The sequence below is a fragment of the Doryrhamphus excisus genome, linkage group LG15 (genome assembly GCF_037039965.1).
Source record: "Doryrhamphus excisus strain RoL-2023G ecotype Guam linkage group LG15, RoL_Dexc_Guam_v1.1, whole genome shotgun sequence".
NCBI lineage: Eukaryota > Metazoa > Chordata > Actinopteri > Syngnathiformes > Syngnathidae > Doryrhamphus > Doryrhamphus excisus.
The window spans coordinates 16,224,419-16,296,507 of NC_136371.1; the positions used below are offsets into that span (position 1 = coordinate 16,224,419).

The 72,089-nt window shown below is 33.3% G+C and overlaps 4 protein-coding genes across 6 annotated transcripts in view; 1 reads left to right on the top strand and 3 right to left on the bottom strand.

The window, feature by feature from the left end:
- The first annotated feature begins 6,575 nt into the window (after positions 1 to 6,575).
- Positions 6,576 to 45,634, top strand: LOC131104921 (inactive dipeptidyl peptidase 10-like). 3 transcript variants are annotated; one of them, XM_078796731.1, is made up of 27 exons: positions 6,576 to 6,720; positions 10,043 to 10,253; positions 16,557 to 16,651; positions 19,017 to 19,091; positions 19,225 to 19,277; positions 19,354 to 19,435; positions 28,976 to 29,096; positions 31,260 to 31,414; positions 31,499 to 31,596; positions 31,665 to 31,788; positions 31,880 to 31,918; positions 31,995 to 32,102; positions 34,118 to 34,206; positions 34,281 to 34,328; positions 34,406 to 34,524; positions 34,614 to 34,661; positions 35,907 to 36,005; positions 36,081 to 36,150; positions 36,473 to 36,601; positions 37,462 to 37,527; positions 38,295 to 38,349; positions 39,588 to 39,687; positions 39,806 to 39,864; positions 44,099 to 44,171; positions 44,258 to 44,331; positions 44,394 to 44,525; positions 44,621 to 45,634. In XM_078796731.1, the coding sequence occupies exons 1-26, from the start codon at positions 6,664 to 6,666 to the stop codon at positions 44,511 to 44,513; spliced, it is 2,367 nt and encodes a 788-aa protein (XP_078652857.1). In that variant the 5' UTR covers positions 6,576 to 6,663; the 3' UTR covers positions 44,514 to 44,525; positions 44,621 to 45,634. The 3 variants fall into 3 exon arrangements, with proteins under 3 accessions (XP_078652857.1, XP_057908596.2, XP_078652858.1); XM_058052613.2 differs by having other exon boundaries at positions 44,394 to 45,634; XM_078796732.1 differs by having other exon boundaries at positions 34,121 to 34,206; positions 44,394 to 45,634.
- Positions 45,635 to 51,821: 6,187 nt separating this feature from the next.
- LOC131104922 (tubulin alpha-1C chain-like) lies at positions 51,822 to 61,479 on the bottom strand. Its single transcript, XM_058052615.2, has 4 exons — positions 61,316 to 61,479; positions 57,992 to 58,214; positions 54,254 to 54,402; positions 51,822 to 54,128 (listed from the first exon to the last, which is right to left on the bottom strand). Exons 1-4 carry the CDS (start codon positions 61,316 to 61,318, stop codon positions 53,154 to 53,156), a joined length of 1,350 nt encoding a protein of 449 aa, XP_057908598.1. The 5' UTR covers positions 61,319 to 61,479; the 3' UTR covers positions 51,822 to 53,153.
- atp7b (ATPase copper transporting beta) overlaps positions 56,015 to 72,089 on the bottom strand; it is a 205,825-nt gene continuing 189,750 nt past the window's right edge. The window contains exon 16 of the mRNA XM_078796707.1: positions 56,015 to 56,107. Coding sequence (XP_078652833.1) covers positions 56,030 to 56,107 — 78 coding nt within the window. The 3' untranslated portion in view covers positions 56,015 to 56,029. The remainder of the gene's footprint in view (positions 56,108 to 72,089) is intronic.
- Positions 71,725 to 72,089, bottom strand: part of LOC131104961 (nuclear receptor subfamily 4 group A member 2-like) — a 15,139-nt gene continuing 14,774 nt past the window's right edge. Inside the window, exon 7 of the mRNA XM_058052686.2 lies at positions 71,725 to 72,089. This exon is cut by the window's right edge and continues 138 nt beyond it. Within this exon, the coding sequence (XP_057908669.2) occupies positions 71,932 to 72,089 (158 nt within the window). The 3' untranslated portion in view covers positions 71,725 to 71,931.

The window sequence follows — 72,089 nt, forward strand, 5'->3', positions numbered from 1 at the left end:
AGCTGTTTTTTTACTGCTGTTTTCCAAATATTTAAATTTTATCAAGTAGATATTATTTTCAATATTATGACAATTTTTGACTTATTCCATTAATACTTTAACTTTCCCCAATCACATTTTCCAAACATTACATTTTTTATCAAGAAAATATTATTTTCAGAATTAGGACAATTTTTTAAAATTATATTTTGACTTTATTCCATTAATAATATAACTTTTCTCCAACCAAATATTCCCCAAAAAATTACAACTTTTATCAAGTAGATATTCTTTTTAGAATTAGGACTATTTTTAAAATAATATTTTGACTTTATTCCATTCATATTATGTCTTTTTCTCCAAACAATTTTTTAAAACCTAAAAAAAACCTAAAAAAAAAATTGGAAACCTAAAAAAATTCTAATGAGAGCAATTTTTACAGGAATAAACTCCTACCTCCTACCTTTTAGCAGCATAAAGTTGAAATATTAAAGTTGAAAGTTTTAAAAAATAAGTAAATTGTAATGTCATGAAAACAAGGTCAAAATATGATGGGAATTAAGTTATAAATTACAAGAAAAAAGTTGAAATAGTTGGAAATTTAAAAAAAAATACAAAAATTGAAAAAAAAGAGAAAAAAAAATTCATTCTAATGAAAGCAATTTTTACAAGAATAAACTCTACATTTTAGCTACATAAAGTTGAAATATTAAAGTTGAATTTTTTTTAAATATATAACGACAAAACACCAAATTAAGCTGAAATTTGGGGAAAATTAGGTTGCAAAAAAATAATAATGTCATGAAAATAAGGTCAAAATATGATGGGAATTAAGTTATAATTACAAGAAAAAAGTTGAAATAGTTGGAAATTTAAAAAAAAAATACAAAAATTGAAAAAAAAGAGAAAAAAAATTTCATTCTAATGAAAGCAATTTTTACAAGAATAAACTCTACATTTTAGCTACATAAAGTTGAAATATTAAAGTTGAATTTTTTTTTAAATATATAACGACAAAACAACAAATTAAACTAAAATTTGGGGAAAATTAGGTTGCAAAAAAATAATAATGTCATGAAAATAAGGTCAAAATATGATGGGAATTAAGTTATAATTACAAGAAAAAAGTTGAAATAGTTGGAAATTAAAAAAAAATACAAAAATGAAAAAAAGAGAAAAAAAAATTCATTCTAATGAAAGCAATTTTTACAAGAATAAACTCTACATTTTAGCTACATAAAGTTGAAATATTAAAGTTGAATTTTTTTTAAATATATAACGACAAAACAACAAATTAAGCTGAAATTTGGGGGAAATTAGGTTGCAAAAAAATAATAATGTCATGAAAATAAGGTCAAAATATGATGGGAATTAAGTTATAATTACAAGAAAAAAGTTGAAATAGTTGGAAATTTAAAAAAAAAATACAAAAATTAGAAAAAAAGAGAAAAAAAAATTCATTCTAATGAAAGCAATTTTTACAAGAATAAACTCTACATTTTAGCTACATAAAGTTGAAATATTAAAGTTGAATTTTTTTTTTAAAATATAACGACAAAACAACAAATTAAACTAAAATTTGGGGAAAATTAGGTTGCAAAAAAATAATAATGTCATGAAAATAAGGTCAAAATATGATGGGAATTAAGTTATAAATTACAAGAAAAAAGTTGAAGTAGTTGGAAAAAAAAATGCAGAAATGGAAAAAAAGAGAAAAAAAAATCATTCTAATGAAAGCAATTTTTACAAGAATAAACTCGATGTTTTATCTGCATAAAGTTGAAATGTTAAAGTTGAATTTTTTTTTAATATATAACGACAAAACAACAAATTAAACTAAAATTTGGGGAAAATTAGGTTGCAAAAAAATAATAATGTCATGAAAATAAGGTCAAAATATGATGGGAATTAAGTTATAAATTACAAGAAAAAAGTTGAAATAGTTGGAAATTTAAAAAAAAATGCAGAAATTGAAAAAAAGAGAAAAAAAAATCATTCTAATGAAAGCAATTTTTACAAGAATAAACTCGATGTTTTATCTGCATAAAGTTGAAATGTTAAAGTTGAATTTTTTTTTATATATAACGACAAAACAACAAATTAAGCTGAAATTTGGGGAAAATTAGGTTGCAAAAAATAATAATGTCATGAAAATAAGGTCAAAATATGATGGGAATTAAGTTATAAATTACAAGAAAAAAGTTGAAGTAGTTGGAAAAAAAAAATGCAGAAATGGAAAAAAAGAGAAAAAAAATTCATTCTAATGAAAGAAATTTTTACAAGAATAAACTCAACGTTTTATCTGCATAAAGTTGAAATATTAAAGTTGAAATTTTGTTTCAATATAGCAACAAAATTTCAGTCAAAATTTATGGAAAATTAGGTTGCAGCGATAGTTATAATATTACAAGAATCAAGTCAAAATATTAAGAAAAACATTAAAATAAAAGAGAGAAATGAAAAAAAATTTAAAAATTTTTAAAAGTCATACAAACAAACCAGAAAGTAGAAATAGTTGTAATCTAACAAGAAAAAATGATAACTTTATGAGAATAATGTCGTAATCACGTCATTCTAGTAGTAGGACTTCAGTAGCTTTGCCACCAGCTGCTTATAATGATCTGCTGTGTTGTTTTTCAAGGAAAGGCTAATTTCCAGCGCTGCTCTTGAGGTGTCGGGGAGTAAAGTTTATCAGCATACTTCTCATTAATCTTGAATCAAAGGAAAAATCTAGCGTCCACTCTTCCATCTCCGACGCTCGCTCTTGCTTCTCTTTTTGACTGGTGACCAATTTCCTTCCTCATTTGTCCTTCCTGTACGGTGCCTCTCGTGGAGCCTTTTCAGATAAAGCGACCTTGCAGTCGCATCTATCTCAATTCCGGCTGACGCAAATTCGATTGTGTGGCGTTTGCAGTGAAAAGTGCAGCAGACGGTGAGAGGACTCAAACATTGGCGGTGATGTGACCATCCGTCATGACCTAAGAGGGGATTGAGTCAAGGAAAAACAACAAGGAGGCTTTTTGCAGCTGCGTCTCCGTTTAAATTAATATTAATGGCATTGAAATGGCAAAAAATGACAGTACGCTAACATTAGCAGGCTAGAAATGTTAACATGCTAACCTAGCATAATTGTGTCTACCTACAAAAATAGCTAAAAATGATTGTAATGTCAAAATGCCAATGTTAATATGTTAACACTTGCTTACTGTTTATACGTAAAATGGCTCAAAATGCTACTATGCTAATATTAGCATGCTAGCAATGCTACATGCCAACATTAGCATCCTAAAAACTAATTATAATAGTGGTAAGTGATAAGTATGTGTCTACCACTGAAATGGCAAAAAATGACAGTACGCTAACATTAGCAGGCTAGAAATGTTAACATGCTAACCTAGCATAATAGTGTCTACCTATAAAATAGCTAAAAATGATTGTAATGCCAAAATGCCAATGTTATCATGTTAACACTTGCATACTGTTTATATGTAAAATGGCTCAAAATGCTACTATGCTAATATTAGCATGCTAGCAATGCTACATGCCAATATTAGCATCCTAAAAACTAATTATAATAGTGGTAAGTGGTAAGTATGTGTCTACCACTGAAATAGCAAAAAATGACAGTACGCTAACATTAGCAGGCTAGAAATATTAACATGCTAACCTAGCATAACAGTGTCTACCTATAAAAATAGCTAAAAATGATTGTAATGCCAAAATGCCAATGTTATCATGTTAACACTTGCTAACTGTTTATACATGTCTACCCATGAAAATGGCTCAAAATACTACTATGCTAATATTAGCATGCTAGCAATGCTACATGCCAACGTTAGCATCCTAAAAACTAATTATAATAGTGGTAAGTGGTATGTGTCTACCACTGAAATAGCAAAAAATGACAGTATGCTAACATTAGCAGGCTAGAAATGTTAACATGCTAATGTAGCATAATAGTGTCTACTTACAAAAATAGCTAAAAATGATTGTAATGTCAAAATGCCAATGTTATCATGTTAACACTTGCTTACTGTTTATACGTAAAATGGCTCAAAATGCTACTATGCTAATATTAGCGTGCTAGCAATGCTACATGCCAACATTAGCATCCTAAAAACTAATTATAATAGTGGTAAGTGATAAGTATGTGTCTATCACTGAAATGGCAAAAAATGACAGTACGCTAACATTAGCAGGCTAGAAATGTTAACATGCTAACCTAGCATAATTGTGTCTACCTACAAAAATAGCTAAAAATGATTGTAATGCCAAAATGCCAATGTTATCATGTTAACACTTGCTTACTGTTTATATGTAAAATGGCTCAAAATGCTACTATGCTAATATTAGCATGCTAGCAATGCTACATGCCAATATTAGCATCCTAAAAACTAATTATAATAGTGGTAAGTGGTAAGTATGTGTCTACCACTGAAATGGCAAAAAATGACAGTACGCTAACATTAGCAGGCTAGAAATATTAACATGCTAACCTAGCATAACAGTGTCTACCTATAAAAATAGCTAAAAATGATTGTAATGCCAAAATGCCAATGTTATCATGTTAACACTTGCTTACTGTTTATACGTAAAATGGCTCAAAATGCTACTATGCTAATATTAGCATGCTAGCAATGCTACATGCCAACATTAGCATCCTAAAAACTAATTATAATAGTGGTAAGTGATAAGTATGTGTCTACCACTGAAATGGCAAAAAATGACAGTACGCTAACATTAGCAGGCTAGAAATGTTAACATGCTAACCTAGCATAATAGTGTCTACCTATAAAAATAGCTAAAAATGATTGTAATGCCAAAATGCCAATGTTATCATGTTAACACTTGCTTACTGTTTATACGTAAAATGGCTCAAAATGCTACTATGCTAATATTAGCGTGCTAGCAATGCTACATGCCAACATTAGCATCCTAAAAACTAATTATAATAGTGGTAAGTGATAAGTATGTGTCTACCACTGAAATAGCAAAAAATGACAGTACGCTAACATTAGCAGGCTAGAAATGTTAACATGCTAACCTAGCATAACAGTGTCTACCTATAAAATAGCTAAAAATGATTGTAATGCCAAAATGCCAATGTTATCATGTTAACACTTGCATACTGTTTATACGTAAAATGGCTCAAAATGCTACTATGCTAATATTAGCATGCTAGCAATGCTACATGCCAATATTAGCATCCTAAAAACTAATTATAATAGTGGTAAGTGGTAAGTATGTGTCTACCACTGAAATAGCAAAAAATGACAGTACGCTAACATTAGCAGGCTAGAAATATTAACATGCTAACCTAGCATAACAGTGTCTACCTATAAAAATAGCTAAAAATGATTGTAATGCCAAAATGCCAATGTTATCATGTTAACACTTGCTAACTGTTTATACATGTCTACCCATGAAAATGGCTCAAATTGCTACTATGCTAATATTAGCATGCTAGCAATGCTACATGCCAACGTTAGCATCCTAAAAACTAATTATAATAGTGGTAAGTGGTATGTGTCTACCACTGAAATAGCAAAAAAATGACAGTATGCTAACATTAGCAGGCTAGAAATGTTAACATGCTAATGTAGCATAATAGTGTCTACTTACAAAAATAGCTAAAAATGATTGTAATGTCAAAATGCCAATGTTATCATGTTAACACTTGCTTACTGTTTATACGTAAAATGGCTCAAAATGCTACTATGCTAATATTAGCGTGCTAGCAATGCTACATGCCAACATTAGCATCCTAAAAACTAATTATAATAGTGGTAAGTGGTAAGTATGTGTCTACCACTGAAATAGCAAAAAATGACAGTATGCTAACATTAGCAGGCTAGAAATGTTAACATGCTAACCTAGCATAACAGTGTCTACCTATAAAAATAGCTAAAAATGATTGCAATGCCAAAATGCCAATGTTATCATGTTAACACTTGCTTACTGTTTATACATGTCTACCCATGAAAATGGCTCAAAATGCTACTATGCTAATATTAGCATGCTAGCAATGATACATGCCAACGTTAGCATCCTAAAAACTAATTATAATAGTGGTAAGTGGTATGTGTCTACCACTGAAATAGCAAAAAAATTACAGTATGCTAACATTAGCAGGCTAGAAATGTTAACATGCTAACCTAGAATAATAGTGTCTACCTATAAAAATACACTTGCTAACTGTTTATACGTGTTTACCTATGAAAATGGCTCAAAATGCTACTATGCTAATACTAGCACGCTAGCAATGCTACATGCCAACGTTAGCATAGTATTAGCAATAGTATATGTCTACCACTGAAATAGCAAAAAATGACAGTATGCTAACATTAACAGGCTAGTAATGTTAACATACAAATTTTAGAAAAAAAAAGCTACCTTTTAGCTCTTTGCTGTTTTTTAGCTTTTAACACATTACCGTTAAATATAAGATAATAATAGTCATTGTGTATTAATATGTATATCCAATTTTTGGTTTGTATTGTTATATTTCAGTTGTGGCCAATCGTCAATTTACGACTCGGACCTTTATTTTGACAGGCAGCTCAGGAAACGCTGCTTTCCCAGTATCGAAGGTAGCTTGACACCGCCCTTAAATCGCCTGGCAAGCCAGGTTCGGATGTTATTAGCGGGCAGCAGCGGGCTTCCGGCTGAGGAGGACGCGGTGCAATGACAGCCTCCAAGGATCCGAGCAAGAAGAAAGCCAAAGAGTCTCAGCAGGATGAGGTATAGACAAACGTTCAGTCCTTTGGAGGAGCTGCGGCTTGTGCTGCTTTGCCTCCCTTTTGTGGAGCAATTAAGGTCCACACTGTGGCTGTCGGTGCTGCGAGTGACCGTGGGGGTTCAACATCTGTGTGGAGCGAACAGGTGTGACGATGTCACGTAATGTTGTTGCATATGAAGTCATGGATGTTGATGGTGGGATGGATGGATGGATGCTTGGATGGATGCGGCAAGGACCAGGCTGGCTGCGTGGCTGCGTGGCTGCGTATCTGCACGTCTTTCCGGGTCAACTTATTGGTATTGCCTCGGTGACCTGTTGGGGCTTTGGTGGATCAATTGGAGGATTGTTGTGTCTGGAGAATGGAGGCAAAATGAATGCCTAATGTCATAGAAATTAATATGATAATCCATACATTGATATATATATTTATGTATCATGACTTATTAATATATTGCGTATTTAGTGTACAATTTCAATGCAACTTTTTAATATAAATGTGTGTTTATATTATTTATATTATTATTATATGTTATTTATTGCATTTACATTTGTTTTTACATTTTATTAATATATTAAAAATATTTTCATAATATTTTTAAAATATTTAATATATTATTTATTTTTTAATCAATTGCACATTTAAATAAATTACATTTAAAATTAATTGGAATTTTTTATTAGAATATGTGTGTATTATATGCACATATTTATTTATTATTATTATTTATGAATCAATTATAAGTTAAATTACACTTTTTGCTCTGTTAATTGTATATGTGTATATTTAATGTTTTTTTTACATTATTCCGTTTAACATTTAATTTTTCATCATTTAATTGGTTGTTTTAAAAATAATTCATTATTTAATGTTTTATTTATTTATTTGTCATATATAAATTTTTGTATTATTATATGTGTATATTTAGATTATATATATTTGTACATTTACATTTTTAAAATGCAATTCAATGTTAAAATTTTGTATGTAAGTAATTTGTATGTTATTTCTTTATTTGTTTCATTTATTTAAATTAACAGAAATATTTTTGGTTATTTAATTGATGAATTATTTTTCATGAATTTTTAAATTAGGTTTTTACAACATTTTTATATATGTAAATATAATATTAATAATAAATATATATTATAATATTAATATTAATATAAATATAATATTTTTATTGCTTTTATGTTTTTTCATCAAGTATATATTTAATTTACATTTTTTAACCAATTTATATGATTGTATTTCATGTTTTTTTAATTTTTTAAATTAAAATTATTATTATAAATTAAAATAATTTAAATTTTAATTTAAACTTTTTTAATTAAATTCAATTTAATTAAAATTTTAATGAATAAATAAATAAATTAAAATAAATTAAATAAAAAAAATAAAAATTAAATTATATTTTTATATTTCAATTTTAATATTGATTTAAAGATACTTATTTTAATACTTATTCTTAATTTTCTGTAACAATGATATTTCCTCCCAGTCATGCTTGTCCAGGAAGCGTCACGCCCAAAGAGCGGATTGATTGATTCAGTGGAGGCTTTTGATCTCCAGCTTCAATCACGCGTCTTCTTGGCCGACCAGATGCTCCGCGTGTCTTTCACATCAACATGAAGCCGCTCTGCTGTCAGCTTAAATGACTTCCAGTGTATCGGCAACGCGTCCGTGCACTTACACAAACCCAAAATCAAATCATAGACCTTCAACTAATGGTCAGTGAGCAGCACGTTGGAGCAGTGGTGTGTGAGGATCGTTCTGCTGTGTGTGTGTGTGTGTGTGTGTGTGTGCGAGTCTGCCTGGTTCATTAAGTAGTTTCCACCTCGCCGCTCGTATGTGGGATTCAGATGATGCACATGATTGTCTGCACGCATACGCCACGCCTCAATCCCTCAGAAATCGCATGTTAATGACCGCGAATACTGCAGAAAAATGGAGATGGCTGAAGGTGGAATCGAACTCGGGTCTCCTAGCTGTGAGGCCTGCGCACTAACCGCTCATCCGCCATGCAGCCATACATTTTTTTTCTCTTATTATGTCTACCATATTGGGTAATATGACTGTAAATGTTACTATAGGGGTGCTATTTCATGTTTCGAGGGCTCTACTAATGTTAAAACGTATTTAGAAGGTCATAAACAGTTTTCTATGCTCTAACTACCAAAACATGTCATTTATTAATAAGGATTCCTAATTGGCAGAAATTCACTGGAACCAATTATCAGTGATAAATGAGGGATTAGTATGTAGCCGTCATTTGGCATGTGTTTTCTTGTAAAAACTCCACATGGACTAGAATGGAATTGAACTCGGGGCTCCTAGCTGTGAGGCCTGCGCACTAACCGCTCATCCGCCATGCAGCCATACATTTTTTTTCTCCTATTATGTCTACCATATTTGGTAATATGACTGTAAAGATTACTATAGGGGTGCTATTTCATGTTTAGAGGGCTCTACTAATGTTAAAACGTATTTAGAAGGTCATAAACAGTTTTCTATGCTCTAACTACCAAAACATGTCATTTATTAATAAGGATTCCTAATTGGCAGAAATTCACTGGAACCAATTATCAGTGATAAATGAGGGATTACTGTATAGCCGTCATTTGGCATGTGTTTTCTTGTAAAAACTCCACATGGCCTAGAATGGAATTGAACTCGGGGCTCCCAGCTGTGAGGCCTGTGCACTAACCGCTCAACCGCCATGCAGCCATACATTTTTTTCTCCTATTATGTCTACCATATTGGGTAATATGACTGTAAATGTTACTATAGGGGTGCTATTTCATGTTTTGAGGGCTCTACTAATGTTAAAACATATTTAGAAGGTCATAAACAGTTTTCAGTAGAAACTCCACACAGAGATGGAATTGAACTCGGGTCTCCTAGCTGTGAGGCCTGTGTGCTAACCACTCATCCTCCCGAGCAGCGTGCAGCCCCCCCCCCCCCCAACCTAATTGTTAAAATATCGCTCTATATCCTGGATCTACCAACCTCCAGGGCGGCACCCCAGGGGCGCTCAAGGAGCGTGTCCGACCACAGTGCACCTTGCTGGGCATTGCTAAGCTGCTCCACCTGCTCTACATCCTGGATCTTCCGACCTCCGATAGTGATGCTAAATGATGTGGAAACATGAGCCTTGGAAACTTGTGCGGCTTCTTTATGGATGCATAAATGGAGTGGGTGTGGTCTATATTCCGGATATTCGGCTACATATTCCATGTCTGGATGACAAATATCCGTGGTATTTCCAAAAATAACACGATATCAAACCTTCCCGTGTTACAGTGTCAAGGTGTGTGTGTCTGCAGGAGTTTGTGGACGTCAGCCCCCCACAGAGGAACTGGAAGGGCATCGCCATCTCCCTGCTGGTGATTGTGGGCGTGTGCTCGCTCATCACCATGTCCGTGTTCGTACTCACGCCAGTCGAACTCCTGGGCAGCAGCAGGTCTGCGCTGACCGTAGAGGATCTGTACTCATCAGAGTTCGGCGTGCACAGCCCCGACGCCACTTGGATCAGCGGTGAGCACAGGAGAGGAAAATAAGCATGGAAACTTTTCTCCAGGGAATTGAGTCCACGAGCGTTGCAAGCCTGCTTGCAAAGGAGGCAAATCCCTAATAAGCCTTTTTAAAGGCTTATTAATTAAAGCAAAGTTATTCCAACAACAGCAGAAATGCAACAAAAACTGCAGGAGAGAATAAAATCAGAATACTGTAAGAATAAGTCATAATTCCATAATTACAAGAAAAAAATTTACAACTACAAAGAGGAAATATTTGAAAAAAAAGCTGATATGAAAATATCGTCATTTTATATATATAGTAAGTATATAATAGAATACAGTAGAATATTGTTATATACTTTTTCATACATTATAATGATATATTATTAATATATATATATATATATATTCCCATAACATGCTACATTTTTCTCCAGCCAAATATTAAAAAAATGACAACTTTATCTCTATTTTATATATAATATATTTATGTATAAATAATATATTATATATTATATTTATATATATATATATATAAATAAAATATTTATTTATAAATAATATATTGTATATATATTATATATATATAGTGTTTGTATATTATAATATATATATAAATAATATATATATAAAAATAATAATATAAATAATATATATAAATAATATACTTATTTATAAATAATATATTGTATATATATTATATATATATATTTAGTATTTGTATATTATATATATATTATTTATAAATAAATATATTATTTATATATATTATTTATATTAGACATATATTAGATATATATTTATATTAGATAATACAATATTTTATATTATTTATAAAAAAATATATTATAATATATGTATATAATATATTGTAATATATTGTTATATATATACATATATAATAGAGATAAAGTTGTCATTTTTTTAATATTTGGCTGGAGAAAAATTAGCTTGTTATGGGAATAAAGTCATAATTACAGAACAAAAATTTGCAAGAGGAAAGAAAAAAACAGTTGAAATGAAAAACAAACAAACAACAATTTTATTGTTTTATTAAAATAATGAATTAATTTAATAAATTTTACATATTATTATGAGGAAAAATAATCCCACTTTTGTAACTTTGAGTTGAAATAGCGAAGAAAAAAAACATTTTTTTTTTGTCAGAATATTACCGGACATAAATGAAAGAAAATAAACGTATTTAGTTTATGGAAAATTAGGTTGTCACAAAGTCACAATATTAAGGAAAATAGTAAAAATATGATGGGAATAATTTTGTTAATAATGTTTTTTTTTTATTTTATGCTGCAGATCCTGATAATCCATGAGTGACATTTTCACGACTTTCTAAAATAAAAAAAAAAAATCTATTTTTCCAGTACAATACAATAAAGACCCTGGTAACACACACACACACAACACACACAACACACACTCACACACACCATGTCAGGCACTCCTGCTGACCTGCAGGCCCAAAACACAGATGGCTTCACAGTCACATTAGAGCAGGAAGAGTCGGAGTGCCACCCAACACACACACATACACACACACACACACACACACACACACACACACACACACACACACACACTAACGATCCCAATGTTGACATGTGTGATGGTTCATTGATACACAAGTCATGAACTGTTGGTTATTTTGGTGGTGACTGATTGTTATCAATAGCTCATCCTCTTAAACCAGCACACCATGCTAAATGAATAGCCGCCCTGATATTGTGTTACCTTCTTCATGTCTTCTACATAATAATGCAGTATTTTGTACTTTTACGTGGATCAAAATGGGCAAAAATGACCGAATGAACTGTAATACAAACGTAAGGCATTCAGAAGATGCGTTCAAATACATTGGGATCATTTGTAGTATTCTACACTGGTCACTAGGTGTCAGTCATCATACATTAGCCACTGCTAGCATGCGGGACTCTATAGTACAGTATGTTTTATTTTTTCTTGGGTAATACATGTGACTATAAGGTTATTATTATTATTATTATTATTATTATTATTATTATTATAAGCTTTTTCTTCTATTATGTCTACCATACTCGATATCATGACTGTAAAGGTTACTATAGGGGTGTTATTTCATGTTTCGAGGGCTCTACTAATGTTAAAACGTATTTAGAAGGTCATAAACAGTTTTCTATGCTCTAACTACCAAAACATGTCATTTATTAATAAGGATTCCTAATTGGCAGAAATTCAGTGGAACCAATTATCAGTGATAAATGAGGGATTAGTGTATAGCCGTCATTTGGCATGTGTTTTCTTGTAAAAACTCCACATTACCTAGAATGGAATTGAACTCGGGGCTCCTAGCTGTGAGGCCTGTGCACTAACCACTTATTTGCCATGTAGCCACAAGTTTTTTTTCCTATTATGTCTACCATATTGGGTAATATGATTGTAAATGTTACTATAGGGTGCTATTTCATGTTCCGAGGGCTCTACTAATGTTAAAACGTATTTTGGCATGTGTTTTCTTGTAAAAACTCCACATGGCCTAGAATGGAATCGAACTCGGGGCTCCTAGCTGTGAGGCCTGCGCACTAACCGCCGATTATATTACTATAGGGGTGCTATTTCATGTTTCAAGGGCTCTAATTGGCAGAAATTCAGTGGAACCAATTATCAGTGATAAATGAGGGATTAGTGTATAGCCGTCAGTTGTCATTTAGCCGAAAATATAAAAGTTCCCGACTAAAAAGTGAAAAGATACTTTTGGAGCATAACTTTTAAGGACAGGTCAAATATTTAAAGAATTATACCAACGTAAACAACACAAAAATTGGTTGCGTGCGTTATAATTTTCCTATGATTCTGCCCGCTAACGATAAATCCGAGCTATTATCAAACGTGCTTCTGCCACCTTGTGGTGGTTTTTATGGATTAAAATTGCTGTGAGTGGAAATGCATCAGTGGCGAGCTGCTGTAAAGGAATCGGTTGCGGTCGAGGTGACCCTTGCGGAGAATAATAAATCCATAAATATGAACTTGAAGTCACTTTAGATGCACAAAATGTAAACAAAAGTCGTCCATCACATTTATTATGATAGACGAGGCTGCGGTGTTTCATCATCCTATCGACAGCCTGTCCAAAAAAAAAAAATAAAAGATCAATACGACGTGTAAGTGATGAAGATGACGTGTAAGTGATGAAGATGCAGACACACAGTTAGCTTCCAGTCATGGCTGCCCCGTTTCTCATTGGCTGAGATGGATGGCTGCCGTGGAAGTGCAATGTCAACATGCGGCGGTGAAGGACGAGGACCCGGGGAGGTGGAAGCTACGACTGCTTTGGTTCCGTTACTAAACAAATCCAAGTTAGCATAGATGCTAAGACCAACCCACAGTGGGAAGAAAACCTCCGGGAAAAAAGGTCTTCATTAAGAAGACCTAAACGGTAGCCTTCAAGTTATTTCCTTTAAACTTAAATAGCCAAAAACTTACCACTTCCACACAGATAGGGAGGATAACTATTAACAGTTATAATAACAATATATAATAAAATAAAGTGAAAATATGCAGACGAAAAAAGTATAATTTTACGAGAATAACATCGTAATATTACGAGGGAAAATAACGCCATTTTAGAGAACATAAATTAAAAAAAACATTTTCGTAATATGATAAACAATACAGTTATAATATTGCAAAACTATGGAAAAGTCATATAAAATCATAATCACAAGGACAAATGTATCATTTGAAGATAAAATAATAAAATAATAAAATAATAAAATAATAAAATAATAAAATAATAAAATAATAAAATAATAAAATGATAAAATAATAAAATGATAAAATAATAAAATAATAAAATAATGAAATAATAAAATAATAAAATAATAAAATAATAAAAGAAAAAAAAAGAAAAACGTATTCGAGCGAGGGGAAAAAATCAGGATTTTTGAGAATACACTCATAACATTATGTAGAAATATTTTAAGATTGATCTGAAATATTCGAAAAATATATATTTTTAAAAGTCATTATATTTTGAGACACAATGAAAACTACATAAGGTTGTAATAGACAATGGAATATTAGTCATAATGTTATAAAAATAATATATATAATATCATGGTATGTTATGGTATCTTAAGATATTATGATATTATTTTATTATTTATAAAAAAACAACAACAACAGAAACGGAAAAGCGGCTGAAATTTTCAGCAAAATTTTGAAAATATTAAAACAATTCTAACAAGAAGACAACTTGTTGGCTCCTTTATCGTCAATATCATCAATATTATATAATAGATATATAATATTTATTTGTTCTCTGTAGGCGGCATTATGAATTATCCTTACTGACCTTTTTTGCAGTACATTGAGTAAATCTTTGTTTTCAACTTCTTTTATTTTTATATTTATTACTAGAAGAAAAAAATTAATTTCTGTCCAAAAAATGTCTAAAGAATATTATATATACTTTCTTAATATATGTAATAAAATGGGACATTTTGATTGACACGACTCTGCAGCATGGTATGCCTCTGGATTGGTCGACTTTTTAAGAAGGTGGACCAGGGGGTGTGGTCCCACTGTGGTGGGATCCCTGTGGGGGGGTCTTCATTAAGAAGACCTAAACGGTAGCCTTCAAGTTATTTCCTTTAAACTTAAATAGCCAAAAACTTACCACTTCCACACAGATAGGGAGGATAACTATTAACAGTTATAATAATAATATATATAATAGAATAAAGTGAAAATATGAAGACGAAAAAAGTATAATTTTATGAAAATAACTATGGAAAACTATGGAAAAGTTATATGAAATCATAATCACGAGGACAAAGGTATCATTTGAAGATAATAAAATAATAAAATAATAAAATAATAAAATAATAAAATAATAAAATAATAAAATAATAAAATAATAAAATAATAAAATAATAATAATAAAATAAATTATAATAAAAATAAAATAATTATTAAAAGAAAAACGTTGTATTCGAATGAGAGAAAAAAAATCTGTATTTTTTAGAATAAACTCAACATTATGCGGAAATGTTTTAGGATTGATCTGAAATATTAGAAAAATATATATCTTTTTAAAAGTCATTATATTATGAGACACAAAGAAAACTAAAAAAGGTTGTAATAGACTATGGAATACTAGTTATGATATTATAAAAATAAGATATTATGGGAATAATGTTATAATTACGAGACAATATTTTTTGTTGGAAAATGTAAAAAAAACAACAACAACAGAAATGGAAAAGCGGCTGAAATTTTAGCAACATAAGGTGAAAATATTAAAAGAATTCTAACAAGAAAAAAGCTGCAATTTTATGAGAAATTGTTGATATAATATAATATAATATATAAATAAAATAATAATATATAATATATTTATATATAATATATAAATAATAATATAATCGCATTTGAGAGGCTGAAATCTGAAATCTAAATATTATATTATATTATTATATCTATTTAATATTATACATATATAAATGAAAAATCAATTAATCAATTACCAATATAGTTGATTAACTGTGTCATGGATTAACTGTCAATTAATATTAAACTATTAAGAGAAAGAGTTGTAATTTCATGAAAATGTCATTTTAGTTGAAATATTTACAAAAAAGTATGTATATTTTTAAAGTTGTAAAGTTTTTAAAGTTACTTTTACTAAATATGACGAAAAGCAAACGAAAAAAAACTAAAGTTGGAATTTCTACATAATTAGCTTGGGGAAAGGTTGTAATATTATGGGAATAAAGTAAAAATATTTAAAACTAAAAAATAAAAATAAATGAAAAAAGTAAAAAAAAGTTATATTTATATTATAATAGTAATTATTTTATAATATTATTTAATTAATTAATTATTTTATAATTATATTATATTAATGTAATATTATTATATTACTCCCAAAAAAATTCTGAGGATTGTTTAAGAAAAGAGTTGAAATGTAAAAAAAATAAAAATTGCAAGAATGGGAAAAAAAAGACTGAAGTTGATACTAATAATACACTTTTTGAAATATGGATATATATATAAATATATGTATTTTTACAGTAATGTCGTAATCTTAGCCTATGTTTTGCTTTCCAAAATATTAATAATTAATTAATATTTTAATATTCAACAATGTGACTTGAATTGCTATGTCAGCACCTACACTGGATTGCTTTTAGCGTAGCGAGGAATATCCAACATTGGAAAACATTTGGACACGCCCAACACACACACACACACACACACACACACACAATATTGATTCCATTATTTCCCAAATGACACCATCCCATTTTCCTTTTGTCCCGCTCAGATTCCGTGGTGGCGTACAGAAACCGAGACGGTCACGTCGTCACGTTTGATTTCGTCCTCAACAAGACGGAAATCCTCCTCAGCAATACTACCTTTGTAAGTCGCTTTCCTTTTTTTTAATCCAAAAACCGGAAACACAAGATTAATGTATGATTAATGCATGATTAATAGGATAGTAGTAAATAGTAAATCTTAGTTTTCTACTTCTTATTAGAAGAATTTCTGTCCAAAAATGAATATTATATATACTTTCTTTCATTCATTCATTTTCCACCGCTTATCCTCACAAGTGTGAGGAGGGGCGAGAGGCTGGGTACACCCTGGACTGGTGGCCAGCCAATCACAGGGCACATATAGACAAACAACCATTCACACTCACATTCATACCTATGGACAATTTGGAGTCGCTAATTAACCTAGCATGTTTTTGGAATGTGGGAGGAAACCGGAGTACCCGGATGTACCCGGATGCAAACTCCCCATGGAGATGGCCGAGGGTGGGATTGAACTCAGGTTTCCTAGCTGTGAGGTCTGCGCTCTAACCACTCGACCACCGTGCAGCCTATATACTTTCTTCATTCATTCATTCATTCATTTTCTACCGCTTTTCCACAGCTTTATCCCAGCTGTCTTGGGGCGAGAGGCGGGGTACACCCTGGACTGGTGGCCAGCCAATCACAGGGCACATATAGACAAACAACCATTCACACTCACATTCATACCTATGGACAATTTGGAGTCGCTAATTAACCTAGCATGTTTTTGGAATGTGGGAAGCAACCGGAGTACCCGGATGTACCCGGATGCAAACTCCCCATGGAGATGGCCGAGGGTGGGATTGAACTCAGGTTTCCTAGCTGTGAGGTCTGCGCGCTAACCACTCGTCCACCGTGCAGCCTATACTTTCTTCATTCATTCATTCATTTTCTACCGTTTTTGGAATGTGGGAGGAAACCGGAGTACCCGGAGAAAACCCACGCATGCACGGGGAGAACATGCAAACTCCACACGGAGATGGCCGAGGGTGGAATCGAACTCGGATCTCCTAGCTGTGAGGCCTGTGCACTAACCGCTCGGTTAGTTTTTTCTCCTATTATGTCTACCATATTGAGTAATATGACTGTAAAGGTTACTATAGGGGTGCTATTTAATTTTTGAGGGCTTTCAAAGAACCCTTTAAAAATGGAGTTGTTTTCTGCATTAACACTGTTTATTATTATTATTCTATACTAAATATTTACTCATATTTGTGGGTGTCTGGAACGGATTCATTGAACTTTATTATTTCCTATTAAAAATTATCGAAATATCAAAAACCAAGATACCACTGTGTACCAGTGTAGTTTTCTGCATAAAAAATTTGAATTATTCTCCATAAAATGTATTTTTTGATAATATTTTTTGAATTATGTTATTTCCTGTGAAAAATCACGTAGTTTTTTTTGTTTTTGTTTTTTTTTTTTTACATTTTTTACACTTTTTACATTTACGTTCATTCATTCATTTTCTACCGCTTAACCTCACGAGGGTGCTGGAGCCTATCCCAGCTGTCTGTTTTTGGAATGTGGGAGGAAACCGGAGTACCCGGAGAAAACCCACGCATGCACGGGGAGAACATGCAAACTCCAACACAGAGATGGCCGAGTGTGGAATTGAACCCTGGTCTCCCAGCTGTGAGGTCTGCGCGCTAACCACTCGACCACCGTGCAGCCTATATACTTTCTTCATTCATTCATTCATTTTCTACCGCTTTTCCACAGCTTTATCCCAGCTGTCTTTGGGCGAGAGGCGGGGTACACCCTGGACTGGTGGCCAGCCAATCACAGGGCACATATAGACAAACAACCATTCACACTCACATTCATACCTATGGACAATTTGGAGTCGCTAATTAACCTAGCATGTTTTTGGAATGTGGGAGGAAACCGGAGTACCCGGATGTACCCGGATGCAAACTCCACACGGAGATGGCCGAGGGTGGGATTGAACTCGGGTTTCCTAGCTGTGAGGTCTGCGCTCTAACCACTCGTCCACCGTGCAGCCTATATACTTTCTTAATATACGTACGACGCTCAGTTTACAACACGAGACGATAGACGAGATTGGACGAGGTTTTAACATCCTCTGCACTGCTGTGTGTGTATGCTCGTGGCCCCGTCTCCACCCACAGAGACAAAGAGAGACTGTATGAAAAGGGCTCCCTCCGTTCATTCCATTGTTCTGTGGAACAAACACGAGTTGTGACACGAGATCTTATGACACCCTGACTTACATGGGACGGGGCGGGGGTATTTCGGGGGGGGGGGGTCTTCATTAATTCTCATTCTCATTCTGTGTTTTGCTAGTTTTCCTAGAAGCTGTATATCATATTGCAGCAATAAGAGTGTATTATTTATGACATGCATGGATTTCAGCGTTTGATTCCAGTCGGGTTTGAACGCATCTGCTTTTTTCTCGTCAGGTGGCGTTCAAGGTGGCGAAGTACTGGCTGTCTGCAGACCTCAAATACGCGCTCTTTGCTTACGATGTCAAACAGGTACGTGGTGAATGAAACTGGTATTTTAGTACACTCTACCCACACTCACTCTCTCTGGGGGGGCCATGGGGGGGGGGGTCTGACGGTATGTGGGTCACCTTCATGTATTCCTAATTCCTATTCCTCATTCCAGATGTACAGGTATTCCTACCAGGCTTCCTACATTGTTTACAACATCTACACACGGTAGGCTGGCGCCGCTACGCTCTTTCATGTGAACGTCGGCGATGGCGTTGCGTCACGTTTTCTCACGCGTTCGCAGGGAGGTGTGGGAGTTGAACCCTCCGGAAGTCCACAACGCCGTGCTGCAGCATGCAGCCTGGGGACGACAAGGGCAGCAACTGGTGAGAGCGTCTATATGACTATAGGGTTGTTATTTAATGTCCAGAGGGCTCTAATGATGGTAAAAAAACATATGTACTATATTGTAAAAAAATGTTTTTTATGCTCAAATCTTACATATTTTTGGATTTACACACAAAAAAATACTAAATTAAATTTTGTTTGAATTTTTTTTTTTTTTCCTGATTACGGAGTCGCCACAGCAATGATATGTAATACCCTACATTGGTCACTAGGTGTCAGTATACACCACAGGAAGTACTCTCAGTGCCAACTTATCTAAGTTCTGTCTTATTTTCTCTTATTATGTTCACTATATTGGGTATTATAGCATAGTATAGTGGGTAAATGTGACTATAGGGGTGTTATTTCTTCACCAGAGAGCTCTAATGATGTTCAAAACATATTTACGTATATATATGTATTTACAAAACATATATACGTATACGTACGTATTACATATATTTACATATTTACATTTACTTTGCATTTATTTAAGGTTTTAAGTAAGTAATAAACAAATTAATTACTTAATTAAATTAATTAAATAATTTAAATAAAACATTATAAGTGTATTATGTTAAATGTAAATGTATTATGTTAAAATTTTGGGTAAATTGTATTGACTATAGGGGTGTTATTTCTTCTCCTGAGGACTCTAATGATGTTCAAAACATACTTATAAGGTTATAAATAAGTAATAAATAAGTAATAAATAAATAAAAATGAATAAAAAATACTAAATAAAGAAATAAATACAAAATACTAAATACTAAATACTAAATACTAAATACTAAATACTGTAGCGTAGGCTTTTACCAAAGGTATCAAAACAATTAAAAATAGGAACAATGGTTGGGCGCCAGACAGGGACAAGATAAACTGACCTGTCAATTTACAAGATAACCTTTGGATTTATTCATCCGGCTAGCTTAACCTGAGCTACAGAAGTGAAAAAAAAAATACATAAGATACTCAAAGTCAATATAAATTATATTCAAATCCAGAAAAAGAACATTCAAATTATTCAAATCATCATTTGCATTTACTTCCTTCAAAAAAAATCAAATTCTTCATATTATCATTTATATTCAATGTAATCACAAAGAATCCTTCAAATCATCATTTATATTCAATGTAATCACAAAAAATCCTTCAAATTCTCATAATGAAAAAAGTCATATTCACAAAATAATCTACTGCAAACTCAAAAGCGGATTCACAAAAAATAAATTAAATGTCCATTAATTAAGTCCGATAAATTAGGAACCCAGATAGTCTTTTCCCTCTGTGAGGCGTGGGAGTGTGTGTGTATGTGTGTGTGTAGTGTTTGCAGGGGGTTAAATAGTTCACAAGTCCTTTCACCATCAGTTCAGTCCAGTTCGATATGAAAGAAGGGGCAATGATTAGTGTAGGTGTATGGGTTGGGAGCTGTAATGTTCCAGGAGCTGAGGAAACCAGAAGGTAAGGGGAATGTGAGGAGAAAGGAAAATGGAGGAAGCCAGGAGAGTCAAAGGCAGGAGACCAGACTTAGCTTTTGCCGACAACAGAGGAGGGACAAAACAGCCACGGACAGCAGGTCCAACAGAGACTCAGATCCAACCTGCTTCAAGAAACTTTCTTCTTTACCGCTGATAATTTGTCTTGTCTCAGTTTCTCCTTCAGTTTCCACATTTACTTGAGTTCATTCCTTTTTCGATTAGGATCTTGAATGACTTAAAAATAATCTGCTATTAGTTCTGATCGTCTCCTTTCTTTTCCACTCTCACTTCACACACGGAATCTCCTTTTCCTCTGCCCTTTGTTCTCTCCATGCTCACAGGTGTTCCCTAATTAAATCACTTCCCCCTCCTTCTCCTGCTCAGGTGGCCAGAATTATTTGAGGTTTCCTCTCTTCTCTGCCACATCTCCCCCCCCTTGACAAGACCACGCATAGTGGTAATGCCGAGATTGGTGGATCAGTCTAATTCTAGTCCGAGAACCCTGGGAAATCCTCCTCTTCCGAGCTTTCCTGCAGGATATCGAGTACTTTTCGTCTTTCCATATGTTCCAGGTCCTCAGCAGTAGGGTAGAAAGGTTTAAGATTACAAACATGTACAGTTCTTACATCCTGACCTGTATCCTCTAAAACCACTCTGTAGTTCAGGGGTCCAAGTTGTTTAACTACACGGTAGGGTCCTTTCCACTTTTTTCCTAGTTTGGAGGTGAACTTATCCTTTGCCTGTGACTGAGGAAAATTCCTTACCCACACTCTCTGTCGAGGTCTGAAACTAACGGTTCTGCGATTTTTGTTGTAATTTCTCAGTTGCCTAAGTTTTGATTTTCTTATGTTTTCCTCAACAGCGGTTTTGAGTTGTTTCATGCGGTGGACCACATCATAGGCTGGTTTATCAGGGGGATAAATCTGTCCTTTGAGAACTTTGTCTATTGGGCTAAGGAGCTTTCTACCAATTTGCAACTCTGCAGGGGTTACACCAGTAGTTTCTTGAACAGCAGAATTTATTGCAAATCTAAATTCAGGAAGGTATTGATCCCACCTGGCATGATTATTATCCAGATAAGAGGCTATCATACATTTCAAATTACGATTCACTCTTTCAGTCATATTAGTTTGTGGATGATAGGCAGTGGTTAGTTTGGGAGTCACAGTCCATTGTTCACAGAGTTCACGGAAAACTGCTGACACAAACTGTGATCCTCGATCAGACAAGATGTAATCAGGTACACCCCATCTTGTGAAGATTTCTTTTCTCAGGAATCGGGCTACTGTTTGGGCTGTAGCAGTTCGTAATGGACTCAATTCAACCCAACGTGTAAAGTAATCCACCACAACCAACAGATACTCATTTCTATCAGGACTTTTTGGTAAAGGACCCATAAGATCAATACCTAACATTTCATTAGGGCTTTTGACAGTGGTTTGTTGGATTTTTCCAGCAGGTTTTTGGTTATCTGCTTTCAGACTTTGACAAACATGACATGTCTTAATGAAGTTTTTTACATCGGTCCACATTCCAGGCCAATATGCCACTTCATAAAGTCGTTTATAGGTTTTGAAAATTCCAGCATGTCCACTTAAAGGGTTCTCATGATAGTTCTGAAGAATCTCCTGAACCAGACTGCGAGGAATGTAAAGCCTATAGTGGATTTCATTTTCAGACATTTGCTTTTTGTGATACAATTTGTCTTCCAGAATGACAAACTCCTGTTTTACTTTTTTGTTTCCTTCAGCTAGCTGCTTCATGACTTGTTCCACATTTATGTCCTTCTTTTGTTCTTCCCAAACCCGGTCAAGGGATATTTGAAGGTTCTCCTCTTTTTTATTAGAGTACAGAAAACATCTGCTGTGGCAAGGAATCCTGGAAAGAGCATCTGGAGCACCATTAAGTTTCCCCTTGCGGTATTCTACGATAAAGTCAAATCTCTGTAATCTCAGAGCCCATCTGATCAACCGACTAGTAGTTTTTGTGGATGAGAGGACCCATTTCAAGGCAGAATGGTCTGTGATTACGGTAAAGAGCGTTGGTTCAAGATAGTGTTGCCATCTTTCTAGAGCCCAAATGATTGCAAGACATTCTTTTTCTGTTACAGAGTAATTCATTTCAGCTCTGTTTAAGGTCCTGCTGGCATATGCCAGAACCACTTCAGTTCCACTGTTCTCCTTCTGTGTTAACACTGCTCCTAGACCAGTATTGCTTGCGTCAGTGTAGACGAAGAAAGGCAAGTCTGGATTTGGGTGACCTAAGATAGGTGGAGAGGTCAAACTGGACTTAAGCTGGTCAAAGGCCTGCTGGCAAGCTTGGCTCCAGATGAAAGGGTTTCCCTTTTTCTTAAGGTCATTCAAGGGTTGAGCAGTTTTTGAGAAGTCCGGTACAAACTTGTGATACCATCCGGCAAGTCCTAAGAATCTCTGAACTTCTTTGAGATTTGTTGGCACTGGATAGGCCTGAATGGCCTCCACTTTGTCAGGATCAGCTCTGACTCCTTTACCAGAAACAATGTGACCAAGAAATCTGATTTCTCTGAGACAGAATTTGGACTTCTTCAGATTGATGGTCAGATTGGCCTTCTGGAGTCGATCTATTACCATCTGCAGACGCTCAAAATGTTGAGTGACAGATGAAGAATAAACAATTATGTCATCTAGATAAACTAGACAAATCTCTCCCCGCAGACCCTCCAAGACTCTTTCCATGAGTCTTTGGAAAGTGGCTGGTGCATTCTTTAGACCAAAAGGCATGACATTGAAGTGGTACAGTCCAGAGTGGGTGACAAAAGCAGTTTTCGCTTTGCTGACAGGATCCATGGGCACCTGCCAGTATCCGCTGTTCAAGTCAATAGTGGAAAAGAGAGAGGCTCCAGACAGTGACTCCAGAATTTCATTGATGTTAGGCAGAGGATATGCATCTGTTTCAGTTGCAGCATTCACTTTTCTAAAATCCACGCAAAATCTGTGGCCACCATCTTTTTTTGGTGGGAGGACTACAGGAGAGGCCCATCCAGAATGAGAGGGTTCCACAACTCCAGTGGAAATCATCTCCCTTAACTGTTCCTCAACGATTGCTTGTTTAGCAGGTGACAACCTGTATGGTCTTTGTTTGATTGGGATGACATTAGTGGTATATATGGTGTGCTGTAAAACATCAGTCTTTCCTGGTTTATTTGTACAGACTTGTGGGTGAGACTCAAGAATCTGTTTTAAGTGTTTCTTTTCTCCATCTTGCAAATGAGCCTCAGATACAGCAATGTTAATGTAATCTTTGACTTCCATTCGCACTGGCTCGAGGGAGAGATTGGGAGGTGCCCATGGATCCTGTCAGCAAAGCGAGGGAGGTGGGAGGTGGTACTGAACTTATAAGCGAAAGTTTCTGACCCTGATGGCTTAGGAGAGGTGATGACCCTGCCTTATCACTCTTCTGGGGGAGGGATGCATTACCTGGCTGAAAGGGATAAGTAAGAGAGGGGTCTGACTTAAAGCTATAAACTCTATCAGCCACACTGATTATCATTCCGTCACTAGAAATATAATCAAGGCCAAGAACTATACCATAAGCCAGAGCTTCTGGCCCAAGTACAGCTACTGGTAAACTGGTCATGTGGCCTTGAAGATCGATAGAAAGGTTTTCCCACCCAATTGGAGTGGCTGCTTCCCCATTAGCTAAATACAAGGGGCCTTCTACCCATGGTTGAAGATTAGCTGTTGAGCCCTTTAATTCTACCCACAGATACTCATGAATGAGGGTGTAACTAGCTCCTGTGTCAACTATGGCTTTTCCACGCCATGTACCGATTGAAACTGGCACTAGGAGTTGTTGGGGACTAGACAAAGCACCAAGGGGCTCACCTTTAACCTCTGACCTCGCCTCATTTGAGGCTTTCCGGACTCGTGAAGATGTTGGTCGGAAGAATTTTTTGGATTTTATCAGTGATACAGAACCATTCCCAGGCATTCCCTTTGGTTTTAAAGCTCGTGGAGGATGTTTGGACACCTGCTGGGGATTAATGGAACGGCCAGGTGTACTGTAATGTGGGCAAGAACCCGGAGGATGATTACCATTACATCTCCAACATAAAACAGGGGGTCTGGTTTTGTCAACAGGCTGACCTGAGTTTGTATTTTTTGGAACGGGGTTGACATGTTTAACATTCACTCTCTGATTGTATTCCAACTGCTGTTCCTGGTCTTTTTCTATTTGGTGACCCAGGCGGACTAGATCTTCAACAGTGTCAACTCTGCCTCTGAGCTGACTGGCAAGAAGAGGGTTAATATTTCTCAGAATCATTTTCACTATGCTAGCTTCGGTTAGAGTAGGCTTCCATCTTTTGCAGAGGGCTCTGTAAGAAAAAGCGAAGTCTCTGATAGTTTCCTTCTCTTGTTGTTTTCTTGTCCTGACCCGTTCAGCCAGCTCGTCTTCATAATCTTCTGATAAGAAAGCAGAAAGGAAAACAGTTTCAAACTGACTCCAAGTAGTCACTTTAGATCTTGCGATTTCCCACCAGTCACGAGCAGTCCCCTGGAGTACAGTTCTGAAAGTTGCTAAAATCTCAGTGTCGGATAAGGGATGTAGGGCAAGAAAATCATGACACTTGGAAAGATAATTGAGAGGATCAGGATCATCATCAGTTGAACCATAGGTTGGAAAGGTCAACCTGATATGATCACTTTTCACAGCTGATGTGGTGTGAATAGGTATCGAAGGTTTTTCTATTGAACAAGAAGGAGAGCTTTCTTGAGAGGGACTAAGAGTGGCTTTGGTCATGATAGCTTCAAGTTTTCTCTCCAAAGAAGAAGTTTTTTGTTCCAGACTTTGTAATTGTTCTTTACTCTCAGCTTCTACTTTCTCCAGATTATTAGTCAGCTTTGTTAGCTCCACATTAGCTGCCTGTATCATTTTTGACAACTCATAGATGCTTTTTTGAGTATCTGTATGAAAACACTTGAGCTCTCCTTGAACTTCAGCTTGAAGTTGCTCTACCATAAAGCGAATCTCTGACAGAAGAGAGATTTCAGAATTTTTCAATTCCTCTTCCAGGATCAGTTTGGTTCCTTTCACAATATTATCAATTTCTCTTTCCATTCCTTCTTTGTAAGAGACAATATTTGTAATGAGTTGGCGATGATTTGTGCTAATAAGATCTTTAAGTTCTTTAAGGTGGTCATTTGATGTATGTTGATTTTCTTTCAAACATGTTGTTAAGTCTTTAAGGGCTAAACTTTGATCTTCTATTCCTTTATTAACTCGGTCCCAACCCTCCTGGGTTTTTGCTACCAGTTGATTCAAGTTCCGAGCAGGAGTAGGGATGGCTGGTGGAAGATCACATTGTACTGGAGATATGGAATAAGAAGGAGAAACATTGAGATTCAGATGTCTGCTTTCTGGATCAGGTGAAGAGGACACTGCTTCAGATTCCCAAGCGAGAGATTGATGGACAAAAGAAATATTTTCATGTGGGGGAACAGACGTATAATGGCCAGAGGCGTCAGTTATTCCACCTTGTGGCTGATGGGGAGTTGTGAAGTAAGTCTGTAAGTGTGCACTATTTGCACCATAGTTATGGACAGGGGTATGAACATCAGGAGCTTCTATATCCAGAGAAACTGATGGCGACACTGAAGAAGTCTGCTGATTATCCATAATGTAAGTTGTGTGATATATCAAAATAAATTAGGTGAGATGTGCATTTTTCATTAACTGCAGCATTACAGAGTCAATCACAGCAATCAAAGCAGTATACCCACAGCAGCAATCCAAAGTAGCTTGCGAAAACCCTTAATGCATGCAGGATAGCATCAAAGAACAGTTAACATGCATAACATTGACAAAAACATTCAAACATGCAAGAGTATTAGCAAAAACATATAAGCATTGCATAGTATAGCACATCAAAACAACAATTGCAGCTTTAACTCATGGCCTCGGCCCCACATTGGGCGCCATTTCTGTAGCGTAGGCTTTTACCAAAGGTATCAAAACAATTAAAAATAGGAACAATGGTTGGGCGCCAGACAGGGACAAGATAAACTGACCTGTCAATTTACAAGATAACCTTTGGATTTATTCATCCGGCTAGCTTAACCTGAGCTACAGAAGTGAAAAAAAAAATACATAAGATACTCAAAGTCAATATAAATTATATTCAAATCCAGAAAAAGAACATTCAAATTATTCAAATCATCATTTGCATTTACTTCCTTCAAAAAAAATCAAATTCTTCATATTATCATTTATATTCAATGTAATCACAAAGAATCCTTCAAATCATCATTTATATTCAATGTAATCACAAAAAATCCTTCAAATTCTCATAATGAAAAAAGTCATATTCACAAAATAATCTACTGCAAACTCAAAAGCGGATTCACAAAAAATAAATTAAATGTCCATTAATTAAGTCCGATAAATTAGGAACCCAGATAGTCTTTTCCCTCTGTGAGGCGTGGGAGTGTGTGTGTATGTGTGTGTGTAGTGTTTGCAGGGGGTTAAATAGTTCACAAGTCCTTTCACCATCAGTTCAGTCCAGTTCGATATGAAAGAAGGGGCAATGATTAGTGTAGGTGTATGGGTTGGGAGCTGTAATGTTCCAGGAGCTGAGGAAACCAGAAGGTAAGGGGAATGTGAGGAGAAAGGAAAATGGAGGAAGCCAGGAGAGTCAAAGGCAGGAGACCAGACTTAGCTTTTGCCGACAACAGAGGAGGGACAAAACAGCCACGGACAGCAGGTCCAACAGAGACTCAGATCCAACCTGCTTCAAGAAACTTTCTTCTTTACCGCTGATAATTTGTCTTGTCTCAGTTTCTCCTTCAGTTTCCACATTTACTTGAGTTCATTCCTTTTTCGATTAGGATCTTGAATGACTTAAAAATAATCTGCTATTAGTTCTGATCGTCTCCTTTCTTTTCCACTCTCACTTCACACACGGAATCTCCTTTTCCTCTGCCCTTTGTTCTCTCCATGCTCACAGGTGTTCCCTAATTAAATCACTTCCCCCTCCTTCTCCTGCTCAGGTGGCCAGAATTATTTGAGGTTTCCTCTCTTCTCTGCCACAATACTAAATACTAAATACTAAATACTAAATACTAAATAATAAATTATTAATTCATTAATTCATTAAATTAATTCATTAAATTGATTAAATAATAAAAAACATCATACATTTATTATGTTCAAATTTGATGTATTTTTGTCTTAGAGTAAGAACTAAAATACAGTCAAATTTTCCGGTGATTTTTGTCTAATCTTTTGAGTAATTTAACTACAAGACGTTCTGTGGCTTATATTACATCATATTCATATAAAAGCCCATATTTGCTTATTGCATATTTATTTGCTGAAACGCTCCTCAATTTGCATCGTTGTCTATTGTTTTGGCAGACGTCCCAGGAAAACAAACGTAATTATATGCTTCAAAATTTAATTTAATAAAATTTTTTAGCATTCTGTAATTAAAATTAAAATTAAAATTAAAATTAAAATTAAAATTAAAATTAAAATTAAAATTAAAATTAAAATTAAAATTAAAATTAAAATTAAAATTAACAAAAATAGATGTGATAGATCTGTGATGTTATTATGGATTATTATTATTATTGATTATAATGTAAAAATGTTTTTTTCCTTTCATAATTTATTCATTTTTAAAAACATTTATTTAATTGTATTAATTTGTAATGAATATTATTTAATATTTAAATTTAATTTAATTTTGTAATTTTTCATATATATATATATATATATATATGTGTATATATTATTTTCTATATTATATATTAAACCATTATTTTAAATTTTTGCTTTTTTAATCTTTTGTTGTTGTTGTTGTTTTTTCATAATTTTTTTTCTGTGTCCTGTCCAGCCATTGGGGCAGATAGTATTGTTGATGTAAACGTCCTTACATGCTAAACAGATTAGCTCTGTTTTATGAAATTATATTTGGCTGTACAGAGTGAAAGACAAGCTGCCCCACTCCTGGAGAAGGATTTCATTTTCATATCATGAAATGATGATCAAAGTGGCGATATGATTCTTCCTCTTCCTTTTCAGATTTACATTTTCGAGAATAACATCTACTACCAGCCCGATGTGAGGGGCAGCTCCCTGAGGATCACCTCATCCGGCATGGAGGGCGTCATCTTCAACGGGCTGGCGGACTGGCTGTATGAAGGTGTGAGACGTCTTGTAACAGCTCGCCGAATCCATGACCCCTCTAGCACTCGTTAGCATTCCGTCATCATCAATAATTCATGGTTATAGTAATAGTTTAATTTATTTTGAGTGCTTACATTAATGGAGACTTTTTCCAGTTTTGATAATTGTATGTCATTTTTAACGAACGTTGCTTCATTAATAGACTTTTTGTAAAGTAATGTTGGGGGCAATACTACACATTTTATGATTGATTGGATACCAAGCAAATGCAGGGTTAGTATTGCTGACACGTTAAACTAACACTTTTACTTGAAATTTGTCAAGGTCATTGAACAGTTAGGTGGATTAATTAAAATTAAAATTAAAATTAAAATTAAAATTAAAATTAAAATTAAAATTAAAATTAAAATTAAAATTAAAATTAAAATTAAAATTAAAATTAAAATTAAAATTTTTAGCATTCTGTAATTCAAATTAAAATCTAATTTTTTAGCAACTGTAATTAAAATTAAAATCAAAATTTTTAGCATTCTGTAATTAAAATGAAAATTTTTAGCATTCTGTAATTGAAATTAACTATTTTAGCATTCTGTAATTAAAATTAAAATTACAATTTTTAGCATTCTGTAATTAAAATTAATTTTTTTAGCATTCTGTAATTAAAATTAAAATCAACATTTTTAGCATTCTGTAATTAAAATTAAAATTAAAATTAAAATTAAAATTAAAATTAAAATTAAAATTAAAATTAAAATTAAAATTAAAATTAAAATTAAAATTTTTAGCATTCTGTAATTCAAATTAAAATCTAATTTTTTAGCAACTGTAATTAAAATTAAAATCAAAATTTTTAGCATTCTGTAATTAAAATGAAAATTTTTAGCATTCTGTAATTGAAATTAACTATTTTAGCATTCTGTAATTAAAATTAAAATTACAATTTTTAGCATTCTGTAATTAAAATTAATTTTTTTAGCATTCTGTAATTAAAATTAAAATCAACATTTTTAGCATTCTGTAATTAAAATTAAAATTAAAATTAAAATTAAAATTAAAATTAAAATTAAAATTAAAATTAAAATTAAAATTAAAATTAAAATTAAAATTAAAATTTTTAGCATTCTGTAATTCAAATTAAAATCTAATTTTTTAGCAACTGTAATTAAAATTAAAATCAAAATTTTTAGCATTCTGTAATTAAAATGAAAATTTTTAGCATTCTGTAATTGAAATTAACTATTTTAGCATTCTGTAATTAAAATTAAAATTACAATTTTTAGCATTCTGTAATTAAAATTAATTTTTTTAGCATTCTGTAATTAAAATTAAAATCAACATTTTTAGCATTCTGTAATTAAAATTAAAATTAAAATTAAAATTAAAATTAAAATTAAAATTAAAATTAAAATTAAAATTAAAATTAAAATTAAAATTAAAATTAAAATTAAAATTAAAATTAAAATTAAAATTAAAATTAAAATTAAAAAAATATAGATAGATAGATAGATAAATACATAGATAGATAGATAGATAGATAGATAGATAGATAGAAATAATAAAAGACAACAATAATTTAATTTTAATTTTCTTTCTCTCCCTGCTACTGAAATTACATTCTATTAAAAAATATTATAAATTACATTCTTTCTTTGCGGGTTTATTGACATAAAATTAAGACTATGACTTCTTCCTTTTCAAATTTTGTCTTAAATAATCTGCCTAAATTTTGTTTCTGTGATATTATTATTATTGATTATAGCGTAAAAATGTTTTTCTTTTCATAATTTATTTATTTTTAATTGTATTAATTTTTAATAAATATTATTTAATATATAAATTTAATGCAATTTTCCCTTAATATTAAACTATTATTTTACATTTTTGCTTTTTTAATTGTTTGATGTTGTTTTTTCATAATTTTTTTTTTGTGTGTGTCCTGTCCAGCCATTGGGGCAGATAGTATTGTTGATGTAAACGTCCTTACATGCTAAACAGATTAGCTCTGTTTTATGAAATTATATTTGATGTTTTTGTTATGCGAATTTGGAGCGGCCAGTTATGTGGCTTTAATTTCAGTGTCGTATTGGAAGTGAAGGAGCTGCGAATACTCTTGGTATCAATAGTGTCGATACCGGGATCGATCCTCCCAAATATCAAACAGGTTTATGTCTGCCATCAGAGGAGATTCTGCACTCCCACTTGGCTCACTGGTGGTCACCGGATGGAGACAAACTGGCTTTCCTCACCATCAACGACACACTGGTACCCAATATGGCCCTGGCCCAGTTCACCGGGAGCACCTACCCTCGAGGACTCCAGTACCCGTACCCCATGGTACATACGTAATAGTAACCATGCGGGTACTTCATGAAAGGGAACAACATCCAGTAATTTTCCGTGTTGGGAATGTTCCACCAGGCCGGCCAGACGAACCCCGTGGCGAAGCTGTCCGTGGTCAATCTCTTCGGGGTCACACACACCGTGGAACTGAAGCCTCCGGATCAACTCCGGCTCAGGTAACACACACACACACACACACACACACACAGACGCTAAATCCCCGGTCTGATTCCGCGCTCTGCAGGGATTTCTATGTCACCATGGTGAAGTGGATCAGCAACACTCATCTCGCCGTGCGGTGGCTCACTCGGCCCCAGAATGCATCACTGCTGACCGTGTGCGACGCCGCCGTAGGAGTCTGCGTGGTGGTGTGTGCTTCCGGCGCCGCGTTTGATGCCCCTCATCAGTACACAAGCCTGGATTTGGGACTTTGATCATGATTGTGTGTTTGGGTTTCAGAGATGCGAGGACTCCTCTGATACGTGGATCTCCAGGCCGGTAAGTGTGCAGACAGATGCTGCCATCCTCTCCTAATGGGGACATCAAACAGTGCCCCCCCCCCCCCCACCTGCAGGACCAGGAGCCTTTGTTCTCAGAAGACACCGGCACGTTTTTCCTCACTGTGCCCGTAAAGCAAGGAGGTCAGGGCGACTTCCACCACATCACCAAGTTCACCAAACAGGTGACGGCTTCCATTGTCTGACTAATGACTAAGGTGCATATAGTTAGAGTAGTTATTGAGGAACCAATGAAGAACTCACGAGTGGAGTAGTTACTGAGGAACTAATGAAAAACTGAGGAGCTAATGACTATGGTGCATACATTTAGAGTAGTTCCTGAGGAACTAATGAAAAACTAATGAGGAGCTAATGACTAAGGTGCTTATATTTAGAGTAGTTATTGAGGAACGAATGAAAAACTGAGGAGCTAATGACTAAGGTGCATACATTTAGAGTAGTTACTGAGGAACTAATGAAAAACTGAGGAGCTAATGACTAAGGTGCAAATATTTAGAGTATTTATTGAGGAAACTAATGAAAAACTAATGAGGAGCTAATGACTAAGGTGCTTATATTTAGAGTAGTTATTGAGGAACCAATGGAGAACTAATGAGTGGAGTAGTTACTGAGGAACTGATGAAAAACTAATGAGGAGCTAATAACTAAGGTGCATACATTTAGAGTAGTTACAGAGGAACTGATTAAAAAACTAATGAGAAGCTAATGACTAAGGTGCTTATATTTAGAGTAGTTATTGAGGAACGAATGGAGAACTAATGAGTGGAGTAGTTACTGAGGAACTGATGAAAAACTAATGAGGAGCTAATAACTAAGGTGCATACATTTAGAGTAGTTACAGAGGAACTGATAAAAAAACTAATGAGGAGCTAATGACTAAGGTGCTTATATTTAGAGGAGTTATTGAGGAACAAATGAAAAACTGAGGAGCTAATGACTAAGGTGCATACATTTAGAGTAGTTACTGAGGAACTAATGAAAAACTAATGAGGAGCTAATGACTAAGGTGCTTATATTTAGAGTAGTTACTGAGGAACTAATGAAAAACTGAGGAGCTAATGACTAAGGTGCAAATATTTAGAGTAGTTATTGAGGAAACTAATGAAAAACTAATGAAAAACTAATGACTAAGGTGCATACATTTAGAGTAGTTACTGAGGAACTAATGAAAAACTAATGAGGAGCTAATGACTAAGGTGCTTATATTTAGAGTAGTTACTGAGGAACTAATGAAAAACTGAGGAGCTAATGACTAAGGTGCATATATTTAGAGTAGTTATTGAGGAAACTAATGAAAAACTAATGAGGAGCTAATGACTAAGGTGCATATATTTAGAGTAGTTATTGAGGAACCAATGAAGAACTAATGAGTGGAGTAGTTACTGAGGAACTGATGAAAAACTAATGAGGACATCATTATGCACATCTAGGTGCATACATTTTGAGTAGTTCCTGAGGAACTGTTGAAAAACTAATGAGGAGCTAATGACTAAGGTGCATACATTTAGAGTAGTTACAGAGGAACTGATAAAAAAAACTAATGAGGAGCTAATGACTAAGGTGCTTATATTTAGAGTAGTTATTGAGGAACTAATGAAAAACTGAGGAGCTAATGACTAAGGTGCATACATTTAGAGTAGTTACTGAGAAACTAATGAAAAACTAATGAGGAGCTAATGACTAAGGTGCTTATATTTAAAGTAGTTATTGAGGAACCAATGAAGAATGAATGAGTGGAGTAGTTACTGAAGAACTAAGGCACCTGAATTTTGAGTAGTTACTGAAGAACTGATGAAAAACTTATGAGGAGCGAATGACAAAGGTGCATACATGTAGAGTAGTTACTGAGGAACTAATGAGGAGCTAATGACTAAGGTGCATCGATTTTGAGTAGTTACTGAGGAACTGATGAAAAACTAATGAGGAGCTAATGACTAATGTGCTTATATTTAGAGTAGTTATTGAAGAACCAATGAATTCTTTTTGAGTAGTTACTAATGAGGAGCTAATTACTAATGTGCATACATTTAGAGTAGTTACTGAGGAACTAAGGCACATGAATTAGGACTATTGGTTATGATTAGGGTTAGTAGGTTGGTTCCTATAGAAGTATTGTAATTGTATTGTACGTCTCCATACTCTACACGACCAGACCAACATAAGCTGGCTTTGTGATTAGCAGGACAACCGGGATGACGTCCGCCACATAACATCTGGGGCCTGGGAGGTGACCCACATGGTGTCCTACGATGAAAACAAGCAGGTCATGTATGTTTGATCCCCGCATCTTTCATTTACTTTTGAGTGGTTGACGCCACATCGAGCGCCTTCCCTCCACGCAGATACTTCCTGAGCACAGAAGAGTCGGCACAAACGAGGCATCTGTACAGGTAACCGTTCACTCGTTTGCGCCCCTCGACCCCGCGGCTCCCCTTTTTCTTCCACCCTCATGTTCTCTCTCTGTCAGCGTGTCCACCGTCGGCCTGTTTCCACGGCGATGTCTCACCTGCCAACTGAGGGACGGGTGCACGTTCTTTGAGGCCAGCGTCAGCCCCGACGCGACGCGAGCCATCCTGCGCTGCAAGGGTGAAATGACCTTGATGGTGACCTCTTCTCACCGAGACCGCATGTTCTTAATGATGTTGTTTTCCTTCTCATCTGGGGGCCGCTCACAGGTCCGGGAGTTCCATCTGTACTGCTCCTAAGCCTGGATGAGGACGACTGTGAGTTAACTGTTCTTATTTACATTTCAAAATAAGGCAAATGGTCAGGAAAATATGGGAAAATGCTGGAGGGGATATTTTTTTATCATCCAAATGTTTTGTTTTTTGGTACACTGCAGTATTTCTCTTAACATAACTTGTCCGTTTGCCCTCTATGTGTTCATGACTGGCTGTTTTATCAGGTGCTGCTGCTAAATAACCCACCATGGGGACAAAAAAGGCTGCGAGTGCCAGGCCAATGGCTAATTATTTTACATTCATTCATTCATTATTATTAGAGTTATTATTATTGTTAATATTTTAATATATTATTAATAATTATTATTAATAATTATTATTATTCGTTTTCTACCGCTTTTCCTCACGAGGGTCGCAGGGGGTGCTGGAGCCTATCCAAGCTGTCTTCGGACAATAATAATTATTATTATTAATAATAATAATTATTTAAATTATTTAAATTATTTAAATTATTATTGTTAATATTATTAATATTTTAGTATATTATTATTAATTACTATTAATTACTATTAATTATTATTATTCATTTTCTACCGCTTTTCCTCATGAGGCTCGCAGGGGGTGCTGGAGCCTATCCCAGCTGTCTTCGGACAATAATTCTTATTATTAATAATTATTATTATTAATATGTGATATGTATAATAATTATATTAATTATTATTATTACTGCTATTGTTATTAATTATTATTAAAATTATTACAATTATTAAAATTATTACAATTATTAATAATTTCTCCTATTATGTCTACCATATTGTGTAATATGACCGTAAAGGTTACTATAGGGGTGCTATTTCATGTTTCGAGGTCTCTACTAATGTTAAAACGTATTTAGAAGGTCATAAACAGTTTTCTATGCTCTAACTGCCAAAACGTGTCATTTATTAATAAGGATTCCTAATTGGCAGAAATTCACTGGAACCAATTATCAGTGATAAATGAGGGATTAGTGTATAGCCGTCATTTGGCATGTGTTTTCTTGTAAAAACTCCACATGGCCGAGGGTGGAATCGAACTGGGATCATCTAGCTGTGAGGTCTGTGCACTAACCGCTCATCTGCCATGCAGCCACAATTTTTTTTTCTCCTATTGTGTCTACCATATTGTGTAATATGACCGTAAAGGTTACTATAGGGGTGCTATTTCATGTTTCGAGGGCTCTACTAATGTTAAAACGTATTTAGAAGGTCATAAACAGTTTTCTAATGTTGCTCTTTTTCCCCTCAGCTTATTTCATCCTGGAGAGCAACCGCCCTCTGTGGTCGATGCTGGCGAGCAAAAGGACCGTGGAGACCCAAACGCACACGGTGCATCATGGGAACTTGGGTATGAAAGCAGCGCCGCGCGTGCACGTGCCGAATGAATGAGATGACTTTACACGCCTGCGCTCTCTTCTCACAGAGCTGCCTCTGAAGCTCATCCTTCCCCCTGACTTCTCCGAGTCCTTCCTGTACGGCCTCCTGCTCATCGTGTGAGGATGCGTTCAATGTCCGCCGCCACCTTCACGATCTCATCGCTGCAGGCGATGAATCTCACAGCATGTTTGATCTTAGAGCCTTCATGATTTGCGTTCCAGCTGTGTGAATATTTTTTATTACAATGTGAGAAATAATTGCGCTATTTTAAGCATCGAACCTTATCATTAGTTACCGTAGTTTGCTCGTGGCGATCTGGCAAACTGCAGGAGTAGTTTTTATACCTAATTCCTCTAATTAACCATAGTTATTATCATTATGATGTTATATTTTTAGCAGTTGTCCTTTTATCTGCATGACACTGATTTGTCCCGACAGTGGAAGCTCTCCCGGCGACCAGGCGGTCACAGACGAGTTTAAACTAGACTGGGACTCGGTGCTGGTGGGCTCGGGGCAGGTCGTGGTGGCCAAGCTGGACGGTCGGGGATCAGGGTTCAGGGGTCAAAGGTATGTGGATTTCGGCTTCCTTACCAATATCGGTAGCAGCTCTTCCCTTAAGATGATGTGTTGCGATGAAACTCATACGTCTAGAATACATTAATAAAACACTAAATACAGTAATTACATGAAAGTTAAAGCACTAACAGCCTTTCCGTGTCAACATTAAGACCACTACAGTGGTTATTAATGTCACTTTCACTGCATCAGCGATCTGTTTTGTGATGTCCGAGCGTCCTTGAACGTACCGTGTGTGTTGCTAGCGGAGGAGGACACTTGAGCTCGCCGAAAGTAGCCTGCAATAAAGAGACTCTTCATCCTTCGCAACGTGGAGACGTGTATTTTCACGCGAAGACGTGAAAATACTATATTTATGATTAATTACAACCGCAATCGGTGTCCAGTGTCTGATAGAAGCGCGATTCCATCACGAACGAGCCGTAAATAGTGTATTCTTCCGCGTCGCCTCGCGCTGTAACTAGTTCACCGGCAAGTCTACCGAGTTGACTGACCAAAATCATGTAATTAATTCATTTATGAGACTTGGTTTGTGATTATTTCAAACATAAGGTGTGAAATAAGATTAGAAGTACTTGAGCAGATTAGGTTTTAGTTTTTTTTTGTGCCGTGCTTTTATTTTGGTTTTCGGTTTCCTGTTTGGCACCACCTGGCGTATTGATATGAATTCGCTGTTGTAGCGCGTAGTTGTTTCTCGCCATTAGCCAACGGTCAAATGTGACCAAATATAGGCATTAAGTCAAGCACAAAGCCTTATAGGACACTTTTCCAAAATTTAAAGGGGTTCTTATGAGTCAGAAGATACGAGTTTAACGCAATTGAATGGTCATCACAGCCAATTAACGTCACAGGATGTTGCAGCAGCTCCATAAGAACATCGGGCAGGTGGACGTCGAGGACCAGACAGCTGCTCTTGCGTATGTACTTATTTTTTTATTCTATTTAATTTTCATTTGAGAAAAAGGACGAGGTGCTCATATTCATTCTTGTTCCTATCCACTTCAGATATCATAAGATAATTACATCAACAATTACCCATTTTTTTCCAGACACATTTCACATATTTCTATTAGCCTGCTTCATGCTATCAACTGCACATTAAGGCTTGCTAGCATTAGCCATTTCGCTTATGTTCAAATGCTCTACAACACATTGTGTAACAAACATTGTGTAGCTTTCTAACCTCTTCACAGCCGTTAGTACAAATTATCTCTACTTTGTACTAACCTGTGGTACAAAATAAGGAAGATAATCCAAGATAACTTGACGTATATTCACATTCAGGATTTATTCTTCCTCTGTCGTTTTGTCACCTACTCTATACCACCATCACTGCTAGCACCCCCTAGTGGACCTGGCGGTATTGCACCCAAACGCCAACAATGGAGGTTTGGTTATTTTTAAAAACAAACATGTCTTTTTTTTCTTTTTATATATAATTTTATATGTATGACATGAACTATTGCTACTCTTAAATGCTCTAAACATATTTATGCATTTTAAACAGTTTTTTTAAACCATGTTAGCTTATATTTTATGTACCTTACACTCGGCAAACATGGCATCTTTTTTTTATCGAGTAATGTACCGGGGATCCAGTTGTTCTCAAGTTTTTGGTTTCATTTTCTTTTCTGCTGATGCTGTGAAGATAACATCACAATGGACTGATGACTTTTCTCTACAGGTACTTGATGAAGCTGCCCTTCATTGATCCCACGCGGGTTGGAGTTTTTGGAGAGGTAAAAATAATATTACTTTTGACCCTGTTTTCATAAACCAAGCATGATGGCAGTAGTTGCTCGTCAGTTAACACAAAATTGCAGTATGTTAGCAATGCTAACATCAGCAAGGTAACATTTATCATGATGACATTGACAATGTTTATAGCACCTGCCTTGTGCCACGCCTGCGTCCCGTTAACGAGTTGTGACCGTGTTTTCATAGCTGTCCCAGGCAAGGCGGTATTAGCAATGCTAACGTGAACATGCTAAACCAAGCATGATAGCAGTAGTTGCTCATCAGTTAAGCGATGCTAACGTGAACATGCTAAACCAAGCATGATAGCAGTAGCTGCTCGTCAGTTAACACATAATCGCAGAAAAGCTCTACTATGCTAATGTTAGCATGTTAGCAACGCTAACATCAGCAAGGTAACATTTATCATGATGACATTGATAACGTTTATAGCACCTGCCTTGCGCCACGCCTGTGTCATGTTAACAGGTTGTGACCTTGTTTTCATAGCTGTCTCAGGCAAGGCGGTGTTAGCAATGCTAACGTGAACATGCAAAACCAACCATGGTAGCAGTAGTTGCTTGTCAGTTAAGCGATGCTAACGTGAACATGCTAAACCAAGCATGATAGCAGTACCTGCTCGTCAGTTAACACAAAATTGCAAAAAAGCTCTACTATGCTAATGTTAACATGTTAGCAATGCTAACATCAGCAAGGTAACATTTATCATAATCACATTGATAACGTTTATAGCACGTGCCTTGCGCAACGCCTGCTTTGCGTTAACGGGTTGTGACCTTGTTTTCATAGCTGTCCCAGGCAAGGCGGTGTTAGCGATGCTAACGTGAACATGCTAAACCAAGCATGATAGCAGTAGTTGCTTGTCAATTAACACAAAATCGCAAAAAAGCTCAACTATTCTAATGTTAGCAATGCTAACATCAGCAAGGTAACATTTATCATGATGACATTGTTAATGTTTATAGCACCTGCCTTGTGCCACGCCTGTGTCACGTTAACGGGTTGTGGCCCTGTTTTCATAGCTGTCCCAGGCAATGCCTGTTACAACGGAGTATTAAATGAACAAATGGAACTGTAACTCTATGTTACAGGCATTGCCTGAGGCAGCTATGAAGGCGGATGTGAGATGATGCTAACCATGCTAATCTGTTCTGTTTTGTTATTTTCTATGCAATATTATGATTGGAAATGTTGATGAGGAATGGGGATTCTCCTCCCGCAGGACTACGGCGGGTACCTGACGCTCATGCTGCTGAAGTCCACGGAACAGACAATCCGATGCGCGGCGGCTCAGGCTCCCGTTGTGGACTGGACTATGTATGGTGAGCAAAATGTAGCTCATTCAAATGTTTTTGTTTTTGTAATTGTATTTTTAGAATAAGAACATGAGCTGTTGCATTATGAATCGTTACATGTCACCTTCTCCTTTGTTGCTTCCAGCGTCAGCATTCTCGGAGCGATACTTGGGCTTGCCATCGACCGAGGACAACAGATACCAAGTGAGCTCCTTCTAAAAGTCTCTCTATTGGAATCTGTTTTTGTACAAAATGTGCTCAAATTTAAAATTAATGTATGAATGATATATAGCATGATAGTGTTTAGATTAGTTTCAACTTGTGAAAATGAGCATGCTTACATTAGCGCAGTAGCATTTTAGCCATTTTCATAAAATGCTACTGTGCTAATGTAAGCATGCTCTCTATGCTAACACGCTCACATTCGCATGCAACACCCTTCGTGCTCGGTGCCTAGCTAAGTGTCTGTATATGTTTAAAAAAGCAGAAAATGCGACACTAATATTAGCATGTTAACATGTAACAACATGATAGTGCTGAGTGTATGTGTATGCTAACACTAAAAAATGGCAGAAAATACTACTTTGTGAATGTTAGGGATGCTAATGCTAAACATGCTAAACCTATCATGACAGTGATCTGTCAGTTAACACGACTGAAAATGACAGAAAATGCTACTTTGCTAATTTTAGCACGCTAACAACACTCAGGTAACCATGCAAAACCTAGCAAGCTAGCTCTAAGTGTCTACGTATGTTAATAATTGTCCAAAGAAATGCCTCTACGCTAATATTAGCATGCTAACATTAGCATACAACACCAGGCATGGTTGCAATAAGTGTCTCCGTATGTTAATACTATGTTAAATGGAGGGTGTTATTGATGCTAACGTTAACATGCTAAACCAAGTAGGTGTTTGTCAGTTAACACTAATGAAAATAACATGACAGCATTAAGTTTTTCTATGTTTTAACTAATAAAATCAGCTAAAATAGACGCATTATGTACGCATACGTGTGCATTTGCTGGCCGCAAATGGCCCCTGAGCCACACTTTGGAAAACTGTTCATCTGCCCACATTCTGAGTGGTTGCGTTCATTTCCAAGAGTAAAATACACCCTTCGTGCTCAGTGCCTAGCTAAGTGTCTGTATATGTTAAAAATAGCAGAAAATGGGACACTAATATTAGCATGTTAACATGTAACAACATGATAGTGCTGAGTGTATGTGTATGCTAACACAGAAAATGGCAGAAAATACTACTTTGTGAATGTTAGGGATGCTAATGCTAAACATGCTAAACATATCATGACAATGGTCTGTCAGTTAACACTAATGACTTAATAACACTTATACTTAGCTAATTTTAGCATGCTAACAATACTAACGTTACCATGCAAAACCTAGCATGCTAGCTCTAAGTGTCTACGTATGTTAATAATTGTCCAAAGAAATGCCTCTACGCTAATATTAGCATGCTAACATTAGCATATAACACCAGGCATGCTCGCAATAAGTGTCTCCGTATGTTAATACAATGTTAAATGGAGGGTGTTATTGATGCCAACGTTAACATGCTAAACCATGTTTTAACTAATAAAATCAGCTAAAATAGACGCGTTATGTACGCATACGTGCGCATTTGCTGGCCGCAAATGGCCCCTGAGCCACACTTTGGAAAACTGTTCATCTGCACACATTCTCTGTGGTTGCGTTCATTTCCCAGAGTAAAATACATACTTATGTCCAGCCACTTATTTGTCCTTTTACAAAAGAAGATGAATTCAAAAGAGGAAATTCCAGACTGCAGCTGACCTCCAAGTGAAGGTTGCCGTCAGTTTTCATGTAAGTGGGTTGCACTGAATTGGGCCACGGTGCTCTATTTCTGTGGCGGCGGGAGGGGTGGGCGGCTGCACTTCAATGACAGCCAAACACCGGGGACAGTGTCATGGGTTAATAATCAGCGGGACATCAGTTCCGCCCGCACGAGGAAAGGACAAATGGGAGTCATGAAACAGGCGACTTTGCGTCCATCGATGGCCCTCCTGAACGATGCATGTGAATGCAATATGGCCGAATGCAAGGGATGCGACCCTTTGTGGCTATTTCAGGGTGCATTTTTTATCTCCAGTCAGGCCAGGCCGCGTTGAAAATGTCTCTGTGACCTTTTCAAGACTGTTCCACTTACGCTGTCGGGCAGGGGTTCTTAAACGGTCTCACCCTGGGACCCACATATTCCAGTGGTCATTAAGTCTCAACCCACTTTCATGTTAGCCATTATTATTGTATTTTTTAATCGTTTGTATTATTTGAATGCAGGGGTGTCCAGAGTGCAGACCTTTTGCGGTCTGTGATTTATTTATTATAGGCTCGCAGCACAGTGTATAAATAATATTAAAATGAATAAAATAAAAAAATAGAGCAAAATGCTAAAGATTTAAAGTGACATTAATAATGTTTATGAAAATAAAATAAAAATATTATGTGAATAAAGTCCTAATTTTAGGAGAAGAAAGTTTAAATATTTTACAAGAGTACAGTCGAAATATTACAAGAAAAACATGGCATTCAAACCAGAAAAAAAGTTGCAATTTTACGAAAATAATTTTGTTTTAGCAGCACAAAAAATATGTTATATTCTAAAAGTCCTAATATTATGAGAAACAAACAAACCAAAATAAAGATGGAATTTTTTGAAAATTAGGTTGGGGAAAAGTTAAAATTTCTTTGAGAATGAAGTCATAATAATTCATAAGAAAATGTAAATATTTTGAACTTAAAATAGCAGAAATTGGAAAAACAGCTGCAATTTTATGAGAAAAAAGTTGTGTTCTAGAAAGAAGAAATGTCTCAATTTAACCAGAATAAACGTATAATATTACCAAGGAAATATCATTTTGGGAGCATAGAGTTGAAATATGAAAGACTTTATTTTCTAAAAAATTTGTAATTATATGAGGAATAAACAAAACAAATGAAAGATGGAAAATGTATTACATTATGTGAATAAAGTCATGAAAGAAAGTTGAAATAGTTTGAAAAAAAACTGCAAAAAACAAAACAAAACAGTGCCATAATATTCAGGAATATATTAAAGAAAAACAGAATAAAGTTGTCATATAATTAAAAAAAACAATCTTATTTTAGAAATAAATATTTTCTAAAAGTTCAATATTGTGAGAAACAAACAAAATAAAAAAAAAAATTATGTTATGAGAATAAAGTAAATATTATGCAAAATTATGTTAAATATGGCATTCAAACCAGAAAAAAGTAGCAATTTTACGAAAATAATTTAGTTTTAGCAGCACAAAAAATGTTATATTCTAAAAGTTGTAATATTATGACAAACTAGAAACAAAGAAAATAAAAAAAATATTTTATTATAATGTTATGAGAATAAAGTAAAACTATTATGTGAATAAAGTCCTAATTTTAGGAGAAGAAAGTTTAAATATTTTACAAGAATACAGTCGAAATATTACAAGAAAAACATGGCATTCAAACCAGAAAAAGTTGCAATTTTACAAAAATAATTTTGTTTTAGCAGCACAAAAAATGTCATATTCTAAAAGTCGTAATATTATGAGAAACAAACAAACCAAAATAAAGATGGATTTTTTTTTAATTAGGATGGGGAAAAGTTAAAATTTCTATAAGAATAAAGTCATAATAATACATAATTGGAAAAACAGCTGCAATTTTATGAGAAAAAAGTTGTGTTCTATCAAGAAGAAATGTCTCTATTTTACCAGAATAAAGGTATAATATTACCAAGGAAAAATCATTTTGGGAGCATAGAGTTGAAATATGAGACTTTATTTTCCAAAAAGTTGTAATTATGAGGAATAAACAAAACAAATCAAAGATGGAAAATGTATAATATTATGTGAATAAAGTCATGATTATAAAAAGAAAGTTGAAATAGTTTGAAAAAAAACCCAGCAAAAAAACAAAACAAAACAGTGCCATAATATTCAGGAAAATATTAAAGAAAAAAATGGCCCAATTTTAACAGAATAGAGTTTTCAAAAAGTTCAATATTATGAGAAACAAACAAAATAAAAAAAATTATTTTGTTATAATATGAGAATAAAATAAAAATATTATGTGAATAAAGTCCCAATTTTAGGAAAAGAAAGTTTAAATATGGCATTCAAACCAGAAAAAAAGTTGCAATTTTGAAAAAATGACCCAATTTTAACAGAATAAAGTTGTCATATAATGAGGAAAAACAATCCCATTTTAGAAATAAATATTTTAATTATTAATTCATTATTAATTTTAATATTATGAGAAACAAACAAAATAAAAAATAAAAAAATTGGAAAATTGTGTTGGAGAAAAAAGTTGTAATATTTGGGAATAAAGTGAAAATATTACTAAAGAAAGTTTTTTGGGGGTTTTAATAGATTGAAATAGTTTTTCTTTTGCACAGACGTCCAAGGTCCTCCCTGAAATGAAAGGCCTTCAGGGAGGAACTCTGTTTCTCGCCCATGGGACCGCCGATGGTACACACACACACACACACACACACACACACACACATTCTATTCTTATTACCAGTGCGTCAAAATATTGTGTTCTGTCCTCCTAGCAAACATTAACTTTCAACACTCAGCAGAACTGATCAAGCACCTGATCAGGGTCGGAGCCAACTACACCATGCAGGTACGTCACGTACCCGATAAAGAAAGTAGTTCCTGAATCTCACCTGTTCCGTTTTGGGACAGATCTACCCGGATGAGGGCCACTTCCTGTCCAGGCACAGCCGGATTCAGCTGATGCACTCGTTGATCGGTTACTTTCGAGGATGTCTGCTGATGGCGTCGTCGTTACTGGCGGACGAATGACGAGATCAGCGTGCGTGTGTGTGTGTGTGTTTTTTTTTAAACATGTAGCTCAAGAAAGATAAGTTATAACGTCGCTCCTTTTGTTTGATATTGCTTGACGTCCTTAGATGCGTCCTTGCGTGCAGACTGTGACACCAAAGCATCTCTGTCAGCGCGGACGTGAGCTGATGCACCGCCGGAGGCTCGAAGCCGTCACAGCGGTGCGCTTGTACACATTCCCGCCTGGCACTGAGGCTTTGATATGTATCGCTCGACGGGTTCGGCTGTCGGCGCTTTTGTTGTCTGTGTAGATGACAGCAAAACGTAATACAATTTAAAAAATTAATTCATCGCTCATTTTTCATGGTTACTTGCTTCACAGTCCGACTGTGATAAGTGACACTTTGAGAAATTGTATTTGATTATTAATAAATGGAATATTTTCATAGTTAGACAATAGCAAACTTGTTTATGACCTTCTAAATGTGTTTTTTTACATTATTAGAGCCCTCTAGTCATGAAGTAACACCCCTATATTGACCTTTAAATTTGGTTCCCCAATACAGTAGACACACGTTAGTGTTGGGAGAGTTCTTGTTGTTGTTGTTGCTTTTGCCAGTGGCTAATGTAAAATTACTGACACCTAGTGACCAGTCTTGAGTACTACATATCATCACGTGTTTGAATGTGTCTTCTGAATGCCTTATACTGTATTTGTATTTAAGTTCATTTACATTTTTTCCTCAAAATACTTCAATTAGGCCTAAAATACTTAAAATTTACTTAAAACATACAATTTTTTGACCAGTAATAGGCCACATTCAACCACCAAAAAATAAGTTATTAATTCATAAGTTTTAGAAAAAGGGTGATGGAGTGAAGCCGTGAAATTCAAACCACAATGTGGCAAGGGACGACTATATATTAAAAAAAACGAAAAATAAAAGTCATCAGGAAGTGAAGCTAGTTAAGTTTTTTTGTTTTTGTCTGTAAATATTTAACATTTAATTTAATTTAACATTTAAACATTATTAGAGTCCTCTAGTCATATAATAACACCCCTATATTGACCTTTAAATTTGTATTCCCCAATACAGTAGACACACGTTAGTGTTGGGAAAGTTCTTGTTGTTGTTTTTTTTATTTTTTATACGTACGAGTCTTTTGGCAGTGGCTAATGAAAAATTACTGACACCTAGTGACCAGTCTTGAGTACTACATATCATCACGTGTTTGAATGTGTCTTCTGAATGCCTTATACTGTATTTGTATTTAAGTTCATTTAAATTTTTTCCTCAAAATACTTCAATTAGGCCTAAAATACTTAAAATGTACTTAAAACATACAATTTTTGACCAGTAATAGGCCACATTCAACCACCAAAAAATAAGTTATTAATTCATAAGTTTTAGAAAATGGGTGATGGATCAAACCACAATGTGATGACTATATATAAAAAAAAACGAAAAATAAAAGTCATCAGGAAATGAAGCTAGTTAAGTTCTTTGTTTTTTGTCTGTAAATATTTAACATTTAATTTAATGTTTAAACATTATTAGAGCCCTCTAGTCATGAAATAACACCCCTATATTGACCTTTAAATTTGTATTCCCCAATACAGTAGACACACAATATTGTTGGAAGAAGACTTCTTGTTCCTTTTTTTTTTTTTTTTTTTTTGCTTCCGAGTCTTTTGCCAGTGGCTAATGTAAAATTACTGACACCTAGTGACCAGTCTCGAGTACTACATATCATCACGTGTTTGAATGTGTCTTTTGAATGCCTTATACTGTATTTGAATTTAAGTTCATTAATATTTTTTTCCTTCAAAATACTTCAATTAGGCCTAAAATACTTAAAATTGACTTAAAACATAAATTTTTTTGACCAGTATTAGGCCACATTCAACCATCAAAAAATAAGTTATTAATCCATAAGTTTTGGAAAAAGGGTGATGGAGTGAGGCCGTGAAATTCAAGGGACGACTATATATAAAAAAAACAAAAATAAAAGTCATCAGGAAGTGAAGCTAGTTAAGTTCTTTGTTTTTGTCTGTAAATATTTAACATTTAATTTAACATTTAAACATTAGAGCTCTCTAGTCATGAAATAACACCCCTATATTGACCTTTAAATTTGTATTCCCCAATACAGTAGACACATTATTGTTGGAAGAAGACTTGTTGTTCCTTTTTTTTTGCTTCCGAGTCTTTTGCCAGTGGCTAATGTAAAATTACTGACACCTAGTGACCAGTCTTGAGTACTACATATCATCACGTGTTTGAATGTGTCTTCTGAATGCCTTATACTGTATTTGTATTTAAGTTCATTTACATTTTTTCCTCAAAATACTTCAATTAGGCCTAAAATACTTAAAATTTACTTAAAACATACAATTTTTTGACCAGTAATAGGCCACATTCAACCACCAAAAAATAAGTTATTAATTCATAAGTTTTAGAAAAAGGGTGATGGAGTGAAGCCGTGAAATTCAAACCACAATGTGGCAAGGGACGACTATATATTAAAAAAAACGAAAAATAAAAGTCATCAGGAAGTGAAGCTAGTTAAGTTTTTTTGTTTTTGTCTGTAAATATTTAACATTTAATTTAATTTAACATTTAAACATTATTAGAGTCCTCTAGTCATATAATAACACCCCTATATTGACCTTTAAATTTGTATTCCCCAATACAGTAGACACACGTTAGTGTTGGGAAAGTTCTTGTTGTTGTTTTTTTTATTTTTTATACGTACGAGTCTTTTGGCAGTGGCTAATGAAAAATTACTGACACCTAGTGACCAGTCTTGAGTACTACATATCATCACGTGTTTGAATGTGTCTTCTGAATGCCTTATACTGTATTTGTATTTAAGTTCATTTAAATTTTTTCCTCAAAATACTTCAATTAGGCCTAAAATACTTAAAATGTACTTAAAACATACAATTTTTGACCAGTAATAGGCCACATTCAACCACCAAAAAATAAGTTATTAATTCATAAGTTTTAGAAAATGGGTGATGGATCAAACCACAATGTGATGACTATATATAAAAAAAAACGAAAAATAAAAGTCATCAGGAAATGAAGCTAGTTAAGTTCTTTGTTTTTTGTCTGTAAATATTTAACATTTAATTTAATGTTTAAACATTATTAGAGCCCTCTAGTCATGAAATAACACCCCTATATTGACCTTTAAATTTGTATTCCCCAATACAGTAGACACACAATATTGTTGGAAGAAGACTTCTTGTTCCTTTTTTTTTTTTTTTTTTTTTTGCTTCCGAGTCTTTTGCCAGTGGCTAATGTAAAATTACTGACACCTAGTGACCAGTCTCGAGTACTACATATCATCACGTGTTTGAATGTGTCTTTTGAATGCCTTATACTGTATTTGAATTTAAGTTCATTAATATTTTTTTCCTTCAAAATACTTCAATTAGGCCTAAAATACTTAAAATTGACTTAAAACATAAATTTTTTTGACCAGTATTAGGCCACATTCAACCATCAAAAAATAAGTTATTAATCCATAAGTTTTGGAAAAAGGGTGATGGAGTGAGGCCGTGAAATTCAAGGGACGACTATATATAAAAAAAACAAAAATAAAAGTCATCAGGAAGTGAAGCTAGTTAAGTTCTTTGTTTTTGTCTGTAAATATTTAACATTTAATTTAACATTTAAACATTAGAGCTCTCTAGTCATGAAATAACACCCCTATATTGACCTTTAAATTTGTATTCCCCAATACAGTAGACACATTATTGTTGGAAGAAGACTTGTTGTTCCTTTTTTTTTGCTTCCGAGTCTTTTGCCAGTGGCTAATGTAAAATTACTGACACCTAGTGACCAGTCTTGAGTACTACATATCATCACGTGTTTGAATGTGTCTTCTGAATGCCTTATACTGTATTTGTATTTAAGTTCATTTACATTTTTTTGCTTCAAAATACTTCAATTAGGCCTAAAATACATACAATTTACTTAAAACATACAATTTTTTGATGAGTAATAGGCCGTATTCAACCACCAAAAAATAAGTTAATTCATAAGTTTTAGAAAAAGGGTGATGGAGTGAAGCCGTGAAATTCAAGGGACGACTATATATAAAAAAACAAAAAATAAAAGTCATCAGGAAGTGAAGCTAGTTCTTTGTTTTCGTGTGTAAATATTTAACATTTAATTTAACATTTAAATATTATTAGAGCCCTCTAGTTGTGAAATAACACCCCTATATTGACCTTTAAATTTGTATTCCCCAATACAGTAGACACACGTTAGTGTTGGGAGAGTTGTTGTTTTTTTTTATACTTACGAGTCTTTTGGCAGTGGCTAATGTAAAATTACTGACACCTAGTGACCAGTCTTGAGTACTACATATCATCACGTGTTTGAATGTGTCTTCTGAATGCCTTATACTGTATTTGTATTTAAGTTCATTTACATTTTTTTGCTTCAGAATACTTCAATTAGGCCTAAAATACTTAAAATTTACTTAAAACATGCAATTTTTTGACCAGTAATAGGCCGTATTCAACCACCAAAAATAAGTTATTAATTCATAAGTTTTAGTAAAAAGGTGATGGTGTGAAGCTGTGAAATTCAAACCGCAATGTGGCAAGGGACGACTATATATTAAAAAAAAACGAAAAATAAAAGTCATCAGGAAGTGAAGCTAGTTAAGTTTTTTGTTTTTGTAAATATTTGGCTTTACCTTTTTGTGTGTACCGTAAGTCGCTTCCAAGTATAAGTCAAAAATGCATCACAAAGAGGAAAAATGTACAGTAATCCCTCGTTTATTGCAGTTAATTAGTTTTAGACCCGGCTGTTCTAAGTGAATCTCCTTCTTTATTAATATTTTGGTAGTTAGAATATTTAAAAAAATGTTTACCACCTTCTAAATAAGATTATTGTACCTGTTCTGAGCTCATTCAAACCAGCAATAAAAGCCTGTTGCTCCGGCGATGCGGTTCTGGTGCTTGTGTGTCTCACTCAACATAACAGTAACATGACTAAAAACATTGTGACCAGTATAGAATGCCACATTTAATCTATGTCTTTAAATGAGTCTTCTGAATGCCTTATATTTAACTGTCATTTTTATGATTGAAAATGCTTCATTAAGGCAAAAAAATATGCTAAAATATTTGGACTGATATATTTTGGAAAAAAAAATGAGGCCGCAAAATTTGAGACAGGAAGTGGTGAGGGATTACTGTACAAGTAAGGCTTTTAGAGGTAACCAGATAGAGCTGTTATCTGAGCAAGTTTTTTTAAGAGAAGACCAACAAGGTAATTAAGTATTAAATATTATATGAAGGGATATACATTTTGGAAATACGGGCCATTCTTTTATTAAAAATAATATACAGTCAGAAATCCCACCGTTTTTAATGTTTAATGCTAAAGGCGGTTCGTCCCACTGTTTGATGGTACTTGAACGCACCTTTTTACGTTGTCCCATGTTGCACAGCTACTTCCGTGTATTTTTTACCCTTTTTCTTTCACTTCATATTTGATGCCAAATGCTGATACTATGTTGGAATGCATAAAGGTAAGAGCTGATGAACAAATGGAATACTAATGTGCATATTTGTGGTACACGACCTCTCTGAAAAACGAAGTCCAGGCTAGTGGATGGTCGTTCTTTATTCATGTAGTGCTTTTAATTTGATGTTGTTCCTGTCATAGTTTGGTACAATCCATAATAAATAAGACAAATTACACATATATTGTACTGATGTGTTGAAAATGTTTCGCGGTGACGAGCTAGCTAGCGCGCTAGCTAGCTAGCATTGGCACTGACACTAGCCTCTAGCGATGGAAGTTTCGTCTCTTTGTAGAGAGCCGCTTCTTTTGGCTCCCAAAGTAAATATATTGACAGTATGTGTATTGTGTAAAACGAATCACCAATGTAAAGTTTATTAAATTTAACTATGTAAACATCAATGAACAACTACCAAATGTAGTATTCTAATACAAAGACCCACGCAAACCGACTCGTAATCGTCCTTTCAAAGAGCCGGCTCTTAGAACCGAATCGTTTTCGACGGAGACACCACTCCTGTTATCGGCTATGCTAGCAACTAGCAACTCCTAGCCTACATTTTAGCTAGCAGTTCGAAGCAACAACACAAAAATGTGTTGTTTAAAAAAAAACACTAATTAGTTGGGACACTCGTATGCCAAGGGAATACTTTATAAAGTGTACCAGTAACTTTTCTTTTTTTCGCTGACCATTCAAAATACCCTTTTCTTTCTGACCAAATGAAGTGTCATTATCTGTAATGTGAAAATATCTCATAATTCTTTCATTGTTAGCCATCAACAAATCAACACACGTCATACAAATAACACTGTAGAAATTATTGGGAAAAACTCAGGCCATGTTTCATGTATTGGTGCTAAAAAAAAAAAACAAACACTAGACAATTATAGTGATGCTGACAAGTCCGTGCAATGACAACGTGTGACTGTGGAGGGGGTTGCCATGCCAACCGCTTTGCTATAAATCTATGTGGTTGTTGCAAGGGGTGCTGGGAGTGCTGAGAATTGGGAACAAATTCAACCTCAACATTATTTTTAAAATGCTAATCAATTAAATAATTATAATTAAAAATAGCCCGAAGACAGCTGGGATAGGCTCCTGCACCCTTATGAGGATAAGCGGTAGAAAATTAATAAGTGAATGAATTAAAATACTTGTGCAGCCAAATTTGGAGAATTCTATAAAAATATAAAAAAATAATATAATAAAAAATATATAATTAAATATATATTAATTATTATGTTATATATAAAATTAATATTAATATTTTATATTTAATATTTTATGTATGAATTAATATATAAATTTATAAACGTATACATTTATATAATAAAAAAATAATTGATTAAAAGTTCTTACTGTGACCTTTTAAAACAGGTTCAAATTATAATTCAAAGCCCAATTAATATTACTACAAATGTACTTTTATTTATTGCATACTGTGTAGCTAATAAATTATTTAGTTATTGTATTGCAGCAATGTGGTTATTTCAATTGTTAGATGTTGATTGTTGTGTGTATATTATTCATTGCTTTACTATTCATTCAGTTATTTACAGTATTTTGTGAATATTTATATTGTGGTTGAGATTTTTTTTTTTTTTTTTTTAGTTTTTTTGCAATTTATATGCAATCTCCCAAATGAAATAAATAACATTTTGGAAGCTTCCGGCATTGAACGCTCTCTTGTGGTCAGCAAGTCGCAGTAGGTAATATTTTCTAGTTGCTTGTCAGCATTTAGGTCGTATAAAACTGTCAATCAAAGACAATGACATGACGTGATTGTCAACACGTTTATTTGAAAAAGAAGGCACAAACATAATTCCGACCTTCCAATGAGAGTCAAGCTCAAGTAAAGCAAACATGATGTGAAGGAGCTCTTACACATTTTTCCATGCAGCAGAACCTGTTTATGTCGACGCCCCCTCGCACTTATTGACTCACGTGGAAAGCAGCCATTTTGCTTGCGTATTTCACTTGTGACTTTGGCCTGACCCATAACGAGAACGAATGATCATAAAGTTAATTGACATCATATGATGTTTTTGTACACTTATCTAACAGTCGTTTCATTGTTTGGTTACAATAAAGCAGTGGTCTCAAACACGTGGCCCGCGGGCCAAATGTGGCACGCAGGATGCTAGTTTGAGGCCCCCCGCCTTGCCCGCGCAAGTTTGATATGGATGCTGTACGGTATCATGTACCCAGAAAAAATTATTAAGTTTGATAAATGTTCATGTTAAAGGTTAAATAACTGTTAATAGTTATCCTCCCTATCCGTGTGGAAGTGGTAAGTTTTTGGCTATTTAAGTTGAAAGGAAATAACTTGAAGGCTTACCATTTAGGTCGCTAGCTGTCTAGTTTGCGAGTTAGCATGTGTCTCGAGACCCTACAGTTGCGCAATATGTTGTAAATAAAAAGTATAAATGTGACTATAGTCGTGTTTTGTCATGTGTACAGGGCTCTAATAATGCTTTGTTCATTTTAATCGGAAAAAAATAATTTATCTACCCACAAACTATATGTGGTTTCTTAAGTTTTTATTATTTGCCGTTTTATTATTATTATTATATTTATTTATTACTGATTGATTTTCTTTATTCTTGATTTATTTATTTTTTTGTAGAAAAATAAAAAGTAAGATATTTGAGAACAGTGGAATGTTTTATCAGAGCTTTTATTGTAGAAAATTGGAACCAAAGCAAAGTTTTTTTAATTTTTTTGTTTTTAATAAATGCATTTTTTTTGTTTTTTTTTTTTTTGGGAAAACCTGATGCGGCCCAGTCTCACCCAGACCCGAAATTGAGTTTGAGACCCCTGCAATAAAGCTTTTGTACATGTGCAAATCTGGCTAACCGTTAATAAAAACTGAAATTTTGTTGTTTGAATTACTTGGCACTGAACAGGAAGTGACTGTGCACATTTAACTTAATGCAGTGTAACTTACTTTTTACGAAAATAAAGGCGTTAATTGACTTTTTTTCATGGGAATGAACCCTTAGGTTCTCAAATGTGATGTCGACAAAAGCGGGACAGGAAGTAGACATAAACAGGTCCAACGTAACGAACGTAACGAAGCTGCCCAGTCCACAACATGCTCCATTTCCTGTTCTAATACTCCTCCCCCTCTTCGTCATCCTCCAATGAGTCGACGCCCACTTCTTCGTAGTCCTTCTCCAGGGCGGCCATGTCTTCTCTGGCCTCGGAGAACTCCCCTTCCTCCATGCCTTCCCCGACGTACCAGTGCACAAACGCCCTCTTGGCGTACATCAGGTCAAATTTGTGGTCCAGTCGGGCCCAGGCTTCAGCGATGGCGGTGGTGTTGCTCAGCATGCACACGGCCCTCTGGACCTTGGCAAGGTCTCCACCGGGAACCACAGTGGGCGGCTGGTAGTTGATTCCCACCTTGAAGCCGGTGGGACACCAGTCCACAAACTGAATGGAGCGTTTTGTTTTGATGTTGCTGATGGCGACGTTGACGTCTTTGGGCACGACGTCGCCGCGGTACAGGAGACAGCACGCCATGTACTTGCCGTGGCGAGGGTCGCATTTCACCATCTGATTAGCCGGCTCGAAACAGGCGTTGGTGATCTCCGCAACGGTGAGCTGCTCATGGTACGCTTTCTCCGCCGAGATAACGGGCGCGTATGTCGCCAGGGGGAAGTGGATACGCGGGTAGGGCACCAAGTTGGTCTGGAACTCCGTCAGATCCACGTTCAAGGCACCGTCGAAACGCAGCGACGCCGTGATCGAAGAGACAATTTGACTTATGAGTCGGTTCAGGTTGGTGTACGACGGACGTTCGATGTCTAGGTTCCTGCGGCATATATCATAGATGGCCTCGTTGTCCACCATGAAGGCGCAGTCGGAGTGCTCCAGTGTGGTGTGCGTGGTCAGGATGGAGTTGTAAGGCTCCACAACGGCGGTGGAGACCTGAGGAGCCGGATAGATAGCGAACTCCAGTTTGGACTTTTTGCCAAAGTCAACAGAGAGACGCTCCATCAGAAGAGACGTGAAACCGGAACCGGTTCCTCCTCCAAAGGAGTGGAAGACCAGGAACCCTTGGAGACCGGTGCACTGGTCAGACTGAAAGAAGATACATTAGCGGTTCATTGATGGACTTAAGTTATCGTTGAGAAGATCAACGTGGACTATCGCGGTTCCAACGGACAGTACGGACAATATCGCCAAAAATTTCGAGAAAACCTCACCAGTTTGCGGATCCTGTTGAGCACAGAGTCAATGTGCTCCTTCCCAACAGTGTAGTGACCCCGAGCGTAGTTGTTGGCGGCATCCTCCTTTCCGGAGATGAGCTGTTCCGGATGGAAGAGTTGACGATACGTACCCGTTCGGACCTCATCTGGAAGGGGTGGGGGGGGGGCATTGAAGGATCAAAGAAGTCAGTACAGTAGAAACAGTTCAAGGTGACATTGGCTGACATACTAACTCCTTATTTCTAAAATGACAAATACTTCAACTTGCTGATATAGTTCATCTTCAAACAGCTAAAATAATGCATAAGGCTAAAAATAACCAATTAGCTAAAAATGTCATCCAATACTTCTCTACAAGAGAGGAGAAATATGATTGTTAAACAATTTAATTTTTTTAATTTAATTTTATACAATTAAATAAAATAAAATACATTTAATTTAATTTGATATTAATTTTATTCTAATTTAATTGTATTTATTTTATTTTATTTTATTTTATTTTATTTTATTTTATTTTATTTTATTTTATTTTATTTTATTTTATTTTATTAAATTAAATTAAATTAAATTAAATTAAATTAAATTAAATTAAATTAAATTAAATTAAATTAAATTACAATAAACCTCGGTACAAGGTGCATTATTAAAAATTAAAATAAAATAAAATTAATATCAAATTAAATTAAATGTATTTTATTTTATTTAATTGTATTAAATTAAATTAAATTAAATTAAATTAATTTAATAAAATAAAATAAAAGTTCGTAAAATAAAATGAAAGTTCATAAAATATGATAAAAAAACTTCAATTATTATATTATATTAGGAAAGCAGGAAGTGAACAAATGTAACAGTTACTGATTATAAAAGTACCAGATGGAGGGGTAGGATTTAAATAAAATTAAATAAAATTAAATAAAATTAAATAAAATTAAAACTTCAATTATTAGGAAAGCAGGAGGTGAACAAATGTAACAGTCACTGATTGCTACTGATGGATAAAATAAAAGTTCATAAAATAAAATGAAAGTTCATAAAATAAAATAAAATATAATAAAAAAAACTTCTATTATTATATTAGGAAAGCAGGAAGTGAACAAATGTAACAGTTACTTTAATTCAATTTAATTGTATTTTATTTTATTTTATTTTATTTTATTTTATTTTATTTTATTTTATTTTATTTTATTTTATTTTATTTTATTAAATTAAATTAAATTAAATTACAATAAACCTCGGTACAAGGTGCATTATTAAAAATTAAAATAAAATAAAATTAATATCAAATTAAATTAAATGTATTTTATTTTATTTAATTGTATTAAATTAAATTAAATTAAATTAAATTAAATTAAATTAAATTAAATTAAATTAAATTAAATTAAATTAAATTAAATTAAATTAAATTAAATTAAATTAAATTAAATTAAATTAAATTAAATTAAATTAAATTAAATTAAATTACAATAAACCTCAGTACAAGGTGCATTATTAAAAAAAACAAAAAAAAAACTCAAACTGTATTATGGAAAGCATTAAAACCATTTAAAAAATTACAAAAATTAAAAAAAATTAAAAACATTTTTTTAATTAAAAAAATAAAATAAAAATTATATTAGAAAGGCAGGAAGTGAACAAATGTAACAGTTAGTGATTGTAAAAGTACCAGATGGAGGGGTAGGATTTAATAAGCTTTGCTTCTTCCTACTCCTTTTGGACATGTGGAACTGGGAACTGATTATGGGATGCATTCAATTGTAATCTGATGCATGTTCAAATGAAATAAAACTCCTGGACCTTGGCCACCTTGTGGGAGGGCAGAACCTCTGAAAACACCTTCCTGATCCCAACCTGTGGCAGACACACACCTGGACCCGGAGCTGAACCCTCAGTTATGTACCCAGTTATAAAATAAAATAAAATAAAATAAAATAAAATAATTAGGAAAGCAGGAAGTGAACAAATGTAACAGTTACTGATTGCTACTGATGGATACAATAAAATAAAAGTTCATAAAATAAAATAAAGTAAAATAAAATAAAATAATTAGGAAAGCAGGAAGTGAACAAATGTAACAGTTACTGATTGCTACTGATGGATAAAATAAAATAAAAGTTCGTAAAATAAAATGAAAGTTCATAAAATAAAATAAAATATAATAAAAAAAACTTTGATTATTATATTATATTATATTAGGAAAGCAGGAAGTGAACAAATGTAACAGTTACTGATTATAAAAGTACCAGATGGAGGGGTAGGATTTAAATAAAATTAAATTAAATTAAATAAAATTAAATAAAATTAAAACTTCAATTATTAGGAAAGCAGGACGTGAACAAATGTAACAGTCACTGATTGCTACTGATGGATAAAATAAAATAAAAGTTCATAAAATAAAATAAAGTAAAATAAAATAATTAGGAAAGCAGGAAGTGAACAAATGTAACAGTTACTGAATGCTACTGATGGATAAAATAAAAGTTCATAAAATAAAATGAAAGTTCATAAAATAAAATAAAATATAATAAAAAAAACTTCTATTATTATATTATATTAGGAAAGCAGGAAGTGAACAAATGTAACAGTTACTGATTATAAAAGTACCAGATGGAGGGGTAGGATTTAAATAAAATTAAATAAAATTAAATAAAATTAAATAAAATTAAATAAAATTAAAACTTCAATTATTAGGAAAGCAGGACGTGAACAAATGTAACAATCACTGATTGCTACTGATGGATAAAATAAAATAAAATAAAAGTTCATAAAATAAAATAAAGTAAAATAAAATAAAATAATTAGGAAAGCAGGAAGTGAACAAATGTAACAGTTACTGAATGCTACTGATGGATAAAATAAAAGTTCATAAAATAAAATGAAAGTTCATAAAATAAAATAAAATATAATAAAAAAAACTTCTATTATTATATTATGTTAGGAAAGCAGGAAGTGAACAAATGTAACAGTTACTGATTATAAAAGTACCAGATGGAGGGGTAGGATTTAAATAAAATTAAATAAAATTAAATAAAATTAAATAAAATTAAATACAATTAAAACGTCAATTATTAGGAAAGCAGGGCGTGAACAAATGTAACAGTTACTGATTGCTACTGATGGATAAAATAAAATAAAAGTTCATAAAATAAAATAAAGTAAAATAAAATAAAATAATTAGGAAAGCAGGAAGTGAACAAATGTAACAGTTACTGATTGCTACTGATGGATAAAATAAAAGTTCATAAAATAAAATGAAAGTTCATAAAATAAAATAAAATATAATAAAAAAACTTCTATTATTATATTATATTAGGAAAGCAGGAAGGGAACAAATGTAACAGTTACTGATTGTAAAAGTACCAGATGGAGGGGTAGGATTTAAATGAAATTAAATTAAATTAAATTAAATTAAATTAAATTAAATTAAAACTTCAATTATTAGGAAAGCAGGGCGTGAACAAATGTAACAGTTACTGATTGCTACTGATGGATAAAATATGGAGGGGTAGGATTTAATAAGCTTTGCTTCTTCCTACTTCTTTTGGACATGTGGAACTGGGAACTGATTATGGGATGCATTCAATTGTAATCTGATCTGAACATTTGTTTTGGAAAAGGGGGATGAAAGAACGACTGAAAAGGATTTTTGGTGGTACTTTGGCAGTATTTTACGCCAAGAAACTTGTTGGGTTGGTCGACCTCGACTGGTTTGTCAAGATAATCACCCCAACTCACCGATGACCGTAGGTTCCAGGTCTACAAAGATCGCCCGGGGCACATACTTCCCGGTGCCGGTCTCACTGAAGAAGGTCGTGAAGGAATCGTCGTAGCCTCCTGCGGGCTTGGCGGTGGGCATGTGGCCGTCCGGTTGGATGCCGTGCTCCAGGCAGTACAGTTCCCAGCAGGTATTGCCCATTTGGACACCGGCTTGACCGACATGGATGGAGATACATTCGCGCTGTGGGGGGGTGGGGGGGGTGTAGACAACGGAAATATTAATTTCACACAGAAATTAATCACAGATACTAACTAAAACTGCAGTGGATAAATAGTACATTGTTCACTTTACGGCAAGCTGGAACTCGTGGTTCCTTTGACCCTAGACCTGCTGACGAGGTCTGAAGTACTGAAGTAGTCCACACCCTTTTCAAGTATTTCTAAGTTCCTTTTAAATGTTAAGAGCGGGGGCGGAGAAGTGCAGACATGCCGCGATAAAACAAGTTAGGTCTCATCGAAATTTTAGCCCGAAGGGAAAAAAAAACAAATGAAGTATTTTGCAAACAAAGCTAACGTCATACATATACTCGGGTACTTGTACTTGGAGTCAAATATTTCAGTTGCTGGTCACAAACATGTCAACAAAGTATTGTGAGTATTTGGCCACCGTGACCTCATTCTCTCCGAGGGGGAGGGGAGGTGACTCACGGAATATTTGTGTTGTTGTGAAATTCCTGTCTCTCTCTTCTCTCTCTCTTTCCCTGTGCAGATGGTGTCAGGCCCAGAAAAAATGCCCACAATGAAGCTCATTGTGTTTTTCCATGGATGCCGCGAGGCTCTTCGTTGGCTGCCTCGTGTGCGCACGAGCGAAACCTCCAGATAAGTCTTTTTTTTTTTATTATTGTTTTTTTTTTTTTTAATTCTCATACACTGACCTTCAACCCCCTCCTGGCCTCCCAATGGGGGGGTTGCTAAGTATGGTCACAGCAGCCAGCTCAGCTATTTTGAGTGATTCATGCTGCCGTGGCCCCAACCATATGGGCGCCATTATCAACGCGAGTAAAACAACATCCTCAAAATGAAGTACATGAATGTACTTGTACTGTGTTACAACACACAGAGCATGTTGTATGAGCTTCCTGTATGAAAAAAAAAAACAAAAAAACAAGAGGTGGACAATTTGACGTAATTATGGGCCTGCAAGGAAACTGTATTCTTCATACTTTCATACTTTTCTTATTATTCTTATATGTTACCATTGGAAAAACATGGTGGACAGTAGGGGGCGTGTCTCTCACGGCTTGGGGGCGTGGTTAGTATGAGTAAGTGGTTTTGGCGCCACAGGAAGTTCCCTGTTAGCAGTTGAGTTGTAAAGTGAGAGCAGCTAGCGTTTGTTTCTTCAACCTGCTACAGTTAAAATAATAATAATAATAATGATAATAATAATAATTCTTCAACCTGCTTTAAAATAATAATAATAATAATAATATAAATATAAAAAATAATATATAAAATAAAGAAATAATAAATATATAAAATAATAAAAAAAATATAAACAAAAATATAAAAATATACATAATTGTTTTTTGTTTTTTTTTTAATTCTCATACACTGACCTTCAACCCCCTCCTGGCCTCCCAATGGGGGGGTTGCTAAGTATGGTCACAGCAGCCAGCTCAGCTATTTTGAGTGATTCATGCTGCCGTGGCCCCACCATATGGGCGCCATTATCAACGCTAGTAAAACAACATCCTCAAAATGAAGTACATGAATGTACTTGTACTGTGTTACAACACACAGAGCATGTTGTATGAGCTTCCTGTATGAAAAAAAAAAAAAAAAAACAAGAGGTGGACAATTTGACGTAATTATGGGCCTGCAAGGAAACTGTGTTCTTCATACTTTCATACTTTTCTTATTATTCTTATATGTTACCATTGGAAAAACATGGTGGACAGTAGGGGGCGTGTCTCTCACGGCTTGGGGGCGTGGTTAGTATGAGTAAGTGGTTTTGGCGCCACAGGAAGTTCCCTGTTGGCAGTTGAGTCGTAAAGTGAGAGCAGCTAGCGTTTGTTTCTTCAACGTGCTACAGTTAAAATAATAATAATAATAATAATAATAATAATAATAATAATAATAATAATAATAATAATAATAATAATAATAATAATAATAATAATAATAATAATAATTGTATAAAATAAATTAATAAATATTTGAAATAAAAAATATAAATACATAATAAAAATATACATAAGAATAAAATTAAAAATAAAAAATTAAAAATTAAAAATTAAAAATTAAAAATTAAAAATTAAAAATTAAAAATTAAAAATTAAAAATTAAAAATTAAAAATTAAAAAATATATAAATTAAAAAATATATAAATTAAAAAATAAATAATAAAAAATATATAAATGAGAAATATAAATATATAATTAAAATATACATAAAGAACAAAAATGTAATTATATTTTTAAAATATTTGCAAAAATAAACATTTTGATCACAGTAGTATTTATCCAATCCAAATTCGGTGGCGGACAGTAGGGGGCGTGTCTCTCACGGCCTGGGGGCGTGGTTAGTATGAGTAAGTGGTTTGGCGCCAGAGGAAGTTCCCTGTTGGCAGTTGAGTCATAAAGTGAGAGCAGCTAGCATTTGTTTCTTCAACTTGCTTTAAAATAATAATAATAATGTAAATAATAATAATAATATATGAAATAAATACCTAATAAATATATAAAATAATAAATAAAAATATATAAATAAAAAATATAAATATATAATAAAAATATACATAAAGAACAAAAATTTAATTATATTTTTTTAATATTTGCAAAAATAAACATTTTTGAAAACAGTAGTATTTATCCAATACTGATACTACAATATTTGATCTATCTGCCCGCCATACAACATACAATAAAGAGGAAGGAAGTAAGTCCAAAGTAATTTCCCTCCATGTGGCATCCTGAACGGTCCGGAAGGACGTGCCACCAGACCAAACTCCGACCAATCGTTATCTTTTTCGGTCTTTCCCAACACGCCATAAACATTACAACATACTCCCAAGTAGGTCAGATGTTTTTTTGTCTTTGCGGCGCTCCGGCATACTGGGAATTCACTGCTTCATCCGACGGGAAGCACACAACACAAATAGAATACATGAAGGCCTGCAAGAGCCACATCAGCATTCCCGGGAAAGCAGGCCTCCAGCCCCCATATGGAAAGTGTTAACCTTCACCAGAGCTGCAGTCACATGCCACAGCTTTGCTTCCTGTTTGAACGCCTCCAAACCCTGCGGCTAAAGTCGACGTAGTAAACAAACAGAAAGTAACTCACCATTTTGTCGTTTAGCTTGTTTTCCTGTTTGGAAAAAGGAAGTTGCGTCCCGGAATGTCCTCACAGTGCGCCTATAATGAGATCTCTGTGAGTGAAGTCCCATCAGTGTCCCGCGCACACACTTTTATAACCGCCACGGGGGGAGGAGGCAGAGGTGGAGCCAGAGGTTGCGTTTTTTTTCAAAACCTCCATAGTGTGAGACCACTTCCGCACGGCTTTAGTCGCTGCTAAATCTTAAACATACAAACGGATCAGCGCTAACGTCACTAAAACGTCACGCTTCATTCGAAAGTAACAACTTGTTACTCGTTGGAGAAGTCATAGCGGAAGAATACATGCCACGCCCAGTGCAAGAATGCGACGTGTGCCTGGTGGCGGGCGGAAGAAGACAGCGCCACACCTCGCTAATTCATTAAGTGACCCCCCACCCAAAAAAAATGACCCCAAAAGCCGTCACTATGGCGTCCTCTTTTGGTCCCAACTGCTCAACTGTCGCAACCATAATTCATTATAAAGACGATTGAATCCTAAAAAGGGTCATGGATTCTGTGCGCCGTTACAAAGAGATCTGGGTGGGAGGTTAGCGCTCTTTTTATTAGTTTCATTTCATTCTCGTATTTCTTTTATTTATGACTGTGTTTTATATTTTTCATAAGTACTCATAAGTATAATGAATTCATTAAGTTACGACTTACAAAAGGGGTCTCAAACTCAAGGCCCGCGGGATGCTAGTTTGAGGCGCCCGCCTTGATATGAAAGTTTAATTTGTTTAATTTGTTTTTTGATTTGCTTATTTATTTTTCCATCTTATTTTGTGTCGAAAAATAAAAATTAACATTAAACATTTATTTAATAATTTAATAATAAATAAAAATTAATTTGTTAATTTGTTTCACTTGTTTCATTTGTTTTTTTGATTTGCTTATTTATTTTTCCATCTTATTTTGTGTCGAAAAATAAAAATTAACATTAAACATTTATTTAATAATTTAATAATAAATAAAAATTAATTTGTTAATTTGTTTCACTTGTTTCATTTGTTTTTTTTGATTTGCTTATTTATTTTTCCATCTTATTTTGTGTCGAAAAATAAAAATTAACATTAAACATTTATTTAATAATTTAATAATAAATAAAAATTAATTTGTTTCATTTGTTTTTTGATTTGCTTATTTATTTTTCCATCTTATTTTGTGTCGAAAAATAAAAATTAACATTAAACATTTATTTATTAATTTATTAATAATAAAAATTAATTTGTTAATTTGTTTCATTTGTTTTTTGATTTGCTTATTTATTTTTCCATCTTATTTTGTGTAGAAAAATAAAGATTAACATTAAACATTTATTTAATAATTTAATAATAAATAAAAATGTATTTGTTTCATTTGTTTTTTTGATTTGCTTATTTATTTTTCCATCTTATTTTGTGTTGCAAAATAAAAATTAACATTAAACATTTATTTAATAATTTAATAATAAATAAAAATTAATTTGTTAATTGGTTTCATTTGTTTTTTGATTTGCTTATTCATCTTTCCATCTTATTTTGTGTCAAAAAATAAAAATTAACATTAAACATTTATTTATTAATTTATTAATAAATAAAAATTAATTTGTTAATTTGTTTCATTTGTTTTTTGATTTGCTTATTTATTTTTCCATCTTATTTTGTGTCGAAAAATAAAAATTAACATTAAACATTTATTTAATAATTTAATAATAAATAAAAATTTTTTTGTTCATTTGTTTCACTTGTTTCATTTGTTTTTTGATTTGCTTATTTATTTTTCCATCTTATTTTGTGTTGAAAAATAAAAATTAACATTAAACATTTATTTAATAATTTAATAATAAATAAAAAATAATTTATTATAATTTATTATAATTTAATGTTTTATCACAGCTTTTGCAAAGAACCAAAGCACTGAAAAAGTGGAGGGTATAACTATTATATTATATATATTTATTAATATAATTAATATTTATTAATATTGTTATTATATTTTTATTATATTTGTATTACATTTGTATTATATTTTTATTATATTTGTATTTTTTTCTTTATGTATATATATATATATATATATTTATAAGTCATTTATTTATCTTCTCCCGGTTGAGTCGAGAAGGTCTTCATCCCTTTTCTAACAAGTTGCAATAATTGTTGCCGCCACTAGAGAGCGCCAGCGTCCTTGTCTATGAGCCTGACGTGGAAGGATGGGCTCTACTGCAAAGTTTTGGTACTGGTTTAGTGCCGCTGAACCAGTACCAATGTTCCAGTCATTGATTGTTGATTGATCTGGATTATATTTTATTGAAATTGAAATCATGTATTACATAATTGTATAAAACAAACTTATTATTATAAGTATAATTATTAAATTAAAGAAAAAAATATTACATTTATTTATTAAACGTTTTAATTAATAATAATTAACAATAATTAATAATAATTTATTTATTTATTAATAATAATTAATAATAATTTTTTTATTATTATTTACATAATATTATGTAATTAATATAATACATATAATTCAAGTATTACATAATTGTATAAAACAACTTATTATTATAAGTATAATTATTAAATTAAGAAGTATTACATTCATTTATTAAACGTTTTTATTAATAATAATAATTAATGATAATGCATTTATTTAATAATAATAATTAATATTTTTTTTACTATTTACATAGTATTACAAAATGAATATAACACATATAATACAAGTATTGCAATTGTATAAAACAACTTATTATTATAAGTATAATTATTAAATTAAAAAGCATAAAATTTATTTATTAAACGTTTTTATTAATAATAATAATAATTAATTAGTTAAGAATAATTAATAATAATGTATTTATTTATTAATAATAATTGATAATAATTAATAATTTAATTCATTTATTTAGTATTATTTACATAGTATTACATAATTAATATAATACATATAATACAAGTATTACATAATTGCATAAAACAACTTATTATTATAAGTATAATTAGTAAATTACATCAAATAATAATAACTAATAATAAATTTTATTTATTATTATTTATTTATTAAACGTTTTTATTAATAATAAAACGTTTAGTAAATAAATTTAATACAAACACACACATTTTAATTCTACAAATATTTAATATAATATATATAATATATTATACTGATGAGTAATAATAATAAATAATTCGACAATAATAACAGTTTGTTTATTATTCATTTTAATAACAATAGCATTATTAATAAATACAGACAAATATTAAAATACTAATATTTTATTATTTTAATATTTTAATAATATACTAAGTAATATCTTGTATATTATTGTATAAATAAATATTTTGCAGTACTTAGTTACTCCCTTGGTATCAATGTGATTGACAGTCGGATGGATCCGCCCCCTTGAACGCGTAGCAAGAAGAAGGATAATATATAAATAATAATAATAAATAATAAATGGCTAGACGGCTAGACGGGCCGTGATGCGTTCAGGTGCCACAGCCTTCACGGAGTCTCTGGCAGGCGGTGTTGCATGTGTTGTTTTCTCCGGTAAACACTCACTTGGCCGCTGACCTTTGGAGGTGCGACGTTGCCGAGGTCTCCGACTCGGAATGAAAATCCTAATCCTCAAACAAACTCTTTGGATTCCTCTTCAAACGCCCGCTGAGGATCTTATTTGTTTGTTCCTCCAACCCTTGGAGATCCAGAGATGATTTGTTTTGACTGAAGTATTTATTTATTTTTACCTGGTACTCAGAATTAAGAGGAAGCAAAACTCCCCCAAGCCAAATGGATCATCAGCCGTGGTTTAATTATCTCCACACACTTGTGGTGTATTTTGTCCATTGGCCTTTCACCAAATATACATAACTGTATAAAACAACTCATTATTATAAGTATAATTATTACATTACATTTTTAAAAAAGTATTACATGTATTTATTAAACGTTTTTATTCATAATAATAATTTATAATTAATTTATAATTATTAATTATTAGTTAATAATAATCAATAATAATGTATGTATTTATTAATAATAATAATTTATAATTGCATTTATTTATTATTATTTACATAGTATTACATCATTATTATAATACATATAATACGTATTATTATGAGTATAATTATTAAAATAAAATTATTTAATTTAATTATTAAACGTTTTTATGAATAATAGTTAATGATAATTAATAATTAATTTACAATAATTAATAATTAGCTAATGAGAATCAGTAATGTATTTGTTGATTAATAATAATTAATAATTAGTTAATAATAATTAATAATAATGTATGTATTTATTAATAATAATTAATAATAATGTATGTATTTATTAATAATAATTTATAATTACATTTATTTATTATTATTTACATAGTATTACATAATTAATATAATACATATAATACACGTATTACATAATTGTATAAAACAACTTATTATTATGAGTATAATTATTACATTTAAATTATTTAATTTAATTATTAAACGTTTTTATGAATAATAATTAATGATAATAATAACTAATTTACAATAATTAATAATTAGCTAATGATAATTAGTAATAATGTATTTATTTATTAATAATAATTAATAATACAATGTATTTATTTATTATTATTTACATAATATTACATAATTCATATAATACAATTATTACATAATTGTATAAAACAACTTAATATTATGAGTATAATTATTAAATTAAAATTATGTAATTTAATTATTAAACGTTTTTATGAATAATAATTAATGATAATTAATAATAAATTTACAATAATTAATAATTAGCTAATAATAATTAGTAATAATGTATTTATTTATTAATAATAATTAATAATACAATGTATTTATTTATTATTATTTACATAATATTACATAATTCATATAATACAATTATTACATAATTGTATAAAACAACTTAATATTATGAGTATAATTATTAAATTAAAATTATTTAATTTAATTATTAAACGTTTTTATGAATAATAATTAATGATAATTAATAATAAATTTACAATAATTAATAATTAGCTAATAATAATTAGTAATAATGTATTTATTTATTAATAATAATTAATAATACAATGTATTTATTTATTATTATTTACATAATATTACATAATACATATAATACAAGTATTACATAATTGTATAAAAAAACTTATTATTATGAGTATAATTTCTATTAATATTATTATATATTATTTTCCCTGGTACTCAGAATTAAGAGGAAGCAAAACTCCCCCAAGCCAAATGAATCATCAGCCGTGGTTTAATTATCTCCAGACACTTGTGGTGTATTTTGTGTGGATAATCCCATCTTCTCATTCAAGTGTTTGGACCCCCGCCTGCACACAATTTCTTGTATCGTTGAAAGAAGGATTAAGCCGCTCTGATTGGACGTCCCGACTCACCGTTTTATGTTTTCATGACAAGAAGATGAAGAGTTTTAGCGTCTGAAGGAGCTCTCGTCTTCGTACCGTTCATCGCAAAGCCGCTGATTGCTTTGATAACGTCATGGCTGCTAAGTCAACTCATGTATGCGCGTTAGCGTCCAAACAGGAAGTACAACATCGTCGACGTCAGTATCACTGAACGCAGCCTATGGCGGTTTCGAACTACTACATACTTACATACAGTATGCAAATGCTACATGATAACCCACAATGCATTGCGCTCCTACCCTTTTAGCCTTGTTTTAGCTCTGTATGAATGTTTGGATTTTGTATTTTAATGAATCTTTTACTCTCTTTTTACTCAACTCCATTTTTATTTCTTTTTCTCTACTGTAAAGCGTCTTTGAGTACTCTGAAAAGCGCTATACAAATAACATTTATTATTATTATTATTATTATTATTATTATAAACAGAACATAGATGAAATGTTGCGTTCTCAGAGCACTTAACTTAATAATAATAATAATAATAAAACTATAATAATATTAATAATTTGCATAATACTAATATTATTATGATTTTACTCTTATTTTAATAATAATAAAAATTATTATTATAATTATTATTATAATGGAATAATAAATAATAATAATAATTATTATTATTATTAATATTATTATTATTATAAACAGTACATAGATTAAATGCTGCGTTCTCAGAGCACTTAAATTAATAATGATAATAATAATAATATAATAATAAAAATAATAATAATTATTATTATTATTATTAATATTATTATTATAAACAGTACATAGATGAAATGCTGCGTTCTCAGAGCACTTAAATTAATAATAATAATAATAATAATAATAATAATAATAATAATAATAATAATAATCATATAATAGTAATAATAATAATAATAATAAAATTATTGTTATTATGATTTTACTCTTATTTTAATAATAATAATAAAAAAATAATTATTAATATTATAAACAGTACATAGATGAAATGCTGCGTTCTCAGAGCACTTAACTTAATAATAATAATAATAATAATAATAATAATAATAATAATAATAATAATAATAAGAAGAATAAGAATAAGAATAAGAATAAGAATAAGAATAAGAATAAGAATAATAATAATAACAATAATATTAATAATTTGCATAATAATTATTATTATGATTTTACTCGTATTATAATAATAATAAAATAATTTAATAATTATAAAATATAATAATTGTATTTTAATAATTATAAAATATAATCATATCTGAAATAATAATTATAAAAATAATAATTTATAGTAATAATAATAATTATTATTATTAGCATTATTAAATTATTCAAATTAAATAATTAAATACTAAAGACATTATTTAACATTATTAAATTACTAAAAATTAATAATAATAATTATTAAAATAATTAACATGAAATTTATTATTAAAATGATTGTTATTGATAATAATAATTATTATTATTATTCATTCATTCATTTTCTACCACTTATCCTCACGAGGGTCGCGCGGTGCTGGAGCCTATCCCAGCTGTCTTTAAGCGAGCTAGTGGCCAGCCAATCACAGGGCACATATAGACAAACAACCATTCACACTCACATTCATACCTATGGACAATTTGGAGTCGCTAATTAACCTAGCATGTTTTTGGAATGTGGGAGGAAACCGGAGTACCCGGAGAAAACCCACGCATGCACGGGGAGAACATGCAATCCCAACATTAGCAGTGTAGCCTGCCTGGAGTATCCAGACTAAAAACCAGCCGCCAACTGCCAGGTTGTGTTTGTGACACCAGATGGTGCTGATGCGTATCTTCAAAAGACGCATTAACCCCCCCCCCCCCCCTGGCCTGCATGTCCTCCAGGATGGAGCAAGGACAGAAATGTTTACCTGTCAACAAACATGTACGACCACTTCCGCCATCTTTGCCCCTCATCAGTAATTTGTTCCAACCTGTGATGGATTACATGTTGAAAGTCGGCAGGGGTCCGGCCTCTGGACCCCCGGTATCGGCGTCGGCGTCTGCTGGCGCTGATAAGCCGTAAGCTGCATTGAAGCTGGATGGATGCAGAGATGAAAGTGGGCACTCACAAGATGATGAAATATTTTTGATGCCCCCAAACGGGCCTCGGGGGTTCCACAAAAAACTGTTTTTGACGGCCAAAAGTGTCTCGGTTGAACTCTTTACTTTACTTTTGACTCATTATACTTCTTGACTTTACTAATACTTGACTTTTTTACTTTAAGATAACCCACCGCCATTATTGCCCACTCCATTCACAACGCTCGCCCGCATGACGCCATCTGGCCTGCGGTTGTACCGTACACAATCCCTCATTTATCGCAGTTGATGGGTTCCAGACCTGACTGTGATAAGTGAATTTCCTCAAAGTAGGATTATTTTGCAGTTCGATTATACAAACCTTTTAAATAGGCTTTATAACATTATTAGAGCCCTCTGGACATGAAATAGCACCCCTATGGTCACCTTTATGCTCCTATTACTCAATATATTAGACATAATAAGAGAGAATAAGACATAGAAGACATCCATACATCCATCCATTCAACCATCCATCCATTCATCCATCCTTTCAACCATCCATCCATTCATCCATCCTTTCAACCAACCATCCATCCATCCATCCTTTCAACCAACCAACCATCCGTCCATTCAACCATCCATCCATCCATCCATTCAACCATCCATTCATCCATCCATCCATTCAACCAACCAACCATCCGTCCATTCAACCATCCATCCATTCGACCATCCATTCATCCATCCATTCATCCATCCATCCATTCAACCAACCATCCATTCAACCAACCAACCAACCAACCATCCTTCCATTCAACCATCCATCCATTCGACCATCTATTCATCCATCCATTCATCGATCTATCCATTCAACCATTCAACCATTCAACCAACCATCCATCCAGCCATCCATCCATCCATCCATTCAACCAACCAACCAACCAACCAACTATCCGTCCATTCATCCATCCATTCATTCAACCAACCATCCATCCATCCATCCATTCAACCAACCAACCAACCAACCATCCGTCCATTTAACCATCCATCCATCCATCCATTCGACCATCCATCCATTCATCCATCCATCCATTCAACCAACCAACCAACCATCCGTCCATTCAACCATCCATCCATTCGACCATCCATTCATCCATCCATCCATCCATTCAACCAACCAACCAACTATCCGTCCATTCATCCATCCATCCATTCAACCAACCAACCAACCAACCAACCAACCAACCAACCATCCATCCATTTAACCATCCATCCATCCATCCATCCATCCATCCATCCATTCGACCATCCATCCATTCATCCATCCATCCATTCAACCAACCAACCAACCATCCGTCCATTCAACCATCCATCCATTCGACCATCCATTCATCCATCCATCCATTCAACCAACCAACCAACTATCCGTCCATTCATCCATCCATCCATTCAACCAACCAACCAACCAACCAACCAACCATCCGTCCATTTAACCATCCATCCATCCATCCATCCATCCATTCATCCAACCATCCATCCATTTTCAGATTAAAATGAACAAAGCATTATTAGAGCCCTGTAGACATGACAAAACACGACTATAGTCACATTTATACTCTTTTTATTTACAACATATTGCGCAACTGCAGGGTCTTGAGACACATGCTAACTCGCAAACTAGAGAGCTAGCGACCTAAACGGTAGCCTTCAAGTTATTTCCTTTCAACTTAAATAGCCAAAAACTTACCACTTCCACACGGATAGGGAGGATAACTATTAACAGTTATTTAACCTTTAACACAGGGGTCTCAAACTCACAGCCTGCGGGATGCGAGTTTGAGGCCCCCGCCTTGATATGAAAGTTTAATTTGTTTAATTTGTTTAATTTGTTTAATTTGTTTAATTTGTTTAATTTGTTTAATTTGTTTAATTTGTTTAATTTGTTTAATTTGTTTAATTTGTTTTTTGATTTGCTTATTTATTTTTCCATCTTATTTTGTGTCGAAAAATAAAAATTAACATTAAACATTTATTTAATAATTTAATAATAAATAAAAAATTAATTTGTTCATTTGTTTTGCTTGTTTGATTTGTTTTTTTGATTTGCTTATTTATTTTTCCATCTTATTTTGTGTCAAAAAATAAAAATTAACATTCAACATTTATTTAATAATTTAATAATAAATAAAAAAATATTTATAATAATGTAATGTAATGTTTCATCAGAGCTTTTGCAAAGAACCAAAGCACTGAAAAAGTGGACGGTATAGCAGAAGCATTGAAGACTATTATATTATGTATATATTTATTAATATTTTATATAATTAATATTTATTAATATTTTTTTATTTTTTTCTTCTAATATATATATATATATATTTTTTTTTAACCTGATGCGGCCCAGCCTCACCCAGACCATAGCTCTAGTGGCCCCCAGGTAAATTGAATTTGAGACCCCTGCTTTAACATGAACATTAACGTAATAATAATAATTATTTAATAATAAAACGTAATAATTTTTTCTGGGTACATGATACCATACAGCATCCATATCAAACTTGCGCGGGGGGCGCACTAACATTAAACTTTCATATCAAGGCGGGGGCCTCAAACTAGTGTCTTGCGGGCCACATTTGGCCCGCGGGCCGCATGTTTGAGACCCTTGATATATATATATATACATATATAAAGAGAGAGAGAGAGAGAGAGAGAGAAAAATATATATAAATATTTTCTCTCAATATTTGGATTTTGACTTTATTTTGACACATTAAAGGTAAATATTCCTAAACTGGTGAAAGAATATCTTCTAGTGTCCGGAATGTCGAGCAGTCTTGATTTGGGATGCCCGAATTTTGAACGTTTTTCCGAGCGTACGTTCCCCCGATAAGAAGATAAATGAGTCCAACAGCCGTAATTGAATTCTTTATTGAATAAAACATGACAACCATAAGACGATTAGCAATATAAACACTTAGCCACAAACATGACATCCATAAATTATGTTGTACTAGAAAAATGAGAAAAGTTACTAACATTAATATTTGGAGGTAAATGAGAAAAGATGGCGCAGAAAGGGGGGGGGGGTGCACAGTGTCCTTGTACGTTTGGGGTCTCTTGTGTCTTCAAAAGGGCAACGTGTCGAGGAATAACTTATCTATGACTGCGGGCGGGGGCACCAGATCCTCCAGCTTCAAATAAAAAATCCTCTGCAGGCCTTGGATACACAAGGTGCGGAGTTCCGGGAGCTTTTCCACCAGCTTGAATAAATGGCTGGACCAAG

Excerpts from the sequence above, each read along its gene's own strand:
- LOC131104921 (XM_058052613.2), top strand. The coding sequence starts at position 6,664 with ATGACAGCCTCCAAGGATCCGAGCAAGAAGAAAGCCAAAGAGTCTCAG. Across the intron at positions 31,919-31,994 it reads ATACGTGGATCTCCAGGCCG|GACCAGGAGCCTTTGTTCTC; the intron begins GTAAGTGTGCAG and ends CCCCACCTGCAG. Across the intron at positions 44,332-44,393 it reads GAGCCAACTACACCATGCAG|ATCTACCCGGATGAGGGCCA; the intron begins GTACGTCACGTA and ends GTTTTGGGACAG.
- LOC131104922 (XM_058052615.2), bottom strand. Across the intron at positions 54,403-57,991 it reads CCTGGAACCTACGGTCATCG|ATGAGGTCCGAACGGGTACG; the intron begins GTGAGTTGGGGT and ends CACCCCTTCCAG. Across the intron at positions 54,129-54,253 it reads TCAACAGGATCCGCAAACTG|TCTGACCAGTGCACCGGTCT; the intron begins GTGAGGTTTTCT and ends ATCTTCTTTCAG.